Genomic DNA, 71,408 nt, shown 5'->3' on the forward strand with positions numbered 1-71,408 from the left:
GTGCTACGCCTGGTGCAGCGCACTGAAGGCCGGCATAAGCTGTCACCTCCATGGGAAGGTCCCTTCGTTGTGAGCAAAGCTCTCCACAATGATGCCTATTACTTGATCGATGCACAGGAATGGAAAAAAGGAAAGGCGGACAGGTCAGGAGAGGAGAGCAAGCGTCCATGGAACGTAGCTCTGTTGCGTCCTTTCTACTCTTGAAGTTGTGGAGTAAGAAGTTCCTTTTTTGTACCTTATTATATGCTATGAATAAAAGATGTCGGAACCTCGAATGAATCTCGGGGACTACCCCTAAAGTTGCATGCAATATGTTTATTTTTTCAGTTCACCGGTTGCTTAGTGAACATTTTTTCTTTCCGGTTTAGTAGCTTGCTAAACCTACCGGAGTCTTCGACTCTGCTGCTGTCCGCAAACCGGCTTCATGGCAAGCAAGATAAACCGGTAGCAATTAAGCACGCGAACTGCGAAAAGAGAGAGTGGGAACGAACAATCCGGAAAAGCTTAACTAACCCCGGTTAAGCCGGTTTTTTGCAAAAATTTCGAGTTATTTCTAAGTTCAAGAACATGCTTGCTTGGTAAAAGAACTTTGTGCTCATACGCCAAAGAACGCCCAGAGAAGGCATGCAGAGCCAAGGCAAAAGAGCCAAGTGTGCATCGAATTGGATGCGGAAACAATTTCAAAATCTTTGCAGTGCAGGATAAAATCAAAACGATAGGCAAATATGCTAAGGCAAACATAAGATAATTAACTACCGGTATAACATACCGGCATGAACTGTTGTGCCACAACCAAAAGGGAGATTAAAGTTTTACATCACGAACCCCGGTATACCGGGGTAGAATTTAACCGACAGTGTTTTGAGTCAAGCAGGACCAACAAGCATTTCACAAGCAAACAGTTAACAGCAGATAATCAAGCAGCAGGTCCAGAGGCTCATCATCGGCTCCGGCCTCCTCGTCGCCTTCACCTTCCTCCTCGTCGCTCAGATAGTCCTTGACGTCTGGAGGAGGGGCGATGAAGGTGCGCATGTCAGCGTACTCCGCGATGTGATACGCTCGATCCTGCCGCTTAGCGGTGAGGACCGACTCCAGATCGGTTTCAGCTCCTTCGCGCACTCCGAGGAGGGCGTCCAGGTCCAGCTCCGGGTACCAGGAGCAGGAAACGCGAAGCGCGGAGTCTGCTCCGGCACGGGCAGCAGAGCACTGCCACTCCCGGATCCTTCTACCGGCACCCTTCAGGCGGTCGCTGATAAGGGAGAAGGTGTCTGGCACCACTTCTCCAGGCCAGAGAGTGCGGAAGAGCTGCGTGGCCACATCAGGGATGTCGGAAAGGTTCCGATCTATGGCGCGCATATGGGAAACCCGCGCGTTCAGCGCAACCAAGTGGTCATAGGGGTCCCACGGCGCGCCCAGATTCTCACAGCCCTGGGCAACCCGGCGATCTCCAACCCTCTTCACAGCAAACGACTGGGAGTCCGGAAAGAGCCCTGTAAGGTCAAGGAAAGAAGTTAAGCATATGCTACCGGAAAAGACAAGCTTGTAAACAGAAACCGGAAAGAAAAAGGAAGAAACTTACGAAGGGCGAGCGCGTCAGTCTGCGTGACCAGAAGGTCGTACTCCTTCTGCTCCGCCTCCAGCCGCGCGGCCTTCTCCTCGGCTGCCTTCTGCGCCTTGGCGGCCTCCTCCAGCTCAGCCTGCAACACCACATTGGCATTGCCGGCATCCTCCAGCGCCTCGTACAGCTTGGCCTCCGCAGCGGATTCAGCAGCCTTCAGCGCCTTGGCATGGTCAAGACCAAGCTGGATAAGCTGGGCCTTGAGCTCCATGTAGCTGGTCCTCTGGGCGCTCAGCTCCTCTTGATGCTGCCGGATGAGCTGGTCCTTCTCCTCTGAAACCTGGAAAGAAAATGTTAGTAAAGTTGTACTGATACAATGAAGAAGGAGCAGGCCAACCAGAAAACAGGAAGTTGTACCTTGGGCGGTGGCAAGCTGCGTCTTGAGGGCCTCAATAGAAGCTTCCGGGATAGCTGTTGAAACAGAAAATCGTAAGTACTCAGGGAAAGAAAGGTTACCGGTAAGAAGATGCCGGAGGCACAAGAGTTTACCTTGGCACTTGCTGTGTGCCTCAGCGAGGTCCCGGTGCTCCCAAAGAAGCTCCTCAAAGAGGATCTTCCGAGCGTCAGCCGTGGTCTGTTCAAGAAAAAGATGTTAGCTAAGTTTCGCGCTAAGAGCAAAGTTCTTAACCCGAAACTCGGGGACTGGCTATGCCGGTTTCGCGCGTTTCTAGTTAAGTTTCGCGCTAAGAGCAAAGTTCTTAACCCGAAACTCGGGGACTGGCTATGCCGGTTTCGCGCGTTTCTAGCTAAGTTTCGCGCTAAGAGCAAAGTTCTTAACCCGAAACTAGGGGACTGGCTATGCCGGTTTCGCGCGTTTTTACTTAAGTTTCGCGCTAAGAGCTACGCTCTCAACACGAAACTCGGGGACTGGGAGAATAGCCAAGATTCAGGAAAAAAGAGAAACCGGCAAAAGTTTAAAAGATGAAGAAAACATAGACAAGGTCCGGAAGAAGAGAATCCGGCAAGAGTTGAAAAAGAGAGAAGCTGGTGAAACTTACCATCATGTTGTTCGTGGCGTCAAACCACGCGCTGTCCAGCTCCTTGACGGCCCGCCGCAGTCGCATAAAATGCTCCTCTGCGCACCGGTTGCCAGCAGGGTCAGGCGAGGCAGCCGGTCCTTGCCCATGCCACGGGTCGCCGCAGACACGTCCGCGGCGTTCCACTTCTGGGCGTAGGGCAGCAAGTGCCCCAGCTCCCGGCCTTCGTGCTGAAACTCCGTGATCCGGCCAAGCAGGCCGGCGGCCTTCTCGCCGGCAGCGCTAGCGGCGCGGGCGACGTGCAGCACCAAGGGCTGCTGGCCGCCTGAGGGCGTGCTGGAGGCCGTTGCCTTCCCCTTGACTAGCGTCAAGGTCTTGGGCGGCGGCGGCGTTGCAGTGGCGCCAGCTAGCTCGGTGCGAGGAGTTTCCGGCGATGGCGTTGGTACGGTCTTTGGAGAAGGGGGAGCGCCAGGCGCATCACCCAGGTTGGAGGAAGCCGGCGCGGAAGTTTCCGGCGCAGCTCTGGAGGGGGAAGACGTCGTGGTCTTCTTCTTCTTCTTCTTTTCTGGGACGGGAGGAACCAGAGGTTCCGCCCGCCCGGTAGCTTCTTCTCCGGCGCCGATGTTGCTAGCGCCGGTCTCTTGGTTCTCAGGAGGGGAGACAAGGTCCTCCTCCGCGCGGTGATCTGGCGGTGTAGGGGCCGCGCGCCCCAAACTTGTAGTGCCTCCCAAAGGGGAGGCAGAGATGTTGCCGGCACCAGATGGTGCCGGGCTTGAGTGAGGAGGAGGGGTTGAGGTCCTCGCGGTACCCTCAGAGCCCTCAGGCCTTGGGCCAAGCTTGAGCGCAGGGCTGAACGAAAGAAAAAGAAAAAGTTGGAAAAAAGCAATCGGCAAAAGAACTTGGTAAAAGCGAAACAAGCAGGAAAATGGGAGCTTACCCAGAGGAGGTCGGCATTTGTTTGCGCTTGTAGCGCCTCACGCCTGCTTCCTTCTCCGCCAAGGGCTCCGTCCGGAAGCGCTTGGATGCAGGGGCCTGGCTCGAGCCGGCGTCTGAGGCCGGGGCCTTGTTCTTCTGGCCTTGGGCCATGAGCTTCTCCACAAACTCATGGCCATCCTCGGCCTGCAGGGGCGGCACGTGCTCGTGGACCTGTGGGTTGATGTTGGCTGAGGGAACATCTACAGAGAAGCAATAACAGAAGAATATGAGAGATCAAAAAGAAGAGCTACCTCAAGCAAGGTCAGGTCGTCAGACGAACCGGAAGGTTCCGGTGGAGACTTGCCGAGGCGCGAGGCTGGAGTCCGGCCCATCTTCAGGTCCTGCCAATGAATGTAGGGGTCCGGGTCGAACTTGTCTAGACCACGCTTCCGGCAAGGACCTCGGCGGTCTGAATCAATGCGGGGGAAGCGGTCCTTGGCCTGAAAACAAAAGAAAAGAAGATTAGTCACAGTATAAAAGTTACCGGTAAACCGACCCGAGTTGCGTAATTTCTTACTTCTTGGGTCGGAGGGTTAGTGGAGCTAAGAGGCCGGAGGCCCCATTCCCAATCATCCGGCATGGCAGTCTGGCAGATCTGCCTAGCCTTGCGGACGATGTCCTTCTTGCTGAGAGGAAGGCCGGTGATCTTGGTGGGATCACCGGGGCCATACATCTCGCTCATCTTGTGCTGCCGGCGCTTAAGAGGAAGCACCCGGCGCGAGATGAAGGCGCGGATGATATCGTCGGAGCAGATGTTAGTCCCCTTCATCAGCTGCTCCATGAAGCGTACCACCCGGTTGGTTTCGATATGATCTGTCTTCGGGTTGTAGCTCCAGTTGATCTTCCGGGGCGGCGCCGGATTAAAAGGCGGCAGATCGATGAGATCTGCGACGCCGGTGTTCTTCACATAAAAGAAGGTCCCTTGCCATAACCGGCATGACTCGAGACCGGAGAACTTGAAGAAAGGGCTCCCTTGGCGGGAGCCGATGATACAAGACCCGCACTGCACGGGGGGTTTGGGTTTAGGAATTTCCTTGCCCTGAACGGAATTGATCCGAAGAGCAAAGAAACGGGCGAACGTCTCGCGAGTGGGACGAACGCCGATGTAAGCCTCCATGAAGGTGGCGTAGCAAGAAAGGTAAAAGATGGAATTGCCGGGAAGGTGATGAGGTTGAAGTTGGTAAAAATCAAGGAACTCCCGGAAGAAAGGAGAGGCGGGAAGGCCGAAGCCGCGCTCAAAGTGAGCGAGAAAACAACACGTTCACCGGGTTCAAGCACCGGTTGAATCTCATCGCCAGGGAGCCGGTAGGATACTCCCTCCGGAATCCTCCTGGACCGGTAAAGCCAGTCGATTTCGTACTGGCTAACGTTGGAGCCCATCCAGGCCCCTCGCGTGACACCGGAAGGATCTACGCCGGAAGCTTGGCTAGAGCTACCGGCTTCTTGGTCGCTACCGGCATCGACGTCCATCTGGACGAGATCGGCGGTTAAACCGTCGGAGGATTGGCTACGCCGGCTACCAGAGGAAGAGGCTGAAGAAGAGGCAGAAGAAGAAGCAGAGGAAGAGGCAGAGGAAGACTCCTCGCTAGACATGAGATTAGATGCGGAAAAACACGAATCCCAAGATTTGCCCCCGCACGAAGATCTACGAGTAAGAGAAAAAGCAAAAGAAAAGGGGAAATAAATATACTACCGACCCAAGATCTGGAAAGCAAGCAAAGAGGGGTAAAGGTAGATTGAACCTAACCTGAGGCGACGAAGTCGCGGTGGAAGAAGTTCGCCGGCGGAAGGGAGAGCTTGAGGTTGCCGACGAGGTCCGTCGACGGCGAGGTGGAGAAGAGCGCGAGGAAGCACCAATGCTACGGACGCGAGAGAAGCACCACGGAGATTCTCCGCGCGGCGAAGTCCGGCGAACTCCGGCGGAGCGGCAGCAAGGACTCACCGAGCGCACAGGTTCGACCGGCGACCGAAGCGGCGGAGGCGCAGAGAGCAAATGGCACTGTGCGCGAGGAAGTGGAGAATGCGAGAAGAGGAAGAAGAAGGGGCGGTTTCGCCTTATAAAGGAAGAGAGAGAGGTGGGCCAAAAACCGTCGGGCCGCGGCGGTTCGCTCCGCGGGCCGCGACGGTTCGCTTCACGGGCCGCCACGTGGCGCACCGATACACGCGTAAAAACAGGAAGCCACAGGGAGGCGCACACGGATCCGGAACCGTGACTAGGATCCGCTGTGAAGCAATTAATACGCGCGCAGAAACCGAAGGGAAGTGACCCCTGACACTGGCGCGTCAGTCACAGTGCGCATGTCACTGACAGGCGCGGGGCCCGAGAAATTCTCGACTTCGCCGAGGAGAGAGTTAATGGCTAAGATACCGGAGGAAAAGGTACCGGAAGAAACCTTGCAAAGAGAGAAAACGTAAGTCCGGGCAAAGATGCCGGATCCAAGCTGAGCAACGGAGAGATTAAACCGGTACCCTAAAAACAAGAGAACCTGGAATGGTCTGTTGGATAGAATCCACCAGGCTATACCAGCTTCGGGGACTAATGTTGGGGGATGACCCCCGGTATGCCAAAGGCATGCCAAACCGGATGGTTTGAGCCTTCAAGATACCGGTTTAATGTTTTACCGAAGCTCAAAGATAGGAGTTTGGCTAAGTAAAAGCCATGCCGGTATCCCCAGAGGGGTATACCGGAACCGAATAAAGAAGATACCGGGCTACCGGAAAGAAGAGCATGTCGGCAAGACTGGTCAAAGATTCTCTCCAGAACTACAAGACAAGGATGAGCTAAGCAAAGTGGCTTTAATCGAAGCCCTGGCGCCAAAGAGAGGGATGACGATGAAAGAAGCCGGAGGACGTCAGCGTCCCTGATTAAAGAAGACCCCGGCATCATCCATGATTAAAGTTACTTTGTAAAGTAGTTTGTGCAGTCAAAGATGCCATTAGGGTTTCTTGTTCTGTAAGCCACCCCCTCCCCTATATAAGGAGAGGGGGCACTGTCCTTCACGGACACGCCCAGAAGATCAGTCTCTAGGGAAACCTTGTATCCAGAAACCTGTAACCATGTTGAGATCAATGAAGCTAGCGATCTAGAGCAGAGTTCTTCCTCTTGTGTTTCTTCTTGCATACCTGCCTTTGGTTGTGTTCTTGAGGAAAGCATCCGGAAGTTCATACCATCTAGTCGCAAACCCTCCCCCGAATCCTCTTGCGCCCATTCGGCCCCAACTTAAGCCATCCCATGGCATCTGCTCGTTCGCCACGACGACAGGTCTGCATGGTGGACGATGCCCGCATAGATGGCGGCGCACGCTCGCTCGACAAATCGTCGAACAGGTTGCGGGCTCCGGTCATCGCTGCTGCTCCCAGGTGCTTGGGGGCCTTGGAGTGCGCCGCCGGCGCACGGTTGAGGTTAATGGACGAAGGGGACGGCCCCATCATGGACTCGCCCACCTCCGGTGACCCATCCCGTGAAGGGTACAAGTACCACCCTGACGGCGCCACCATTTCCTGCGCGTCGGGCGTGTACCCAAACGGGGCAGTCGGCGGGGCTATTGACCTTGGAGGAAGGGGCTGGGTCACGGACGAGGCGGAGCTTCCCGCCGAGGCCGTACCGGCGCCCGAGACGATCATGTGCTGAGTGAGCACAGCGTGGCCGTAAAAGAGCATGACATGCTCTTGCAAGGCCTTCACCTTCGCCTCCGTTTGGAGTTGGAGGAGCTGCTCGGCCACCCTCTGCCGCTCCTCCGCGGCAACGACCTCCTTCTTCCGTTGTTCGTGCGTCCTACGCCTGTTGGCCCGCTTCTTATTCTCGATCGCCCTCTGCTCCGTGGTGACCTCGGGCTTCGCCTTGTTCGTCGTCGACGCGGGCTAAGGGACCACCAGAGCGTCCAGGAAAGGAGCCTCCTCCACGGCAGGAGCGACAACTGCCGCGAGCTGGGCCTCATCTTCCGATGGTGGCGGTGGTGGCGACAGGAATTTCGTCGGCCATCTCTACGTTTTCGGAGTGGAGTGGGTGTGTTTTACGAGGAGGGCAGCTGCACCCGGCACTACTAATGAGTGACCGGTTAGGTTTTGCCAAGATCCATGTGTACAGACCGGCTTCACCCGACCCCGTCCACAACTTCCCCAATCGGCCGTTACGAGAGATGGGGAGGCGCCGCCGGTTCACGCAGCAGCCCACCAGCGACGATGACGACGACGACGACAGAGCCGCCCCACAGGTGCCTAAAGCCACCAAGCCCGCAGCCCCTGCCTCCTCGGGAACCAAGAAACAGCAGCGTCATATTGCCGACGAGGACGATGACGAGGATGACCTGGAACTCGAGGAGGAGGAGGAGGATGAGAAGGACCTGGAGGAGATGAGGAGGAACGAGGAGGAGGAGAGGAGGGAGGAGACGCAGACGCGCCGCCGCCGGGGCCGCAAGCCCAAGCGCCCAGCCGAGGAGAGCGAAGAAGAGGCGGAATCGGAGGAGGAGGAGGAGGAGGAGGCTCGCGAGGAGGAAAGCACGGAGGCGGTACCCATCGGGGAGCCTGTGAAGGTGACCGGCAAGGGGAAGAAGCAGCGGAAGCACTACTACTCCTTCGAGTACGAGGGCAACACCTTCGAGCTTGTAAGCCGCCGCCCTGCTATCCTTACCCCCTCTTTTTTTGCTTATTCCACATTATAGGTTTTTGGCGGTTGAGAATATTTTTGTTATGGATTTCTGTAGGAGGACCCAGTGCTTCTCACGCCAGAGCAGCAGAACGAGAAGCCCTATGTCGCCATCATCAAGGTCTGTGACGAGTGATACAATATTGTGATTTCTTAGTACATTACCATGCATATATCTTGCTGATTGATATGTTTGACATTACAGTCTGTTGTTGATAATGAACTTCATAGTATACAACTCTACATACATATTACTCACTAGGCCCTTTGTTGTAGGCTTGGTTTTGGCTGCACTGACCCTGTGATGTTATTTCCATCCTAGGCTTAGGTCATGATTTGTGTTAAGCTGTTTCTTGTTAGGCCTAGATTGCACTATATAGTTGTGGCTATTGCCATTCCCAGTAGCTGTGGAATGAGAATGCTTCGTCCCTCATGAGTGCATAAATGTAATGACCCTTTATCGGTTACCTCTTTCTGTTATCCATCAATCTCTGGTATAGTCCGATCTATGCTGATTTATCTTATTTATCATTGATCAGGATATAACAGAAAATGATGGGAGCTTATCGGTAACCGGTCAATGGTTTTATAGGCCAGAAGAAGCTGACAAAAAGGGTGGTGGGAACTGGATAGCAAGTGACACAAGGGAGCTATTTTATAGTTTTCATATTGATGATGTGCCAGCAGAGTCAGTTATGCACAAATGTGTGGTCCATTTCATTCCTCTGAACAAGAAGATTCCAAGTCGAAAGGAACACCCCGGATTCATTGTCCAAAAAGTGTATGACACAGTTGCGAAGAAATTGTGGAACTTAACAGATAAAGATTACGAGGATAACAAGCAACACGAAATTGATCTCCTTGTAAAGAAAACAGTGGACCGTATAGGGGAGCTTCCAGACCGTGAACCTACACCTACAGATATACCTGGTGAGAGTGCTGATCAGTTCTCAAATAAAAGAGGCATACGAAAGAGACCTCTGAACCCTATAGATGTCTCGAGAGATGCATCAGGCAAACCTGAGCAATTCGTAAAAGCAGATACGCCTGGTAGTGATAATCTGAAGCACTACGCAATCCTTGCCAAATATAAAGTAGTTACTGCTGACACCTATCGTGATAGGTGGCTTGATAAATTAGTAGACACTATTCCGTTAACATCAAAGGAAGGTGCTGAGACTTCTCATGTTGATCCTGGTAGTGTGGTCAAAATTTCAAATAACGGTTCATCTACAAGGGATACTGGTTCTGGTGTAAGTTACCCCTTTTTTGCAGTTCGAATGGCTTAAACTCTTGCACGTCAAATTAATAGTAGTAGAAAGTAGTATTGAAATCGCACGGAGTATGACATGAAACTTGTATGTTCTCCAGAAATTTCATATTGTATCAATAGAAAACCATTTCATTGGTTAGGTGTGAAGCCTAGGTAAAGTACCTAATTTACTTCCATAAGTTCTCTAAATAAGTTTACTTGTCGACAAAATGGTGCATGCATGCATCTACAATCATTTGTTAACCTCCTTTTCAAGTTCTAGACTCAGTATGCTTGCTGTTGTAAACTGAGCTGTTCTGAACTAGTTTTATAGTCTGCTGTGGGAAAATAGCCTCAGAGGTAAATATAATTTGTTAGCCAAAGCAAAAAGTAGTCAAAAAATTATTGGAAAAGCTAGATACTTGTACCTCAATTCCGAATGCAATCTTAGAATATGATATATGTGTTGTTAATTTTTCATGTTGGTTTACTGTCTTATCTTATCGCATTTCATAAAATATATATACGAACCTTCTACATGTTTCTTTGATCCCTGTTTTTCGTTCCTTTATCTTTCCTCCTCAGACGATTTGTGATGACTGTTTTCAGGATAATGAAAATTCTTATCCACCAGATGTGGTTGTTTCAATAATGGCCTCCTTAGAAAGGGCTACATATGAGGCTTTTCCTTCTGACTTCCAGAAGTACAATCAGAAAATGAGAAAATTAGAATTCAACATCAAGGTACATATGTTCTATGCAGATCTTTTTTTTGGGGCTTATTTTTCTTGGCAATATCTTTTCAACGCTAACTCATACTACTATGCTACTAAATAACTGTCTTACTAGCTCATTACTCCCTCCATTCCAAATACATGTCATATTTTGTTTTGTTAGGACAATCAGTGACTAAAATTACACTGCTGTAATTTAGGTGATACGAAATCATAACCACAAGTAAGAAAATTCACTATGTGTACCAATCTAATGATATAAATTTCATGTCAAATAAAATACATAACAAGAAATTACTGTTACCAAAAGTCCTGTCATATTGAAACAAAATGTGCTATGTATTTTCAAACTGAGGGGAGTGAGTTATAATGAGGACTGAAACATACTGCATCAACTAAGCTAAGAATTCCGCCACCCTCATTCGCTGTGACCTTGACACGGCTGCGCCCGCCGTCCCGCAACTGGGTTGACTTGTTGTTGAGCTACCCCTAACCTACCTGGACATCGACCTCACTATTAGAGCTTCTCCAATAGTGGCGCTATATCGGGGCACGCTAAAAGATCTCATCGAGGAGTGGTGGAAATCGAATGGCAAACAATAGTTGCATGTTTGTTCATTTGTTGAAAAACAATTTGTTGTAGTGGTGATGAAACACTTCTTGTATTTGTTGTATTACTCATGTACTATTTGCTTGTGTTGTAATAATAACTAGACAATTTATTGTTGAATTATTTGGGTTTGTTTGATCTTGTTGATTCTGTAGTTGCTTGTGAAATCTGTTTGCGCCGGCGCTACCGCGCTGCATTTTAGCGCGCCTGCTGGGGGGGGGGGGGGGGGCGACTTTGGCTAATTTTGGCGCACCGCTTTTTAGCGCTGCCGGTGGAGGAGAAACCGGCGCCGCGCGCTATACTAGGATGGAATGTGCTGCAAAGTGGTTTTAGCCACTCTGTTCTCTTCTATGCACTTGCACAGGAACCCCCATCAAGTCAAAAAAGGAGTACTCCACATCTTTGCCACGATTGTCCTCTATGATCATGTTATGCATGATGACACAAGCGGTCATGATGTACCAAAGGCAATCTTCGTCCCAAAATCTAGCCGGTCCTCTCACGATAGCAAATTGGCCTTACAAAATCCCAAATGCTCTCTCCACATCTTACCTAACCGCCGGTTGTGCATTGTGAAATTGAGTATGTTTCTTACCTTTGCGTTTGACCACTGGCTTCACAAATGTTTGCCACCTTGGGTAGATGCCGTCGGCAAGATAATAGCCATACTTGTACTTGTGGCCATTTGCTTCAAACTCTACTTGTGGCCCTTCACGCAATGCAATCTTGTTCATAACTGGTGACTGTTGAACAACATTGATGTCATTGCACAACCCAAGCATTCCAAAGAATGCATGCCAAATCCAAGTTTCGTAATCTGCCACGGCTTCAAGGATGATAGTGGAATCCTTCTTGTGCCCTTTGAATTGTCCATGCCAAGTTGCTAGACAATTTTTCCAACTCAAGTGCATACAATCAATAGAGCCAAGCATTCCTGGAAACCCGCGAGCCTTGTTCTCCTCCAAAAGCCTTGGTGTGTCTTCAACATTTGGGGATCTCAGGTAGGTGGTGCTGAACAGGCGCACAATTGCAACGGCAAAGTGCTTGACACACACTCGATGGCTTGACTCTCACCCATAGCCAAATGGTCATCAACTAGATCTGCCGGTACACCGTATGCCACCATACGCAAGGCGGCGGTCACCTTTTGGTAGGTGCTATGCCCAAGTTTTCTGTCGGCATTCCTCCTTTGCTCAAAAAGCCGATCAAACTTGGCCACCTCCGCGGCGATGCGCTTGAACAAGTTGATGCTCATCCTAAAACGCCGACGGAAGTAGTGCTCGGGAAATGTCGGATTTCCGTTGAAATACATCCGCATCAACCTATTGTGGCCATTGATTCTTTCGCTCCACAACTTCCGTCTACCAAAAACCGAGCCACCTCGCTCCGGTTGTTTCTTGGCGCGCCAAGACAATAGCATCAAGATGTTATCGTAGGACCTCTACAAACACACAAAATTTGAACTCATTTCATCTACCTTGGGAAAAAATAGCGCGGCGGAGGCGGAAACATACCTTTCGGCGATTTCGCCGAGCACCTTGCGTGCGCCATGTTGCGTCGCGGCATGAGGAGGACATAGTGGCCGTGGAGGCAACGCGGCTGCACCTAACTGGCCGACGCGTGGCGGCGGCAGCTCGCTAGACTCGCCTGGGAAAAAGAGGCGCGACGGCGGTGGCTTGCTCGCGGCGTCCTCAGGGAAGCCTTATCGAGGCGCGCCGCCGGCAGATCTACCGCGGGGGAGCGGAGAGAAGCGCCGACGAATCGGTGCGGCGGCGACAGAATCGCAGTCCTGAAATGGGGAAGGAGAAGCGCGGGTGAAGTTTTCACCTCGGCGGTTGGCTGTTTGTGCGCGAGCCGCAGCGATAGCACGCGCTCGACCGGAAGCGCTATTTTTGGGGCGTTGGAGGGCGTAGAATGCCGCGCGTGGAAAAAGATTTAGAGCGCGCTCAACTTTAGCGTGTCAGCTGGAGGGCGCAAATCAGCTGCGCGTGCGGTATATCAGCTGTTATTTTAAGCACGCGCGATATAGCGCCACTGTTCGAGATGCTCTTAGGAAGCCCACAGGCACCCAAATGCAGCTACTGGTCAACAGGGTTGCCGGAAAACTCCCAAAGACAGGGCTCATGAACAAAGCCAGCCGGCTCACCCTAGTCAAATCTGTCCTCGGGGCGATCCCCATCCATCAACTCCCCGTCTTCGCTCCTGCAAAGACGATCAAGTTGATCTAGAAAATTCAGAGAGGGTTTCTGTGGGCTGGACGCGCTGCTGCCAATGGAGAATTGGTGCTGTGTAGCCAGCCCCATCGCCCTCGGTGGCCTCGGAGTACATGACCTAGAGTGCACTGGCCTTGCCCTCCGCTTGCGCTTGCGCTGGCTCTGGCTCAATCACACTGATGAATGGCGCGCATACTGGGCCTCAACCTGCAATTCTCTGTGGAGGAACACACCTTCTTCGCCTCCACCACCATGCTTGTGGGTAATGGCCTCACTGCCAAGTTCTGGGAAGACCGCTGGATCGACGGGCACTCCACCAGCGAGATTGCTCCGTTCCTCCACGCCTACATCCCCAAATGGTGCCGGAGATCGAGAAGCGTCGCTGACAGCCTGCAGGATCACCAGCTGGGCACAGGACATCCACGGAACCCTGGGCATCCATGAAAAATCGGCATATATCTGCAGGTTTGGCATGCGGTCGAGGGCATGACCCTCTTTGAAGAACCTGACCGCCTTCTCTGGAAGTGGACCGCCAGTAGCACGTAATCTGGCTGCTCTGCATACCTTGTCTCTTTCCACGGCTTGTCATCCTGCTCAGCCTGGAAACACATTTAGAAGCCTTGGACACCATCTCGCGTCAAGTTCTTCCACTGATTGGCCAACCAGGACTGCTGCTGAATGGCCGATCACCTCGCGTTTCGTGGCCTTCAGCTCCACCTGCGATGTCTCTGCAACCGCGACCAGGATCCAGAGACCATGCCCCACCTGCTACTCGAGTGCCCCTTCTCCAAGCAGATCTGCCATGAAACACTATCTTGCCTTGTGAGGACCTTCATAATTCCAAACAATGATACCTCGCCCCTTGACTGGTTGACCGATGCAAAGCTTGCCACCCCAAAGCCGCTGTGCAAGAGATTTTGCACTGTGGCACTTCTCCTGCCATGGATGATTTGGAAACATCGGAATGACTGCATCTTCGAAGAAGCACAACCCTCAGCCAGCCACCTGATGGCCAGAATTAAGGAGGGAACAGCGCTATGGACTCAAGCCGTCGCCATTGGCCCAAGGGCGGCACTGCCGACCACCTGGGATGTTCACTAGGATTCTCACTTTCATGCTGTAACCCACCTCCTTGGAGGCTTGTAAACCTAAACGGTAAAACCCTATATTTTCAATGAATTAAACACAAAGGTCCTTTGTGTTTTATCAAAAAAAAAAGTGAGTTTGCCATTGTTCCCTCAAGATCGATAGTTCATTACTTCAGATATGCATGTGTGCGTTTGATGAGCATCATATATCTGCTCAAGCATGGCTCTTCTACATAAAGACAAAATATTCCAGATTATTCCTATGGCTATAAAAGTAAATTTTACACATATCTTCATGTGCAGTAACGCTAAGATCCAGTAGCTAGGAAAGTTACGTAAGTTAAAGTTATCCAGCTTCTCATATAACAGAGGATGTGTACCCCGTGGCAATCAGGGTCAAAGTAAGTGTGTTATATTTCTTAATAGGGGTGTGTACCTAGTGCCGGAAACTCCGACACATTGTGGGGTCTGGGGAAGGGAATTTCTAGGCAACCTTTCCCTTGGTATTTAGGCAAGGAGGCTGATTTGAACCCAGGACCTCCAGGACCAGCACACAAGTGAAGATACTCTACCACTGCACCAGGCCCGCCCTTCATAGGTCCAAATATAGGAATCGTAGAAAATGAGCTGGTCATTTTGACCAGTAATCAGCCTCGTAAAAACCTTGAAGGAACTGAAGGTTTACCGAACTATGTGGCAGAACTACAGATTTGACTCCTGCCTGGCAGAACTACAGATCTGTATATCCTATGGCTACTGAGCCATGCTTGTTCCAATCGCCACTTGCTTTCAGCATATCCACAATATCTATATATCATATACCACTAAGTTACATATATAAAAGGTGTTCTTTATGTACATTAATGATAAATATTGTTGATTTAACTCCTGTGAAGGAACAAACTGAAAAAATAAGCTGGCTTCTTGATCTTGTGCAAGAACTGTCAGTTCAAGACCATTCACGCTTCCAGTTTGTCCAATAAGACTTTCAATTCTGGATATATATTCATCAAAATTTGTACAATTATCTTCTAATGAATAGTCATAGATTCCTGTTGAAAATGTGCTTGATGACCAACTCTGTTCTATTTGAATGAGACTGCATTTTTTCATAAGAAGTTTTTAACTTTAACCATTCTCCTTCAGACTAATGTTTAACACAAACTTTAGCTAGTAAAATAACATTTCTTAATTTTAGGGTGATTTTTGTTTCTATGGTTGCTGTAATTATGTTTCATAGTGATAATAATGATATGCGCTTCTTTAATTATATATCTTGGGGTCTTTGGCCGTACAGATCTTTAACTCATATACAGTGCCGCTCATATCATTGTTATTTTTGATGTGCAGAATAGCCCTGTATTGCGCAGGCGACTGATGAACAAGGAACTTGACCCTCCAGTTCTTTTAACAATGTCTCCTGATGAACTAAAGGTCTAATCATCATTTAAAGTACTTCACATTTTGGCTTTATGACAACCATTTTCCGTGCTTATAATGTGTTTGCTATAGTACTCTTGTAGGGTTCTAGTACAGTTGATAGGAAAAAGATTAACAACACTGAAATGTTTCTAAATAGGAAACATACTTAGTAAAAACAGTGTTGGTTCAAATGAAAATAAATACTGTAACAAGTTTCTGTAAATAATTCTGAAGTCTAATTTTTTTCGAGATAAATATCAGGAAAAATGAATTAGAAGGAAAAGAAAGGATTTATGTTATTACCTGTGGACATTTCTTTTTCCGTTTGGTTCTCCCACATACTGATTTTTCAACCTAAAATGCGAAGCCTACTAGTGAGTTGCACTTCACAATTTTGTGCACTTGCAACTAGCTAGTGATTTCCACTAGCTATGCCCCTTGTGTGTAAGCACCAGTAGACAGTGTACCATTTCGATAAAATTGGAAGCGGAGAAGGGTGAGAATAGAAGAATAGGTTGGCACTGAAGGTCGCACAGTGTGGAATCAGATAGGGTCCTCACCTATGCGAACAATCAGATTGATGCTGGCAGATGGTGCCGGGAAAGAAAAGTTTGGTGGTAATGCTCCGGCAATGCTAACCTGAATTTGATTGAGGCAGAAACACTGATGGTGCTAGAGGGAGGTATTTCTCAAAGGAATTTAGAAATGGTTTCCCTCTGGCAAGGACTGATGGGGTGGCAAAGAAGGTTTAAGGCCAGACTTGGAGAACATGGAGCAGGGAGGCAGCTTTGCCAACAAAGGGAATAGGGGACACCGAGCAGAATGATGATCGTCGCTTGCTCTTGGCGTGTGGAGCTTGCCATGGTAGTGGGCAAAAGTTCTGCTGTTGAAAGCACGTAGTACAACAGGAGTAGGAGGAACTAACCCTGATGATTTCAATATTTTTATACTATCTGCTGAGCCATCCGCCATTCCATGTTGGACATTGTCAGCGACTCATTTGCCATATTTGCAAAAATTTGGGGGTGGGGGGAGTACAATCGAATGGGTTAAGTAGACACATGCCTAAACTCTGGGGGTCAAACCGATGTTTTCCAGTTCTAATTGTAGCTGTTTAAGAATTTCAGGCTGGATCGACACCAGCAGAGAAAACATCTGAACCCGAAGAATCAAGGCGACTGCAGGTATTGCACGCCATACTGCCTTTAAATTCATTAATTTGTGAAAACTGGCTCAAAAAGAATATTCAGTACAATTACTAATTTTTTTCATGTTGAGTTGTTTACTTTGCGATTCTCATACGTATGCTTATTTTAACTAGATGACTGATGCACGATGCGAAAGATGCACAGAAAAGAAAGTAGGCATTGCTGATATTATTCATGCTGGTCATGGAGATCGATATCAGGTATTTAAATGTTGTTCTTTCCTGTACCAAGATGAGTTTGCTTTAGTTATTTATCTGGATGCCACATTGGACTTTTTGGCTTTCCTTGTACTACATGTATTTCATTATTAAAATAAGATACTTCCGTATGTCGACAAAATGAGGTGCTAATTTTATTATTCCAGTAGCGGGAATGCGATTCAACTACCAAAACTTAAGATCTGCCTCTAAACTCCTGTTCGGTTGGTGCCTTTGTGGGCTTCCAGTTTTCTTTGAAACTGCTGGGTCGTGCTAACCTGTTACTTGTTAGCGCCATTGTTGACTGATCTGCTTGATGCTCTTGTTGCAAACATGATATTCTATATGTTTATTCAAATAATCTGCACTGACTTGACGAAAATAAGAAAATACATAAGTTGATGCCTTTGAGTCAATTCTTGGTAATTTACAGTAGGTCTAGGACTACTTTCTGGGGATTTTTAATGGGTATTTTACATCCGTGCACTGCAAACTGTTGCTTGTTGCCAGGAGCTTGTTTTCAGTTATATAATTTCACACATAGAAGTTGCCTTAGGTTAGTCTAATGTGCCAAAACGTTAGTCAAACCACCTAGGTTGTGTTTGTGCCTGATCCCGAAGTTTAGAATAAAAGGGGGTTTGATGGTATTATAAGAACTTTGTGAACATTTGGCTTAATTTTGAAAAGTTGACATGATCTGGTCATGTGATAAGTGCATATTGCCCCCGATAACGTATGACCGAGTGTAATGTTCAACCCTTCGGGTTAAACTGGTTAGAATAGAAACCATTTAATCTCCCCCCTTAACCAAACCAGGGTGGTTTCGCTCCTGCGTGTCATCGACATTATTGTCAACTTTGATGTGAAGCTGCTGAGTTGGCTTGCCACATGACCGTAATGGAGTAGACACCGAAAATTAAAAAACTCCATGCATCTAGAGATATAGGTAACTCGAGTAGACACCAAAAATTAAAAAATGTGAAAGTAATGGAGTATCAGGATTTTTAAAAGATTAAGGGAATCAATTAAAAATGTAAGAAAACTTCATTTACTGGCCATACACAGCACATCGACCAAATAACGTGCTTGGATTATTTTTTTAGATTAACAGGAATTTTCTCCCCGGTTCCATTTCATCGAAACAAAACCTTACAGAGTTCGAAATGCAGAAAGTAAACTACAGTTAGATTTTTTTTAGAATGATAGGGGTCAACCTGCGACCAAGATAGAGTTTTCACCACCCAAACTTAAGCTCATTACAGAGCCAAGATATATGGGCAGAAAAAAAGGGCACCAACTTCATTTGTTCAGCTCTTGACAGGTTCTCCATCTCCCTCTCTGTGTTCCTCTGGGATTTTGCTTTCTCTAGTGCAGCTGCTTCACCCCTCCACATGGATAGAAGAGGACCCTTCAGGGTGCTCCTTCAGATAAGTCAGAGTGGCTCGGCCACCGTTAGCAGCCCCTTCTGCTGAAGTTTTCCACTAAGTGATCCAACCAAAGTCGACGCACCTTAAGATTCTATTAACGCCAGAGAGGTATTGAGTCTGAGAATCATCCTGTTCAAGAACTGATTGAGTTTTCCACCTTCCAATTCTTTACATATATAAGAACCGGGCACCACACCGGTTTCATATTAATCCAAGTAACTACTCCCTCCGATCCTAAAAAAATGTCGGACGAGCCATTTTATAGAAACAACCTTGTTTATTTTTTTCTTAACCCGCACTCCACCTTCAAGCCGGGTGGATCTCCATCATCGCTCCCCAACCGAATCCTCCCGAAAAGCATGAAGTCTGCAGAGGAACCAGACCTATCTTCTTCCCAGAAAAATGGCGGCGTGCCCTGCCCTGCCCCAGCCTTGCGGCCGCCCGCCGCCCTGCTCGCCCCGAGCCGTGCGGCCGATCTGCCCCTGCTCACCCCCAACCGTGCAGCCGCCGCTGCTCTCACCGGCGGGACCACCACTCCGGCCTCCTCCCATCGACGGGGCCATCTCGAGCGGCTCTCCCCGCTCCGCAGCATTCCCCTGTTCGCACCGCCGACCTGCATCGCAGCCACACCCCGACCCTTCCACCAGATAGACTCGGTGCTGCGAGGGACCTGGTCATCAGTTTTTAATCAGCGTCAATCTCCGGTTTTAGAAGGGCTTAATGGTAAAACGCAATTATACTAAGCGTTCAACACTCTTTTCGGATCGGAGGGAGTATTAAAAACTATGTTATTCCGGTTATTCCACACACCCCAGAGGATGGCAGAAGTGACTGCAAAAAACGATTATTGCAAAGCCACTTAGAAGCAACAGATTCAAAGTTGATGAATAATGCTATGTCAAAAACATTTATTGCAGAGTCACTTAGAAGCAACAGATTCAGCGTTCAAATCCATTACAATACTTCAACTACATCCTGAAGCAACATAGCCGCAATACAGTCAAAGAATAAATGCTTCACAGATTCAGTTTCTTTACAAAGCTTAAACTACAGAGGTTTTGGCATTCCTCTCCCTCAAATTATATCTTAGTCATGATTTTATTTTGAGAAAAAAAACCACAAGATATGAATTCCAGATTGGACTTTGACATCCCAAACAGTTCGAAGATACACTGGTTGTATCCCCCTTTTTCGAGAATGCACTCTGGAAGGTGTATCAAGCAACGCCGGAGGCCGACTGTTTACGCTACCAACATGAGGTTGACAGACCAAGGTGTCGTCGCTCTCCGGAAGGAGCTAGACGTTGGCAAGCAGGTGCCAAGTGTGGAAGAACTCCGCAATGGCCACCTCTTCCATGTATGGTCCACAATCCCCGAGCCACTAGCCACCACATGGGGTGCCACATCCACCACCCGCAGTCCGTTTAGCCACCTGTATGTCCAGAAGCGAGCTATCTCGCCGTTGCCCAGCATGTAGCAAGTAGCTGAATTGAACAAGGCAAGCGACAGGTGGGGGAGTTGGATGTTGAACTCAGCCCAAGCTTTGTCGGGATCCACTTTCTTCAGCCACGCCCACCTGCATCTCAATGCAAGGTTGAGCAAACAGAGGCTGGGGATCCCTAGGCCTACAAAGTCCTTGGGGGAGGCCACCTTGTCCCACGCGACCAAACACTGGCTACAATTGATGTATCTTCTCCCTTTCCAAAGGAAGGCCCCTACAGATTTTGAGGAGGGCTTCCAGGTCTTCGGCGGTATGTCCAGGGACATCATAGCATGCACCGGGATAGCACACAATGTCCCCGTACGTCCACCTCGAGTTAGAGGAGGGCTTCCAGCGTCTTGGGTGGTATCCCCTAAAATTAACTATTGCATACATGGTTTCGGAGGAATAAACTCCTTTGGACTCACATTGCCAGATAGGCTGGTCATCATTATCTGAAAAGATGATTTCCTAGCAATCTCTAGGATTTCATGCCATCGAGACATCATATCATCTGTGAAAGTTCTCTAAGGTACACCTAAGTTGAAAACCATCCCAGAGTTCAGCAATGGTTTTTGTTTGCTGATTGGACAGGAAGTAGATTTCCTAGAATTGTGTAGCCAAGGGAGAATTATTCAAACCAAATGTCCCCCAAAATTTGATTGATTTTCCATTATCTACACGCCATCTACTTCTAAATCATTATTGAATTTCCATTAATTTTGTTTTCAAAACTTCTATTTTTTTCTTAATTTATGTGAATTTTCTGATGTTGATTGTCCTATTTGAAGTTTTGTAATGATTTTGAACGTTCATTTTAAAATGATTTCCTGTTTTCCCCAAATTTTATAAATTTCCTTGTATTCTCTGATTTTCTTGAATTAAAATTCCCTGAAATCTAGATGAAGCAGAGTTGCTGACTCAGCTACTTTTGTTCCGTGTGTAGCAAAAGTGAAAACGTTGACACCTACGCACCATGAGAGCCCAAACCACTCTTATTTGTGTATAGAGACTAAAGTAAATGGTTTTAAGAGTTCAGGGTGGTGTTCCAATCGATTTTAGACCAAAGGTTTGAACTTTAAACTTGGACGTAAGTTAGAGGGTAATGTGCACTTATCTTGTTAGTTGACTTTTTAAAAGATGCGTTGTTGATGTTGCTGCCCGCTGCTGCCATCACGGAGAGAAATTGAGAGATATGGAGGGTAAATGAAGGATGCAGTGGGAGCTTAATCGGCAATTGGGCATCATATTAGTAGCCTACCATCCTGTCACTTTCTTGTCTCTGTCTCTTCTACTTAAATCTGGGAATCAGGCTGGATTGGCCCGTTTTCTCTTTTTCTCTTTTACTCTTTTCCTAGGTTTCCTGTTTTTTCTCTTGAAATGTGGCTGGATCATACTCCATCGATTCCGAAATACATGTGACTGTACCTTACAATGTAAACATGGATAGCCTCCAACATGCAAATTTGACCATTATTCTGATGTGAATATGTTAGCAAAAGAAGTAGAAATCACAGAATTGTGATAGAATCGTGAATTTTTTTTGGTAGTCAAACATGTAATTTCCATTTGACCAATCTCAGTGATTGTTTCATACATTAATAGTCAATGTTAGAGAAGTTGGATGGCATGCCTTCTAAGACATCATCTATTCTGGAACAGAGGTAGTATTAAGCTATAGTTAGAAGCTTGGTAGTTAAATGGTTGTCGATGACCCAAGTCCTGCAATCCCCATTCCTTGATCTGCCTTACCGGGGTTCCTCGTAAATATGGGCCCCCTACCTGTCGGGAAATCTTTCAGCAGATGATAATGAATTTCATTCTTTTACATTCAATGAGTTAGTGTTATGATTATATTTTTCTTAAGTTGCATGCGCATGTTATGTTTCCCCAATAAAATTACAATCGTCCCACATGGTGGCAGTCTGGGTGAATGTCTCCAGAGTAAATAAAATACTACCTATGTCATCCGTATTAGGTGGTGGATCAATTGGTTATATTGCTGAATTTATGCTATTGATGCCACCAACGTGCATGATCAAGTCCTAGAACAAGTGGTAAACAATAGGTATATTTACGATGTTCTTATTAGCGAATGGTTAATAAGTACTTCTAGCAGTCTGATAATAAGTACTCCCTCCTATCCATAATAAGTGTCAGAGGTTCAGTTCAAGAGTAGTTTTTTCATACAAGAGTGTAATAACCCTGAATCTAGGACATGCATGTCTCATATAATTTGCCCCTCTTCTTTTTCAGCTCGAGTGCATTTCCTGTGGCCACACGTGGTTTTCGTCAAGAGATGCAATATCATCGCTGACAGTTGATGCTCCAAGTACTGGTGGGAATGTAGGCACCGCTCCATGGGCAACTGCAAAGTTTGATGTCCTCCAGAAGCAGCTAGCGAGCCCACGCGATCAGCCAGACAAGCAGCTAGGTACTGATGCCCTCCAGAAGAGCACGGTTGCAGCCATGCCTAAACTCGAGAAGCAGAAATCATTCATCAGGCCGAAGCCGGATGAACCCTCTTCCATGTCTACTACACTACAGAAGCAGAAATCGTTCACCAGACCGAAATTGGAGGAACCTGCTGCACATTCAACTAGTCATGAGTGAAAGTCGGATGCGCGTTAGGACAGGGAACTTTGTGTTGGTGTTCAGCCTCTACTGCTGCTCCAGCTTTTTCAGTGTTGTGCACGTAGCCGTTCCTTGGGAATGAGTTGGCATTGCTAGTTTGGCTGGAACATTTCTGACAAAAATATTTCTTCAGTTGTCAATAGGAGAAAGAGATAGAGAAACGTCATGCAGTTTTTTAGCCTTATTGCTAAGATTCTCAATTTTACCAATAAAGTTTTGTTGCCTCACTTGAGAAACAAGTATACAACAAATTCATCATTTTTTAGCGGTTTGCTAACAAAGTAATTTCTCGCATGGACTATTGCAGCAGCTCTTGAAGGAAGTCTAGTTTAGCCCCTTGGCACGGCTAACTTTGTTGTCTCAGAATATTCGTTGGCATGTGTTTGATTTATTGCACACTTTAGTAGCCAACCATACGTTCTCTTTGTTTTTCGGTGTTTGTATTTCTTATTCCAATCATCCTCAAAAAAGAAATCTGGTGTTTGTATTTCTGTTTTTTTGAACATTTTGTATTTCTTATTTCAATTATCCTCAAAAAAGAGATCCGCTGCAGTAACCATATTACAGCGTATGAACGTTCCTTTCATAGACTAGTGTCCAGTGGTACAGGTGCAATGCATGTTTTCTCTAGTAGACATACATCGCATACGCATAGCTTAGGTAAACTTTAAAATTATACTAGCAGAAGTGCCCGTGCGTTGCACCAGAGAGCACCAAAAGTTGATACAATTAATTTTTATTAACAAAACTTGACCTTAAAAAATTAATTACTGGAGTTCCAATTTTCTTGGCAGGACTTGTCTACGGAAAATATATTTTGATAGGTTTTTGTTTTGTTTTGAATTCCAATAGTGGAAAAGACTAAGAAGAAATATATATGGCTAACATTTTCTTCATGGTTTATTTATATTTACATATAGTCAAAAGTAAGAGCATGTCGTGACTACTCAAGGAGCCCAGTACGATTAACCTACAGGTGATCAAGAGTCAATTAATCTCACAATTAGAGAAATGTGAAAAAATTGTCTTCTATTAGTTCATCATATTTAGCCCAATATGAAAGCTCCAAAAATGTTGAAAGAAAAATATAATTAGCCTCTTTGTTTACTCATACAATCTTTGTGGTAGTTGATTAGGTACTTGTAAAAATTTACACCTTTTTTCTCAACATGGAACGATGATGTAGCCCAGCTCGTTTCCTTTATTTCAGCCCAAATAGAAACATATCCCATCTGTTTTAGTAAAAAAATATAGGAGAAGACCTCCCACCCGGTCAGGCCAGCTAGCCCAGCCGGAGGCCACCTAAGCCCCACATGTAACCCTAGTGAGGAAAACCGGTGCCCCTTGTATTTTTCCACTCCACCCCCGCCGTCGGACATTTGCAAAAATCCCCTACTCTCTCATGTTTTTCGTTCCAGTCCTCCCACCACCACTCTCTCTCTGCTCACGTGAGGAGAGGCCCGAGTCCCCGTCGCCCTCCTTCAGTCCTTTCCTCCTCGATCCCGTCCTGACCACACCGTGAGGAGAGCGTCGTTGCCTCCCCGTCTCGTGGCCGCGCGTCCATGTCTCCTCCTCCGCTCCACGGCGCTCGACTCCACGACGCTCCCCGGCCTCAGGCGTCCCTACACCTTCCTGTAACATTCCTTAACCCCCGCTTGTCCCCAGCCTTGCGCGTGGTCCGATGAGGGCGCATTGCGCGGCTGGTCGGCCCTCCCCTCGCCAATCTCGTATGGAGCGCGCGTTGCGAGTTGCGGTCTGGCACGACATGGATGGGCGGAAGCGGTGGGGCGAGGTCGTGCGGACCTTGGCAGGGCCAAGCGTGGGTGGGCGGCGGGCGGCGTTGACCAGCTGCTGGCCGAGGCGAGCGGAGGTGTTGTGTGCGGGGACGGGAGAACCAGGCGCGTGGGCCAGGTGGCGGAGGGGTGTGTAGGTGGTGGCCGGGCAAAAAGAAAAACTAAACAAACCGACACCGTGGCATTTTTATGTATTCTAAGTTTGTCGCATTAATCAATCATAGTTAGGTGTGCCTTTATTAGCTGATCTACCCACCGATTCGATCTCGCTATACCATACATGAGACAGTACAACATCAATATATCGTTGGCATTGATGGTTAAATTAATTCAGTTTAATTGTATTACAAAAGTTATCCCCAAATAAACTCTAATTTACATGGTACCAAGATGTGATATTAAAATATGTAAACAAAACACAATGGCTCACAGTAAGGATGCGACACCCCCTATGCCACTCATTTTCTTCTTATTTTTTCACATAAGGAGGCCGTATAGCACAGGGCGCTCGAAGCTCCCTGAACTCCACTACTCCCATGTCCCATCCGATCCAGCGTCGCTGCGTTCAATCTCATCCAGGCGGTTTGCTTTCCTGAGATTTCCTTCCTCCCTCTTTAGCGTCGCTGGAGGTCGCCGCCAACGCAGCGATTTCTTTTTTTGCAATTTCTTTGCAATTTCTCATTTGATTTGCTTTCCTGAGATTTTTCCTTCCTCCCTCTTGATGTAGCCCTATCCAAGGTCGATACTACATCAAAACCGACAAACCCTCCTCGTGGTCCAATGACACGAGTTCGAGCCCAAGCCCTACACCAAGAGGTGAATTCGCTCCTTTCCACGTATGCTTTTGACACCCCTTTGGATGGCGTGCTACTTCATGCAAGTACCCTATGTTCAATCAGGTACATCGACCAAGACGCGAACCATGGAGACCAAGCCAATGGAGAGAGAGCTGGAAATGATGAAGATGGAGCTACAGCGCCCAGGCCGGAACTTCCACCCCCCAGGACCGGAACTTCCGGCCAGATGCCTTCCAGCGTCCAGAGAAATGGATCAGGCCGGAACTTCCGCCCAAGTTCCGCTCTACTTCCGGAAATGCGCGAAAACAACACTGGATGTTACTGCGAGGAAATCGCCAATTTCCGGAACAAGGGAACTTGGCCGGAACTTCTGCCCCGACCGGAACTTCCGCCCCACAATACCGGAACTTCCGCCTCTGACCGGAACTTCCGCCGAAGATGACCGGAACTTCCGCCCCATCGAACTTCAGCACAACAGCACTTTTCAGCGTGTAACTTATCTCTTCGCCCCCACCTATAAATAGCCTTGTTGGCTCAGATCTGAGATTAGACTTGATGTGAAATTAAACCTGAGCTTAGCTCACCCTTGTGGGAACCCTACCTAGATCTTTGATCTTGTACCCACCCGGGCTCCTTATCGACTCGTGAAGATCTCTTTGGTGACTTCTACCGTTTGTTTGATCGTTTGCTTGCACTTCTACCTATTTGGTCTTTTGCTTGCACTTCTATCAACCTTCCGGTCTTTTCACCCTTCTAGATCTTGCGAGCTTCGATTTGTCGATCTCTTTGCGGAACTTCTACCGGAAGGTCTTTTCTCGCAACCTCTATCGAGTTGGTGGTTCGGGCCAACGAGGGAAACCGATTTGTGTGCGTGTGTGTGTTGTATCCCCACGATTCCCCCTCGCGTTCTTCGTGTTCATCGCGTTCATCCACCTACCCCCACGAATTCCACCCAAATCCGTGAAGATCGGGCACATCCTTGGGCTTAGCCCTTATCATATGGTATCAGCAGCTCTTTGGTTGCCACGGATTTGACCCCCACATCACCCAATTCCACCGATTTCGCCCAAAAAAATTTCCAAATTTTTTTCCCAAAAAATAGCCCCAAATTGGCCTTGGATCGATCTCGCGATTTGTTGAGTTTTTGGTGGTTTTGCTCCAATAGAAACCTGTCTTTGGTGTTGATCTGCAATTCCCCCACCTTCCCACAGCTTTTAGTGCCAAATTTTCCTCGAATTCGAAGGATTTCGGACCGGATTTCCGCCCAAATCGACGAACAGCCCGCAGATCTGATTGCGACCGGAAGTTCCGCCCGGCAGAACCGGAAGTTCCGCCCGGGACCGGAAGTACCGCCCCTCAGGACCGGAAGTTCCGGCTGGCCGAATTTTTCACAGCTACCTTCGTTTTTCGTTTTGGCACTAACCCCTTGTGTTTGGACTTCGGTTTGTGTGCCCTTTCAGCTACCACAAAGCTTCCGCAACATCATCAACGACGACGACACCCCGATGATCCAAGCGGTTCATTTGACACCTCCACCATAGCAAGTTCAAGATCGTCGGCCACCATCATCAAGTGGTATAACTTGCTCCTAACTTGTAGCCCTAGCCTCTTTTGCGTACCTTTCCTATCGAGAGTGGCTTTCTAGTGTTGCGAAGCATTACGCAAGCGTCCCGACCGTGAGGGTGTGCGTGTGTTGAGCAAAGCTACGAAGCAAGCTCGTGTGAAAAGATAAGCAAAAGAAGTGTGGCATACTTGCATAGATAGTAGTATCCTTGCATAGTGAGAAAAAGAAAGAAAAATACAAAAAGAAAAAGAAAAAGTGTGTGAGTGACACCTATACACAAAAGAGTCCAAAGCTTAGAAGCAAAAGAGAGAAAAGAGAAGAGAGGCGTCTTGCGCAAATCTTGTTGCTTCTCAATTTTGCAACCAAGCCACGGTCTCTCTTGCGTTAGCGTGACACCGAGCTAGTAGTCTTCGTTAGGACCATTTTGTTCTTGCTCATTTTCCAAGTCGCGCTAACCCCATTTTGTCCCACGTGTGTGTTCCTCCTTGTGTATGCCTTTTGTGATCACCGCCTTTGACTCGTGACTTTTGGATCTTACCCACTTTTGACAATAGACTTTTCGTTTGGTTCTTCCATTTGGCTTTCCACATCCATACCTAACACCATATAGAGTTTTTGTTTTCGTGTGTGTGCATACATATCGGTTTCCCTCCGCCTTGAAACACCTTTTCGATTTTGGTTTGCAAGTTTTGACACTTTTGGTAGTCTTTCCTAACCACCCACCACACAGTTCTTGTTTTAGTTGTAACCAAGTCTAGTGGAGAAGGGAACCAACTACCGATGACGCGACACCAACATTGGATAGCTACTCAAGCCGTCCATGCCAAGCTCAATCAATTTGAAGCCATGCTCAAGGATACCAACGTCCGCTATGAAGAAAGAGCTCAAGTGCAACGGAATGACCTCAACAATCAAGTTCTAGACCTCAATGAGAAGATTGAAACTCAAGGAAATGAGTTGAAGACAACACTTGCCATACAAGGTCAAGAGACAAGGGAAATGAAGACAGCGTTGGACAATATCCTTCATACACTAAACCGTCAAGAAGAGAGAAGACACCACTCAAGGTCTTCCCGCTCTCATAGTTCAAGGTCAAGAGCTCCTACACCGTCTCACCATGATTCCAATGAAGACCCACGCCACCATAATGTGGATGTTCAAGTGCTTCACCAACAAGCTCAAGAAGCGGAGCAAGCTCGACTTCGCCTTGTCCAAGAACGTCAACGCCTTGAAGAAGAGCGCCTTCAACAAGAGAATCTCAATGCTCAATTTCAACAAGAGAAAGAACGCCTTCGCCATGATCAAGAGCTAGTTCGAGCAAGGGAACAAGAGCGTCTCCGCAATGAACAACAAGCACTTGAAGAACAAGAGCGGCAACGACAAGTACAAGAAGCTCAAACTAGAAGACAATGCCTTCATGAAGAAGAAGCGAGGCAAGCGCGTCAAGAGCGCCAAATCATCAATGTTGTTCATCCTCAACACCCTCAAGGTCAAGATAATCGCCGCCATCATGATGATCGTCCTCATGCTAGAAGACCTCCTCCAAGGGCAAGAAATGAAGACTCAAGTCATCACCAAGCATCAAGTGAAGAAAGTGTGATGCCTCGACAACGCCACAACAATGATGATCAAGATGAAGGTCATGGAAGACCACCTCCTCGTCAACAACATAGCAACAACAATAGAGATGCTCAAGGTCCACAACATCTACCTCAACAATGTCAAGACCTTGGTGAAGAAAGACACCTCCTAGACGCAATGACCGCAATGAAGAGGAAATCTTTGGGAAGCTCAAGTTCGCCATGCCAAAATTCCACGGAGAAGAAGACCCCGATGCATACCTATCTTGGGTTCTCAAGGTTGACAAGATTTTCCGCATACACAACTTCTCCGAAGCAAAGAAAGTGGCCATGGCATCACTAGAGTTTGAAGGATATGCAAATGTTTGGTGGGAAGAAGTGAACAAGAAGCGTGAGAAGGAAGATCTAGAGCCCATTGACACATGGGAAGAGATGCAAGAAGTCATGCACAAGCGCTTTGTGCCCAACCACCATAAACGCGACCTCTTCAACAAACTTACTCAACTCAAGCAAAGCTACAAGTCCGTTGAGGAGTACTACAAGGAGATGCACATGACCATGATGAGTGCCAATGTGGATGAGCGAGAAGAGCAAACAATGGCAAGATTCTTGAATGGATTGAACATTCTCGTCAAGAGGATAGTGGAGTTCTTGCCTTACACCAACATGGTTGAGTTGCTTCATCAAGCTACAAGAGCCGAGCACCAAGTGCGAGAAGACATAGCAAGTGCAAAAACAAAGTCATTCTTCGCCGCGCGCAATGCAACAAACACCTCCTCAAGCATCAAGAACACAAGTGCTATTGCTCCCAAGGATCCTCCCAAGCAAACGAAGAGTGCCTTCAAGACAACAAGCTTCAAGCCGGATCAATCAACTATATCCTCCAAAGCTTCCACGGGATCTAGTAACATCACTTGCTTCAAGTGTGGGGCTCAAGGACATAAGTCATTTGAATGCAAGAACACAAGAGTTATGATAACTCGAGATGATGGAGATGTGGAGTACTTGAGTGAAGGTGAATATGAAGCCTTGGTACAAGCCGCAACCAATCATGAAGAGGATGACTTGGAAGACCAAGAGCAAGTCCTATGTGTGCATGATGCAAGCCCATCTCTTGTGGTGACCAAAGTGTTGACAACCAATGCACTCCCCAATGAAGATCAAAGGTGCAACATCTTCCAAACAAGAGCCGGAATCAATGGCAAGTCAATAAAGGTTATCATCGATGGAGGGAGTTGCCACAATCTTGCAAGCACCGAACTATGCTCCAAGCTCAACCTCACACTCCGGAAACACCCCCACCCTTACCATGTGCAATGGCTAAGTGACAATGGAAACCTCAAGATATAACACACCGTCTCCGTATCCTTCAAGATTGGCGCCTATGAAGACACCGTTGATTGTGATGTAGTGCCCATGACGGTGTGTCACATGCTACTTGGTCGCCCTTGGTAATATGACAAAAGAGCAAGCCATGATGGCTACACAAATGCCTATAGCTTCAAGGTCGGCGACAAGACATTCATCCTACGCCCAATGACTCCTAGCCAAGTAATTGCGGACAATGCAAAGGCTTTAGCGAGGGCTAAGGAAGCTACCATCGCCAGTGAGATGAGTGGTGAGAGAGTGACCCACCAAAAAGAAAGTGAGCGCCACAAGCCATATATGAGTGAAATGAAGAGTGTCCTCATAGCTACCAAGAGTGAGATGAGAGAATTGCACCACAACCCATCCACCATATTGCACTATGTGCTCATTTGCAAGGGGCCATCCTCGGAGACTAACAACTTAACAACACTTCCTTCGTCTTTGTTGTCTCTTTTGAAGGAGTTCCAAGATGTCTTCCCCGACGAGCTTCCTCATGGACTCCCACCGCTTAGAGGAATTGAGCACCGCATCGACCTCATACCCGGCGCCCCTCTACCAAACCGCACCGCCTACCGCACCAACCTCGAAGACACAAAGGAGATCCAACGCCAAATACAAGACCTCCTCGAAAAAGGGTATGTTCGTGAAAGTTTAAGCCCTTGTGCGGTTCCCGTGATTCTTATTCCTAAACCGGATGAGACGCAACGAATGTGTATGGATTGTCGCCCCATCAATGCCACTACCGTTCGATACCGCCATCCCATTCCGCGTTTAGATGACATGCTTGACGAATTGAGTGGTGCCACGATTTTCTCTAAGATTGATTTGCGCAGTGGCTACCACCAAATTCGCATGGCAATAGGTGATGAATGGAAGACGGCATTCAAGACCAAACTTGGTCTCTATGAATGGCTTGTCATGCCATTTGGTCTTTCAAATGCTCCATCTACTTTCATGCGACTCATGAATCACATCTTGCGACCTCTCATTGGCAAGAGTGTGGTTGTCTATTTCGATGATATTCTCATTTATAGCAAAAATCTCGAGGACCATGTGCAACATGTGAGAGAAGTCTTATGCATCTTGCGTCATGAGAAGCTTTATGCAAATCTTCCAAAGTGCACCTTTGCACAAAACAAGTTGGTTTTTCTTGGATTTGTGGTTTCCGCAAATGGTATTGAAGTTGATTCTTCCAAGGTTGAGGCCATCCACAATTGGCCTACTCCTACAAATGTTGGTCAAGTTCGAAGTTTTCATGGACTTGCCGGTTTCTACCGCCGCTTTGTGAAAGATTTTAGCACCATTGATTGCCCTTTGAATGAACTTACCAAAAAGAATGTTCCGTTTGTGTGGGGCAAGCCACAACAAAAAGCTTTTGATGAGTTGAAAAAGAGACTTACCGAGGCACCACTTCTTGTTCTTCCAAACTTTTCCAAAACTTTTGAGATTGAATGTGATGCGAGTGGACTCGGTATTGGTGGAGTTCTTATGCAAGATGGAAAACCCGTGGCATACTATAGCGAGAAGTTGGATGGCGCACGCCTCAACTATCCTATATATGACAAGGAACTTTATGCTTTGGTTCGTGTTCTTGAAGTTTGGCAACACTATCTTTGGCCAAAAGAGTTTGTTATCCATTCCGACCATGAGTCTTTGAAATATTTGAAAAGTCAACACAATTTGAACAAACGTCATGCAAAATGGGTTGAGTTCATTGAGTCCTTTCCTTATGTAATCAAATACAAGAAGGGCAAGGACAATGTTGTTGCGGATGCTCTTTCCCGCAAGCTCACCCTTTTACTCACTCGTTTGGATGTCCATGTTTTGGGTCTTGATGAAATCAAAGACTTATACGCCTCCGATACTTTCTTTGGCCCAATCTTTGCAATGTTCTAGTGAGAAGGGCATCGATGATTTCTATTTGCACCAAGGATTCTTGTTCAAGGGCAACAAACTTTGTATTCCCATGTCTTCGCTTCGCCTTTTGCTCTTACAAGAATCACATGGTGGTGGTCTTATGGGACACTTTGGGCGAGAGAAGACGCTCTCCATGCTATCTACCCATTACTATTGGCCAAGAATGAAGCGAGATGTGGAGCGCCTATGCAACCGTTGCACGACATGCTTACAAGCTAAGTCAACATCCAATTCTTATGGTCTTTACACCCCATTGCCTATTCCTCATGCTCCTTGGTCCGATATAAGTATGGATTTTGTGCTAGGATTGCCTAGAACCAAATATGGTCATGATTCAATTTTTGTAGTGGTTGATCGATTCTCTAAAATGGCTCATTTCATACCATGCTCTCTAACGGATGATGCTTCACACATTGCCTCCTTGTTCTTTAGAAATTGTGAGACTCCACGGTGTACCAAGAAGCATTGTGTCGGATTGAGATGTCAAGTTCATGAGTTACCTTTGGAAGACACTAATGGCCAAGTTCAACGTCAAGCTTTTGTTCTCGTCATCCTCGCACCCACAAACCGATGGGCAAACCGAAGTGGTGAACCGAAGCCTCTCCACTCTGCTACGAGTCCTTGTCAAGAAGAATTTGAATTCATGGGAAGATTGCATCCCGCATGCGGAGTTTGCCTACAACCGCGCAAAGCACTCTACAACAATGAGAAGCCCATTCATGGTTGTCTACGGGTTCGAACCACCTACGGCGATTGACCTCCTTCCTCTTCCGCTACATGAGCAAGTAAACATGAACATCGACGAGCGAGCACAATACATGAAGAAGCTACATGAAGATACAAGGGCAACGATCGAGCAACAAGTTCTTCGTCAAGCAACACGCCTCAACATAAAGAAAAAGGCACGGATCTTCAATGAAGGGGACCTAGTGTGGATACATCTTCGCAAGGACCGTTTCCCTCAAGAAAGAAACTCCAAGCTCAAGCCCCGAGGAGATGGTCCCTTCAAGGTCCTCAAGCGAATCAACGATAACGCCTACGTCATCCACATACCAACATCCAAGTACTTGGTGAGCAACACATTCAATGTGTCCGACCTCTCACCATATCATAAAGATGAAGAGACCATAGAGTCGAGGACGACTCTTTCCCAAGGGGGGAGATGATGTAGCCCTACCCAAGGTCGATACTACATCAAGACCGACAAGCCCTCCTCGTGGTCCAATGACACAAGCTCGAGCCCAAGCCCTACACCAAGAGGTGAATTCGCTCCTTTCCACGTATGCTTTTGACACCCCTTTGGATGGCGTGCTACTTCATGCAAGTACCCTATGTTCAATCAGGTACATCGACCAAGACGCGAACCATGGAGACCAAGCCAATGGAGAGAGAGCTGGAAATGATGAAGATGGAGCTACAGCGCCCAGGCCGGAACTTCCGCCCCCCAGGACCGTAACTTCCGCCAGATGCCTTCCAGATGCCTTCCAGCGCCCAGAGAAATGGATCAAGCCGGAACTTCCGCCCACCAGAGCTTCCGCCCAAGTTCCGCTCTACTTCCGGAAATGCGCGAAAACAACACTGGATGTTACTGCGAGGAAATCGTCAATTTCCGGAACAAGGCCGGAACTTGGCCGGAACTTCCGCCCCTGACCAGAACTTCCGCCCAAGATGACCGGAACTTCCGCCCCATCGAACTTCAGCACAACAGCACTTTTCAGCGTGTAACTTATCCCTTCGCCCCCACCTATAAATAGCCTTGTTGGCTCAGATCTGAGATTAGACTTGATGTGAAATTAAACCTGAGCTTAGCTCACCCTTGTGGGAACCCTACCTAGATCTTTGATCTTGTACCCACCCGGGCTCCTTATCGACTCGTGAAGATCTCTTTGGTGACTTCTACCGTTTGTTTGATCTTTTGCTTGCACTTCTACCTATTTGGTCTTTTGCTTGCACTTCTATCAACCTTCCGGTCTTTTCACCCTTCTAGATCTTGCGAGCTTCGATTTGTCGATCTCTTTGCGGGACTTCTACCGGAAGGTCTTTTCTCGCAACCTCTATCGAGTTGGTGGTTCGGGCCAACAAGGGAAAACCGATTTGTGTGCGTGTGTGTGTTGTATCCCCACGATTCCCCCTCGCGTTCTTCGTGTTCATCGCGTTCATCCACCTACCCCCACGAATTCCACCCAAATCCGTGAAGATCGGGCATATCCTTGGGCTTAGCCATTATCACCTCTTTAATTTGTTTTCGTTTCCTTCCTCATGCCACCAGCCCTTGGAATTCCTCTTTTAAATCCGCTCCCAAATTACATCTTTATGTTGCTGGTAATGGCTTGCTTCAATTCAGAAAACATACGGATACAAAGTGGTGGAATTTCTTATACGGGGGCGAGGTGGGACTATATGTAGGTGTAGAGTCAGATTGATAATTTGTTCCGTGTTGGTAAATCGTTCTGATCGTTTCTTTTGCTCGTTAATTGGGACGTTCGTTCCGCAGCCTAATCCAGGAACGACGCCCACATCGCCCGCCGCCCCGATGCGCACCACCGCCCGCTTCGTTCCCCAAAGATTTTTCCCTGCCCAATCTCTCCCATTCCAATTTCTTGCATGCCGGGGCGGCGGCGTCCCGTTCGTACCGCATGTGGGTGAGTTGTGCGATGCGGGCCTTCTGCTGCCACGCGTGCCTGTCCTTCGCAGGCGCCGACGCTGCCGGCGCTGCTGCTGAGACGAGAGGCCGCCGATTTCCGCCGCCGCACGGAGGGAGCTCCCGCACCACAGATGTGTTGGGTCGAATCAAACTATGTCCGCCGCCTCTTAGTCCTAGGCCAGGGGCTGCGCCAGGCAGGAAGGCGTCCTCGCCGTGGAGGTCCAGGCAGCGTCGGGACCCTCGCTGTCGCCGGCCTTCCCGAGCAGGCTGAGCTCAGTTTGCGGGCGAGGCGCGCCTTGAGCTCCCCTGCCGCCTGGACCGACGGTTCCCTGAAGTTGTGCGCTCCGTCGCCGGCGACTGGGAAGCGGTAGGTGGACCAGTCCAGGCAGGGGACGGAGGCGGCGCGTGTGGCCTGCCCACTTGTCCCGTCCAGCGGGAGGAGAGGCAGCACTTGATGTGCTGGATTGGGCGTGCTTCGTTTGGCAAATACAAAAAGAAAGAAAAAATCAAGACGAAACGGTATGTAATGGCATGGTGCGTATTATGTACTCCGGTGGGAGGGCAAAATGGTCCTAAAAATTGTTGGACGAAATTTTTAGCAGAAACCTTAGCTCCTTTATTATTAGGTATAGATATGCACTCAAGATCGTGCACCCGTGTCGCTCCTAAGCGGGCGACCCGGGGGCGACCCGGGGGCGACCTCGAAACCCTAGCTGCCGGGGCTCCTTCCGGCCATCCTCGCCGCCGTCGCCGCTGGATCCTGCCGCGGTGGTGGCGGCACTCGTCTCCCGAAGGGAGCGGGCACCACACTGGCCCCTGAGCGGAGGAGCTTGCGTTGAGGAGCTTGCGTTCTGCTGGCGCGGGAACGCCGGGGCGGCGGCCCTGAAAACCTGCTCATCGACGGTGTTCTCTCGGGGCGGCGGCAACGGCAGTTGGTCTCGGCGGCGGTGCCTCGGCCGCTCGAGTGGTGAGGCAACGTCGCGGTGCGTTGGGGTGCGGCCCAATGGCGCGTCGTCCGGTGGCCGGTGCTGGCACGCGGGTGGTCAGCGGCTGGCCGCGGTGTGCAACGATGGCCCGTTCTGCGACGAGCGGTGCTGGCCTGCGTCGACGAGGTGCAGCGGCGCTGCTGGTTGCAGCAGGCAGGGTGGTTTGGCGGCGCTCAGGCTCATGTCCAGATCTTGTCCCTGCGATTTGGCTTCAGCAGGTGGATGCCGGGGCGGCGGCCTCGGGATGGGTGGCTGCCGGCGTGGTGCTGCGGTGGCTGGCCATGGTCGTCGGACCTGGCTCCTTCTTGCATCTCTGCCGGCTGGTTGTGGTGGTTGTGGCCGTTGGAGCTTGAGGTGCTTCAACGGACGCGTGCCAGGGTGTTGTTCGTTGGAGATTAATGTTGGGAACCCGTGCTTGTCGCGCCCTTGGTGGTGTATTGGAGTTCCGAGCCAAAGCTGTAGCATTGACTTTGTCGGTGCCGGCTGCGGCGGCACATTCGTCGTGTCGTCTTCCTTGTTGGAGGCGTTGGCCGTGGAGCCCCATTCATACACTTATGGGTTTCGCCTCTCCGGGAGAAATCCTAGCTCCGGTTTCTCGGGCGGACGATGGCGTCGGCTACGTTGCGACCTTCTTGGAGGCATCATCTAGGAGGGCTTGTTCAGTTGATGGCTTGTGGTTTTCTCATCGTCGGATTGGTGGATGTCGGGGCGGCGGCTCCGAGTGGAGGATGTTTGCAAGTCGAGGCGGCGGCCTCGGAATCCACAGCAGGTGGCAACTTCATGGGGCGAAGTTGTTGTCCTTTGTGGCTTGGGCGACGATCTGGTGTCGCTAGTGCGGCGAGATTGTTGGCTCGGTCAATGCTTCTCAGCGGAGGCGGTTCGACTTTATGTCGGGCGGTGGCCCTGGATGTTGGTGTGGCGGCCGTGGTCTACGAGCGGTGTGCTCTGTGCAGCTTGGGCTGCGGGTTGCCGAGTCGTGCGGCATCGTGGCTCCAAGTGCGAGCGGCGGTATGTCGGGATGGCGGTCCTGGAAGGTGGTGTTGGTGGTCTCGGTGCTGGGAGTGGTAGGTTAGTTGGATGTCGGGGCGGCGTCCCGGAGAGCTTGACAGTGTTGAAGGACATCGACCTTGTGTCGTGAGGACGACAAGGTCATTTTGGCGCAGTTCTTTGAGAGGTTCGTCTTCAGCTATGTTGGTTGAGAGGTTCGTCTTCAGCTATGTTGGAGTGTCCGGTGTCTACTCCTCCCATAGTAGGCACGACGTCTTCTCTCCGGCTTTGGTTTGAAGGCAAGATGGTCTTGGCGAGTGTGTCGTCTGCTTGTATCAGTGGTGTGTTTGATTGGGCATAGCCCCGTGGTGTCTTATTGTATGGGTCCGGTTTTCTCCTAAAAACTATGCACTTTCTTCTGCTTAATTAATGGATGAGGTGCTTTTGCCTCTGTTTAAAAAAATGCTAAAAATACTTTTTTTAAATAAGACAGGCACAAAGAGTCTATTAACCTGAAATTCGATCGCATTAGGAAATTATCACTTGGAAATATCTCGAGTCGTGGCTGTGAGCTAGTATATTTACTTACAAGTTGGAGGCTAGCCACACTGACCACGATCCTGTACATCTGTTCTTCAGGAGGACTGTTTGTGTGCTAAACACGGATTCAGAGAACAGTTTCACATGGCGCAGATTCGAACAGAGATCATAGTCAAACAAATACAAACAAAACGGCTAAGCTCAAATTTATTCCAAATGCAAAATATTATCGTATACTGTAGACAGCATTAGTTTCACAACAAAACAGCCGTCTATCACAGCGCAACCCATTATAGGCCAGAAAGAATGGCAAACGGCATTGTGAAAACAAGTTGGCAGAGTGGTCTTGCAGCAATCTTGCATGGGACTAGGGAGATCGGTCCTCATATCCTCTCAGAAATGTAGGCCGCCAGTCTTTCAGCAGGCCTCTGGCCTTCAATTTTCACTTCTCCATGGCACCTGAGCTTTATCCGCACCAAGTAATCCACCGCCACCCATGCAAAGCTAAGCTTTACCGGCATTTCTTCACCATCTGGATCCAGCATTGCCCTCGATTTCTCGATCCATTTTGGGTGATAGGTTACCTGGTACCACGCCGATGCCTTCATCTCGTACACATGTTTCTTCTCATCATCAGAGATTTCACACTCATCTGATGTGATGCTTTCAAAAATAGATCGGTACTCCTTCTTGAATGCATTGTACGCATTCTTGAGCTTCTCCTTTATCTCCCCCTGCTTCCTGCTGTTGGTCTTGGTAAGGGACCACATATGCCCTGTCACAAGCTCTGCTTCGGTGCGGACCCTGTATTGGTTAAGCAATGCGTTCAGCTGTGCTTCATACGAGCACTTGCATTGCCATGCATCTACAAGGAAATCTGATGCACCCGGAACTTCCAGATCAGTGTCATAAGGCACATCATTTGAGGTGCAAGCTTCTTCTGACACAAAATCACCGCCGGAGGTGTCCCGAATAGACCGATAAAGCCTTCCAAGAATCTTCTCCGATTTATACGATTTTGAATCTTCCTTCAACATGAAGTCAGGGTAGATTTTTGGTCGAAGTTCTGATGGCATCACCACAAGTTTCCCCGTCTTGGGGAAGTCCACAGCAGTCGCAGCTAGTTCAGCTAAGCGAATGCACTTCTCATCCTTTGCTCCATACTCACTAAGGTCAGCATGAACAACATGAGCGTTGCAGATCAAACCAAGATTCTCACTTACCATGTTCTTCAAGAAGAAATCAACAATATCCTGTTACAAACACATGATATTATTAACACAATGAATTACAACACGGATTATTTCTTCACAAATCAACAAAGCTGTTTGCAGATACAAGACCCAAGGAGTTTTGGCTCTCACGAATCAGTACAATCATCTTCAAAAAAATTATAAGTGTGTTCTCAAGTTATTAATAAATAAATAAAAAATCCCAACTGTACATGTGGGAATACCAAAATATGCTCCGAACCTGCAGATCATTCATAATTTGTAGGCTGCGCCCAAAATGTGAGGAGCTAAATACAAAATAGTAGTGCCCCAAAGCAACATATAAAAATTTGTCTTTTCCCACACAAAAAATGCAGGTGTACCTAGTGTTGCACCATTGACATTTCCGATTTTTTTGAGACTTCTTTCGCATTGCACAATCTATTCATTTTCACCCAGGAGGATGGAGCTTGGGAGCTATAAAGAATTTTCCTACAACATATACTTCTATTTTCTGTCAGTATATGCACCTCATCAAGGACCCGGCTATGCAAACATTCAAATCCAAATAAAAAATCTAATTGATAAAGGATTGAGTAAGTGTTTATCTAGTATTAAGTAGAGCTTAGCCATACAAAATATCAAGAGTTATGAATTATTTTTCAACAAAGGAAAAAAAATGGCAGGTGGCAACATAACCAAATAAAACAAAAGAACCGACTCTAGCTGAACAGCTAATTTGATTATACTCAATAGCTGCACTTCTATAACCAGGTTCCGATCGTTGAACATGTTAGCCTTGTTGACATCCACAGTAAGAACTGACTTCATGCCAAAAATTATTCAGACCTTGTCAGGTAATAGCTGCACTTCTATAACCAGGTTCCGATCGTTGAACATGTTAGCCTTGTTGACATCCACAGTAAGAACTGACTTCATGCCAAAAATTATTCAGACCTTGTCAGGTAATAGCTGCACTTCTATAACCAGGTTCCGATCGTTGAACATGTTAGCCTTGTTGACATCCACAGTAAGAACTGACTTCATGCCAAAAATTATTCAGACCTTGTCAGGTAGACCGACAGTTCCATCTAAAGATTTGGTTATATGTAGTTCAGTACGCATCAATACATGTAACTGCTCTTTTCTCCTACTAGCTCTGTTGAGTAACTAAATTTGGCATGTGTGGGGATTACAAGAATTCTCAGTTTTCCTGTTCTCCAAGGCGTCGCACAATAGGTGCAGGCCTGGCACACAGCCTTACGCGAAGTATGGTCGTAGCATGACGATCACCAACGGCACTATTTTGTCGGGATCCCCTACGACGACCTCGGCTAAGGTTTAATGTTGTTACTCAGCAACATTCATCAAGGTGATGGGCTGATGGCTGCAGATGGAGAAAGGATGAGACGAGAACAAGGTCCTTGAGAGAGCGCTGTTTCTGTTTTGGAAACAGAGGCTGGGAGTGGATTTTGATGTACTAAAAACCCATGTATCAACAATACCGCCTTTTTTTTTTTGTAAAAATACGGTACTTGTTGGGACCAAACACATCAAAGTGTTCAACGCAGCACTTTATCAGAAACCATGGTATTACCAAAAAACTTTAAAATAAAATGCTTCCAACAGACTCTAACTTTATAGGGTACCAATTGAATGTTGATATCACTTGATATGTTCTTCCCTATGGTCATACCAACCGATCTACTCCCTCTGGTCGTGTTTAATCAACGCGGACATAGTACGTACATAAGCTGTTCTCTATTCACACTTCGCGTCAATTTTATCCAACTGGAGGGAGTACTTGTTAACGAACAGTTGAAATTGAGATGGGAAGGGATTCTCAGTCGCCACTTAATACTTTGCAAAAACGTCCTGGACTACCATGAATTTGCGGGTTGCCAAGCAGCTCCTAAATTCAATAAAGGAACTAGTCTTGCTAACATGTATTGTGCCTTCTTTTGGTCCGTCGCAACACACGTGTTTCTTGCAAGTAGGAGAAAGAGCAGAAAGGAGCATGAGAAAGAGTAGAAAGAGCATGGGAAAGAGGAGAAGGAGAAACAGAAGAAGAAGGAGAAGGAGAAGGATACATGGACAACAACACATCAAATAGCAAATACAAACAGCACTAGAGACATCTAGATATAGACCATATATCTATGTAAAGAAATAATAGCATGCCACAAACTGTACAACTTACTTTTTGAGATACTTGCCGTGGCAGCTGTTTAGCTTCAGGTGGGGAGTAGTCCATGGGGTTCCAGCTCTTCTTTCCTGGAGGTATAAGTTTCTCGTCCCATGTCACGAAGTAGAGATCCCCATCAAGATCACTTCCTGATGCTTCATTGGGATGTGGCCTCTCACCATTTTGTGGGAAAACCAAGCAATCAACCAGGTGATGCAGCTCAGGCACATCAACCGCTTCAAGGATTCGGATATCCCCTGGATGAAGGCATGGGTTTTTTGCTACCACCACTGTACCTACGACTGTGCTTTTGTTTGCTGCAGAGAATCTTGAGCCATGCTTCATAAAACATTGATCAAGAGATGGAGCTGAGGCCTGAATAAAGCACTGCCCTTGTTCAAGGACAGCAAGCTCATCAAGGCAGCCCATCAACCACCTACCCTTTGGCACAAAGATCCTTGTTTTTTCTAAAAGATCCATCAACTGTGATGACCTTATTGCCAAGAGCATTGCTCTCAAGTGTGGCTCAGTTCCAGGACCAAAGCCGGCACTCAGCATCAGCGCTGCGGTGTTTCCATTCTCGGCACAAGAGGTTGTTACAACCTCAAAGGCAACATCACTATCTGACAAAATCTTGTTGAGATTACAAAGCATGGACTCCTGCATCTGTGAAAAGATATCATCTGAGACTTCCAAGGATGACAGCAACAGTATAATCTGACGGTTCAAGAATCCTGGCTGGAACCTTGTCCAGCCAACCACCTCCAAGACAGAATGGTTAGACTCAAACTTCCTCATACTTGGCCTTAGGGAGAGTCGTATCCCATCATCGCCATGTCCTTGCCAGACTGCTATAACACCCTTGAAGCCTGCATACCTGATCTGATAAGCAGATGGGGGAGTATCTGTAAGCTGCAGCCTCTCGGCGACTTCCATTGCAAGGTCGGGTGTAATCTTGCCAATGCCATCAGAAAAAGTATATGAATTACGCTCAACGTCCTCAAGATTCTCATTGACCTCATGCGGCTTCACCATTACTGTGGCATATGTGGATGAGAAGCACTGGCCCATTCGAGCGGCGTGCTTTGCTACGTTCTTGCTCGTAAAGCGTCCCATCCACTTCCTAATGCTGTCCACCGTTGTCTTGCTGTCGTCAGCGAAAAACCAAGCTGACCTATCCCTTAGCTGGTTGGACGAGAATGCAAGAAATGAATACTTCCTGCCACACAAGTGGAAACCTTCTGTTAGAAAGGTCTTGACACGCTTGTACACTGTTGTCTTCTGCTGGAATGAGTTTGACATCAAGTCCCTGACGATAGGCGCCGCATAGAAGTTGAGCACATTGTTGTTCAACGGCTGCATCCCCTCATCCATAAAAGTGACTCTCAGGAATCTATCAGCTACATGGTAGTAGTGCCGTATGACACGGTTTGAGAGCTCAACTTCTGGTGGTAAACAATAAGCCCTTGTCGGCGTGATGACGAGCCGCCGCACCTCCACATTGACTACATCCCCAGCCCTCCCCACTGCACTGCGGAGAAGTTTAGGGTTCCTGACGACCCTATCATGCGCCTTGCTCAGCCTCCGGCACGCATCAAACATTGGGAACCTGTCCCCCCAAAAATCCTTCAACGCGGCGACATTGACCTGATCATCTCTTGCCCTCAGCAAATCGAGAAACTCGGGAGTGAGCTGGTGCTCGCTAATGATCCCCTTGTGCACCAAAGTATTGACGAGGAATAGCACGGGAAAGTTGAGGCCGTGGGCATGCTGTAAACAGAAGAAGAGGTCCTGCATTGGCTCCTCGAACTCTGGCTCATCGCGTACCTTGAGACCCCGCCTGGGCCCTGACCAGTCGGTGCAGTCCATGACGGGCACCCTCCGTCCCTTGAGGTATTCAAGTGCCTTGTCCATCTTTGTGAGCTTCCGTGGCGAGATTTTGATTCTGTACACCGCACAGCGGCCAATGGCACCGCTTGGGGTGATGTCGCCGGTCCGTATCCACGGGTCATCATCATCGAGCAAGTCGAAGGGCACCGAGACGTGGATGTCATCATCAGCCGTGCGATAGTACACCATGGGCGCGGCCGCCAGGCGGAGGAGCAGCGAGCAGTCGTTCCTGTACACCCTGACCTCGGAGATGTCGCGTAGGGAGAAGTCGAGCTTAACGTCGCAGCGCATGACAGCGACCTCGCGGTATCCGGGGAAGGCGAAGGCGATGTGACGGGAGAAGACGAGGCGGCAGCAGGCGTCGAAGGGGTCGACCATAAAGTCGAGGCCTTGGGGCGGTCCGCGCCAGGCGGCGAGGAAGGTGTCGTGCGCGGGGAGCGCGCCAATCTCCAGGCGCGCGTCGGGGAAACGGAACGGATCGGTGGTGTGGCGGCGGAACGCACGGAGGGAGCTGTCGAGCGCGGTGGCGATGCGGAGGGGCTTCCCGGCGAGGATAAGCTCAGATTTGCCCACCGCGTTGGTGGCGCGGCGCGCGGCCTCCGGGCGCGCGAAGTGGACGAAGGCGTGAGGGGGCACGCGGTCGTAGGGCGGCGTCGCGGAAGCGGAAGCGGCAGTGGCGGTGGGGTGGAGGAAGTCGGGGTAGGAGTCCGGCGGGGTCCAGGAACTCTTGACGCGGCATCGCCAGACCAGGCCGGCCTCGCCCTCGAGGAAAGCAGCAAGCTGGGGCGCGGTGACGCTGCCGTCGAAGCCGCCGAGGCTGACCTGGGTCGTCACCAGGTCGCGCGGCGCCGGCGGCGGGACGGACGCACCGTCGCTCAGCGATCCCATGGCGGCGCCTCCGGTGGTGGGGGTTAATGTTTGGTTAAGGATCTGGAGGGGTTTAGAGAGGGGAATTGGTCGATGGATGTGTTTGCGGTTGGGAGATGTTGGTCGAACGGTTCCCAAAGAAGAAGAAGAAGAAGTTGATGCTATGTGTAAATGAACTCGATATTGGTGCCAATGCCGTGATTTTGTTGGTACCGATGCTGGCTGTGATCTTGGAGACTTGATTTTTTGATAAATGCGAGGGGCATGATCAGCAACCAACAAAACTCAGCAGCTACTGGAATCACCACATCCACATGCATGTACTTGTATCAACTATTTGTTGTACAATTTAGGTGGGGAGGCCCATCATATCTATCCTGCCTAACTCAATAGTACGGGAGTTTTAAGGCGATTTACACAAAAATAACCCAAAACTGAAAGAAAAGCACAGACTGACCCTCCGGCGAAACTATTTCACGGATCTAACCCTTTTGTGTGGCGCCCCCCCTGGCCCTGGCGCCACACACCTATCCGACGTGGCCCGTCGACGCTGAGCTGGTGACCCCGATCCGACGTGGCAGCACGAGTGGCGCCGCTCTCGCCGGCGCCACACTTTGAAAGTGTGGCGCCCGTGGCAAGGGCGCCACACATTCACTTAAGTTTGGGCCGCGCGCGCCCCCGCCCGACCCTTCTTCTTTCTCCTCCCTCTGTTCTTCTCCGCCCTCTCCCCCCCGCCCCGTTCTCGCTCGCCTCCCCCTCCCCCCCCCACATCCACCACCAAATCGTCAGATCTGTCCGTGGAGATCGTTCCCCATCCATTTGTCAAGGTAATCTCCTTCAAATCTTCTCCATTCATCCACTAATTTCATAGATCGGGCTATATTTGGACATGAACCCTAGATATGTTTTTTTTCTTTTGTGCACTCTATATTGTATTGTTTGTGTTGGAGATGGTAGCCTCATGTATGCATGTGTTTGAACCATAGATTTGTAGAAATCTACATATGAAATTTCACATGTATGTGTATGAACTCTATGTATGTATGTGTATGTATGTGTATGAATCCACATGTATGCCTAGTATTTGTGATGGAGTAACTCATATTTGTTAGTGGAATGGATCGTAATATGGTTAAAAAATGTAAACATGTAGGATGGCCGGTCCCGGTGGCCGGGGAAGGGGCCGCCGCGGTCTGGCGCCCCGGGCCGGGGAAGGGGCCGCCGCGGTGGAGCAGCAAGGGCCCCACGGTCACCGTCACCGCATCCTCCTCGTCTTCGCATGAGGAACGCCGCCGAGTTCCTCCTCCGCATCGACAACGACCCACTCGGCATCAAGCGGCTACGGACAAGTTCGCCGAGTTCGTCGACGGCCACGAGCCGGCGCACTTGCGCCTACGGGAGGCTAGCCGCAACTTCGCCGCTGGTCCGTGGAGGTCTGTTCGACGGGCGGGGCAAGATGTACCCGCACACGGGGTGGGACAAGTTCGCCCGTGACCTCCACCTCGAGCCCGGCTGCCAGCTCACCTTCCCGTACGAGGGGACGGCGAGATGATCGTCAAGGTGTTCGACGACACCGCCTGCCGTGTGCACTACCCCCACACCGGCGAATCCGGCTCCGACACCGATAGTTAGATCGTCGAGTGTTGTCAACTCTATCTTCGTTGCTTCGTGTTGTTTGAATGCTATCTTAAATTGTATGAAACTATGTGCTACGATGTTAGGTATGATGATGTTATGTCCATGATGTGTGTACAAAATGGCTGTTGATATGATGTGTGTATGACATAGCTTTTCACATGATGGCAGTTTTGTTGGAATATGGTAGGATTATTCATGGTTTTAACACATGTCAATGTGTGGCGCCCTTCCCACTGGCGCCACATTGCCTTGTATTGGCGCCCGTGCCACAGGCGCCACACATGCATGTCTAATTGCCCAAAACATACTGTAAGACAAATCGTCTGGGACTTAGCCGTTTTGGCGAGGCTCTTTGTGTGGCGCCGATGCCACGGGCGCCACACAAGCATGTGTGGCGCCGATGCCACGGGCGCCACACAAAGAGGGTCGCCAAAACGGCTAAGGACTTATCGTCCGGAGCCCCTGGATGTTTTCGACCCAGTAGTTCATATAAGTTGGCACGTGTGGCGCCGATGCCACGGGCCGGCGGGAAGGGCGCCACACATTGACTTGTGTTAAAACCATGAAAAATCCTACCATATTCCAACAGTTTTTTGACAACAAGAAGATTGCACTGAATATGTACCACACATTGACACAGCATAATGGTTCAACAACAAGAACATAGGCAAAGGGACATCACTGCGTCGCAAAGGCTCCCTCCCCCCTTGCCTTCTTCTTCTTAGCTTCTTCAGCCAATTCTTCCTTCTCCCTTAAGTCACGAGCCAACTGAACGACCGAATCGAAGAAGTGGTGGCGCTCCTCCGTCTTTGCAGCTTCCGCTTGAGCTCTCTCCTCCTTGATGCGTTCAGCCTCCCTAGCCACCTCCTCTAGGTGCATCCTATTGGCCCTCTCCCTCGCAATTTGCTCAAGTTGGCAGCTCCTCAGGAATTTTATCCGTGCCTCGCGGTCCCGTTCGGCCTTCAGCTTGGCATTCCTCCTCTTGTGGAACAATATGTATTCCTCATACTGTTTTTGCATACGGGCACGCTCCGCCATCTTGTTGTCTTCCTCCTCCTTCTTCTTCCTCTCTAGTTCTTCCTTCTCCTTCTTCCGCACCGTCCTTACCGCCTCCTCCCAAGCGGACTCCTCCTTCTCATTGCCCTCCCATGCTCCCTTCCCCTTGTTGGGTTGAGTTGCCATACCTGTAAACCAAATTGAAAAACCAAAGTTAGTCATGGAATATGAAAATAGAAAGTACAATGCAATTAGTAACTTGGAGACACATACGGATAAGGCCCCGCTAGGTATCGTAGCATACTAGCACCGCGACGGCCACCTCTACTAAGCCCTACGTGAATCCTTTGTTGCCTTGGAGCTTGTCGCCATTGTGGTTGATGCCTTGAGGCTTGTTGCCTTGGAGGTTGTTGCGTAGGAGCTTGTTGCCGTTGGGCTTGTGTGCTTGGGGTTTGTTGCTGTTGGGCTTGTGTGCTTGGAGCTTGTTGACGCGTTTGGCTTGGAGGAGGTTGGCGCGTTTGGCTTGGAGGAGGTTGACGCGTTTGGCTTGGAGGAGGTTGACGCGTTTGGCTTGGAGCTTGTTGGCTTGGAGCTTGTTGGCTTGGGGTTTGTTGGCTTGGAGGTTGATTTGAAGCTTGTTGGCTACTTGATGCTTGACTTGTGCTAGCATCATTGCCCTTTGATTTTTTGCCGGATGTGCACTTCCTTTTATTGTGGCCCTTACTATTGCATGATCCACAATTAGTTGGCTCGCGAGACTCTTGGAATAACTTGTTTCCCGAATGACCCCATCTATCCATATCTCCGTGATACCTCTTTGTCTTTCTTCTTCCACGTTTCACAACCTTCCATTCCGGATCTGGCCAAACTTGCACTCCATGATACTCCGGCCATTGTGATTGATCCAAGTAAGGAGAAAACCTTGGAGCCCATGTCCTCTTTGTGGCTTCGATTGAGAACTCGGACTCCCTAACGGTGAGCGGGTTATTGTAGTCGACACGTCTAGTGCGTGCCGCTGTGAGCAAGTGGGAGCAAGCCAAATGAAGCAAAGAGGGCCTCCTACATGTGCTTTCACATGTCTTTAGGGACACACGGAAAGCCCGGCCTCCATGTTGGACACCACCTTGTGTGGTGCCTCTCGGCTCATTCACTTGGTAAATCCATTCAACATTGTCATAACATGTAGCTGTTTGGGAGTCCGCCTTCCTCGCCTGAAATTCCATGAACTCTTCAACCTTCGTAGGGAACTCGCAATTCCTAGCAATTTCCTTCTCCGTTTCATCGGTGTAGTTCTGGAAATAGACATTCAACTTCTCGAATGTGTATTGAATGATTGCCGTCACGGGCAATGCACGGACACCCTTCAACACATTGTTGAAGCACTCGGCCATGTTGCTTGTCATTTGGCCATATCTCCTCCCATCCTCATCATAAGCTCTTGCCCACTTTGAGTTAAATATGAGGTGTCTATGAAGAAACTCTTGACCACCCGCGTTGAGGTCTTTGTGCTTCAGCAAGCCGTTGTATAGGTTTGCGAAGCGGCGCTCAGAGTAAGCGAGGCAACAATCTTGAAGGAGGTCAGACAACTCTTTGCTCTTGCATGCCCGGTAGAAGTTTGCACAAAAATGCCTCATGCACCATCGGTGATGCAAGGGAGCATGCCCGGGAATTGCAACCTCCACCGCATTGAGAATTCCTTGATGACGATCGGAGATGACACACACTTCCTTTGAGGGTGGTATGACCCTCGTCCTCAATATATGGAAAAACCATTGCCAGTTATCATTGTTCTCAATCTCTACCAATGCAAAAGCCAATGGTACTAAACGGTTGCTCGCATCACTTGCTATTGCCACCAATAGTGTGCCCTTGTACTGACCGGTCAAGAAGGTACCATCCACGGCTATGACGGGCCTACAATGTTCGAATGCCCTCGTGCATTGCTCGAATGACCAAAATGCACGGTGAAATACCCTCACTCTTTTACCATCATGCAATGTCATTTTGGTTGCGGAAGGCTCCACCACATGCACCATGCCCGGGTTAGTTGCGGCCATCGCTAACAACAACCTAGGGATACGGTTGTATGCTTCCTCCCAATCACCGTACAACATCTTGAATGCGGCTTGTTTGGCCTTCCATGCCTTCCCGTACTTGACGTCGTAGGCAAACCGGGATTTGACCGTATCTTGCACGGACCTAATGCTCATGATAGGAAGTGATGAGATCTCCGCCGAGAGCTTGTATGCAATGAACTCGGATGTGAGTTGACGGTGGTCCGGCTGTGCATCCTTGCCATCAAGCTTCGGCCCCCGGCACATGTGAGTGGCTACACAACTTGTTATGTGCCAAGAGGGCCCTTTTTTGAAAGGTCGTGCACGGACAACCCATGGGCACCTTTTATCCACACATTTTAGCGTGTACCGCTTCTTCAAGTCCGAGTGAACAACGATGTAAGGGCGATGATGCTTAATGGAGAACTCCTTCAACCATATCTTCAATTCCAAGAATGTATCAAACGTTAGCCCTTTAGAGATCATAGCCGTCCTACCATCCACATCTCTCTTGGATAGTGGCCTAGCTCCAAGAAGTAAACTTTTGCCACCATCAACCACGGCTCCATCCGCAAGACTAACATCACGGAACAATGGTACCCGGATATCCCGTCCGGTTACCTTCTTGAAGATCTCGGCTCTTTCGGCTTCCTTAGCCGTGAAGCCATCCTCGTCAACCTCCTCTTCGGGTCCATCATCATCCGAGTCCGACGCATAGCATCGGGAATAAGGAATGGAGTGGTCCATCTCCTCTTGCGTCCAATATTTATCCAAATCACCGATATTGTTGCAATTCATCTCGAAACCATCATCACCATCGTCATGCTCATCATACTCATTATCCAACGGAGGTCGTTGGGCAATGGGAGATTGGACAATGGGAGATTGGGTGGCCTCTTCTTGGCTCATGGGTGGAGGAGTCCTCTCTCGAACGGGGGAGGAGGGCCGGTTAAGGTCAAGCTCGATACGAGCCTCAACCGTCTTGGTTGCAAACAACTCCAAAGCCTTATCTTGTGACCCGGCCACCGTCTCCTTGTAAATGGACCAACGTTGCTCGGAGTTGATACGCATTATCTTCCAACGGGTGTGCATTCCAAACCCCACATTATGCCTTCCCTCTAGCTCAACACCATCATTTGGCTCATTCCAATTCAACTCAACCCTAACTTGTGCTACCACCTCCGCAAAGCTAGGGCTAACGTCAAACACCAAGTCAACCTCTTCCGGGTCCGGCTCTATGTTTCCCTTCAAGAAAGCATCCTTCTCCACATGATGAACATGAACAATTCTTTCCATCCCCCTAGCATAATGGGAACACATACACACATGTGTTCATTAGTTACCATAATCAACATAATCTACCCATACAAACTAGCACACTACCATTTCTTCTACTTCAACAACCCTAACATCCAACCAAATCCATCTCCACCCTCAAATCAACCAAATCCACATCTAGGGTTTCACATATAGATTGGAGCAAATACACAAAATCAATGGATGAAAAGAGGGGAAATGGAGGAGATTACCTCAAGCAACGAGTTGGGAACGATCTCCACGGACAGATCTGACGATTTGGTGGTTGATTTGGTGGGGGGGAGAGAGGGGGAGAGAGAAAACCGGGCGCCTTTGAGGAGAGAAGAAGAACAGAGGGAGGAGAAAGAAGAAGGGTCGGGCTGGGGGCGCGCGCGCGGCCCAAACTTAAGTGAATGTGTGGCGCCCTTGCCACGGGCGCCACACTTTCAAAGTGTGGCGCCGGCGAGAGCGGCGCCACTCGTGCTGCCACGTCGGATCGGGGTCACCAGCTCAGCATCGACGGGCCACGTCGGATGGGTGTGTGGCGCCAGGGCCAGGGGCGCCACATGGACATGTGTGGCGCCCGTGAGTGGGGCGCCACACAAAAGGGTTAGATCCGTGAAATAGTTTCGCCGGGGGGTCAGTCTGTGCTTTTCTTTCAGTTTTGAGTTATTTTTGTGTAAATCGCCGAGTTTTAACTAGTGTAGCACAGGTATAGAAGCGCTGTTGGGGCGGTAACTCACACGCTGTTGGGGCAGTAACTCACACGTAGTTTCCTGGAGGACTACTCCATTACTAAGGCTGGTCATAGTGGGGAGTAACTTAGACTAGTAACATATGCCATGTTACTAGTCTAGGTTACTATCTTCATAGTGGGTAGTAACTTATATGTGGTGTCATGCATTGTGTTATTTATTATGTTGTAGACTCATTTTCCCTTGGAGTGTGATGTTATGGTAACATAGCTAGTTACCACCTCACTATCTTTCTTCATTTATTGGCATGCCATGTCACCAAAATGCCTTGAGATGTATGATGTTACTAGCTATGTTACTCCCACTATGAGCAGTCTAAAGAAACAAAGTTATGCAACTGATAAATACTACGACATATCACCACCTAGAGAGAAAGCATATGCCCTGCCTCGCCCAATTTACAGGAACGTGCAACGTGTAACTCTACATAAACAAATAGTAACAACTAAATGTACACGTTGCTTACAGACAGACGTGTATCAATCCATCAAGGTAATATCAAGTGAGTATCAATTTTACACTGCTCAATTTTGTGTTCTAAATAAATAAACTGTGTGTCCATTATTCTCAGATTTTAAAAATACAAAGAACAACATGTCCCCTGAGCGGGAATATTTCCTGTTAACAGACAAAAAGGAATTCCTGATAGCAAACAAAAAGGAAGACCGAAAGATATGAACGCATTGCGATGGCCCATATCACAGCCTGGCTGCTGGGAGAAGGCTTTCATAACTCGTGACCTTGCGTAGAGACGTAAACGGGTACAGGTAAGAAGGGGAATGGAGCTACAGAAGCATAGGCAACTGGAGGGCGTGACTGAACACGAGAATGTTTCTTCTGGTCTTCCCGTTTCTGTCTAGCTCTTTCTTCATCCCGCAGCTCGGAATCATAGAGAACCCCAGCAGCCATCTCACTAGTCTGGTGGATGTTTTGCTCCTTTTGTTCGTTAGGCAACCGATGCAATATAAGTCCAGCCATTAAAGCAGGGAGATACAAAAGGCTCCCATGGAACATCCTTCTTGCACTTTTTCTAGTAGGATCCAGGACAAATGATAATGCTCCAATTGTAAGGCCCATTGTTAGAAGTGATGCTTCAAAACTGAACCACTCAGATGTTAGACCACCTACAAAACATTAGTTCCATGAGAAGATCTTCAGTTAGCCAAAGTTTATACAAGTAAAAGAAAATGAAAACTAGAAAATATATATGATTAGTACTCACAGTTATATGCAAATAACCCCAACGGCAGCATGTACAGACAATTTCTGAGTGATACCCATGCAGTTCTTTTACCAGTAGGATCAGCAAAAGAGAGCATTCGGTACCTGAATCAAGCAGCCAATCACATGTAAAGGATACAAGTCAGGTTGGTTTCACACCTGTAACTTCTACAGTAGATCTGCTAATGACCAGTTGGATAAGTGAGTTACCCTCCAGCAAGGTAGTCTTCACGGCATAGGTACGCAAGGGCCATGAAATGTGGTAACTGCCAGAAGTACAATGCAGCAGGCAGTATCATAGAATTGAGTGACACTTCAGATGCTGCTGCTGCCCACCTGTATGAAGATAAATAAGGACCACATGTCTAGTAAACATATTGAACAGCTCCCTTGATATCAATACACAAAATAGTAGATGCCTATATAGGATATGCTCGTCAGGTTATTAAGCATCATACACAACACCATGTGCAGGTATTCTATTAGACCAATGCTACATATACTGAAGGGTTTACGGAATAAAAATGTAGGGACGGAGGATAGGTGTAAAGGCTTCTTCACAAGTATATTAGCCTGGATAGATTGAAAAGCCATATGTCCAGTTACTTCAATATGTGTGTTCAGGTGGTACATCTAGATGGTTCTATGCTGCATATGTTGCTTTATTCTGACAACTATGAGTGGTTGTCTGTAGTGTCTGTAGGTGCACAACTGCACAAGGCAGCAGGGAAAATAGGCATATCTGTGAAGGCATTAGATAGGTTTTGTTGGAGATAGTTAAGTTAAGAAAAGGAATAGCTCAAGTAGTAAGTATCCTTGTTCGATATGGTTGGATCTATTAGAAAGCGTCCGGTTAAATTAGGAAGAGTTCAACTAAACTAGGAAGGTAGAGTTATGGTTTGGTCCCGAGTTTGAACTGAAGCCGGTCCGAGGATCAAGTTAGTCCTCCTATCAATCTCTCATCGACCTAGTTCATCCTCCCAACCATATGCTTATTACCCAATTCGCCATGCCATCCAGTGATCTTCATGGCGGTAGTTACTCAGGTTATTCAGTGGACAAGCCATTAAATTATTAAAGCAGGGAGCACAATAAGAACTTAAACTAGGAGGTGAAGAACATAAACTCCATATTTCAACATATAAAATGCCCCCTTCAGCATGCCAGAAATGTGTGTTCAGCAGTGGCATACCCTAGAAGTGGCGGAATGGCACCAACAACTGCTCCCACCCATGTATTGATAGGGTGTATTTGCTTCAACGGAGTGTATACAAATGCATACAGAACGAGATTGGATGCTGCAAGCCCAGCAGCTAAGCCATTAGCCTGCACAGACCTTGCCAAAAATTTGCAATGTTTAGTTCCAATAACAGAATTATAGCAACTAGAGAGGCAGTGCACACTTAAAACAAAAGTGTAATACAAGTACAGGTAAACAAAGAAGAGCCGAACCTTGCAAGCCAACAATGCTGTTCCTGCAGCTCCAACACTTGTAGCCCACATGGCAGCATGCACAGGACTAATGCGCCCTGATGGTAGGGGCCGTCGCATTGTCCTTTTCATTTTAGCATCATTCTTTATCTCGAACACCTGAAAAGGATGTAGATGCATCAAGTTCATTATTTCTAAGCGTAATAACTAGGTGTAAAATGATATTTACAAATCCTGATATAATGTAACTATGCAGGAAGGTAGGAATAAAATTTAAAAGGTTGAGATTGTGCTACAATAAACGTTAAAGGATTTAAAAAATGTGAACACAATGAATATTAGTTTAGTTAATCATCATGCTAATGGCAAAATCTGCTCCAAAAGAAGGGCATACCTGGTTGAGAGTATTGGCAGATGCTGCGACCATCATGGTACCAGTGCATGTGTAACAAAGCCCAGCAATATCTACAATGCTTCCACTCCCGAGCACATATCCAGCCCCCGATGTTGCCACAACAAGTGCGCTAAAACATAAAAATGGAGCAGATGATCAAATAACGAATTGCAAAAAAAGACAAACAATTTGTCAGTTATAAGGGGTTCCAAGATGCAAGACACAGACCATGGCAAATTCAAAAACAGAAGATTGTCCAAATATATTCCAAGGGACAGATATTAATCCATACAACCATCTCCAGAGCCCACTCCCACAAAACATTTCCATCAAAAAGGCATAAAACTAGCAGTTCTGATGCTACAAAATGAGAAAGTGGGGCATCATTTTGCTTAGGCAGAAATGGAGAATGGATGATTATGCCTACTGTCCAAGCAATTCTCACCTTGTTTTCAGATACTGTATCAAACTCATTATACAATAAAAAAAAACATAACTATTGTTAGCTAGTGCAGCCAACTTTCAATTGCATCAGAGTTGTGTTCAATGTTCTAAATAGGGGTCATTTATAAATGATGTACGTGCACTATTAATTCTATAAAAAACAAACAACTAAAATTGGATTAAATACATATGGGATATAGTTTCATATGTGAGGACAGATAACTAGAAGTTGAGTGTCATTTTAGAGGATCTGATGGCTGGAAAGAACAATGGAGACAGAACACCTTCGGACCAAGACAAAAATGAAACAATGAAATTATAGCTCATTTTTTCTGCTATAAAGTTTAGTTTAGCTTTTCCAAGGAAGACAAAACCCCTACTTGACCACTATGCATATATTGTCAAGGTGGATCAACCAAGACAGCAATGATTTGTCAGAGGCCGCTATCTCGATTGGAACATTGATACATATTTCAAAAGATGGATCTTCACCGCGTGGAGAAGTTCTGGCCAACCCATAAAACTTCAGGACATGGGTCCAAAAGAACTGAATGGTGAAGCAAAAAGAAGAGAAAAAAAGAGGTCATGTGCCTACCGAACCTCCAGCGGCCTGTTTGATTCAAAGAAAAAGTGAAGGGAATATATAGAAATAGGAATTTTTCCTATGGTGACACTATTCATCCATTTGATTCAAAGGAATGGAGAATAGGAAAAAATTTCCTTTGGTATAGATTTCAAAGAAAAAACAAAGGAGTTCTGCAATCCACTCAACTATTCAAGCCTCTTGTTTAAATTCCTATGCACAAAGAACAAGGTAAAGGCTATAAGTTGCATAATAATGACACAATCTTACCTTTGCATTTGTTTTGACCATGATTTGGTTATGCATTTTAGGTTTCCTGTGTTTTTCTTATTCCCGTGAATCAAACATTCACTTTCGCAGAATTCCTGTGTTTTCCCAATCCTACCCAATTCCTAAATTTCTCCTATTCCTACGTTTTGGAGATCCTGCGGATCAAAGAGGCCAAGTATAAAGGTGTCTACTGCATAACACCTCTGTTAAGTGTGTTTAGGTAACTTGAATAGCCTTTTGTTTATCAAGAAATCTGGGACTTCCATCCTTGCAGTTATAACAAATAGAGGTGTGGCTTTTCAGTCTGCAATACACTTACAATTCTATTTCTAGATCATACACAAAAGGCATCATATGTTTGCAGAAGAGCATCACAAGGTTAATTTCGCACAGCCAGTATCATAATTCATAAAGCCAATTTAGCACTATACACGGCACGAACCCTAAAGGGCAGTAATGAGTTCGTGCTCAACCGTAATAGATCCTAAATCAAAAAGTTGGTGGTAAATATTCATTTCCTTGGAGTTTAACGTGAGAATCGAAGAGCTAATTTTATCCTAAAAGAAAATAAATTCTTAGAACAGAAATGGTCTTCTAAAAGGAAGCGAGAGCAAATCGCGCACCTGAGGCGGGCTTTGGAGAGCTCCCAGTAGCACCCCCCGTAGTGTCGCAGTACGTCTGAGGCAGATCCAGCTACCGAAGAGACAGTGGCTGCGGCGGCCGCCGCTTCAGCGACGGTGGGCGCAGGGGCAGCGGCAGAGGGTGCGGAGCAGGCGGCGCGCGCCGAAGCGATGGGAGCGATAGCACCAGATGGGTGGCGGATGGGGTCTGCGAGCAGGCGCGAGCGGAGAGCCCTCGCGGCGGAGGCGGCCGTGGCGCCGCCTCTCCACATGGCGGCGGAGGGTACGACGACGAGGCCGGAAAGATTGGGGAATATTGATCTTTTGCAGAACTAGGGACTGATTTGTCGAAAACTTCGAAGTGTGCCCGAGCTTGGTTGCTCCTTTTATCCCACCCTTGTCAAGCCGTTCATTTCTTACAGTGACGTCAGATCTCGTTTAGTATATGGTTCTGTAAATAGGGACATGAATACACAGCCGTGAGGCCCCCAACCACCTTACTCGTATGCATCCTACCACAAGGAGATCCAAAAGCTGCCAGCCTTGATATCTACCGGACAACCACCTAGGGTGTGAAATAAATGCAAGACGTTGTCAAGAGGTTCGTTTCTAAATCCTAATACCCCTTCCGTTTTTATATGTAAGACCACTTTGTATTTTCAGCCAAAATTTTGACCAATAACTTAATCAATAAAATGCTACTCCCTCCGTTTTTATTTAGTTTGCATTTTAGGTTTAGTCAAAGTAAAACTTTATCAAATTTAATCATGAATATAGAAAAATAGCAACAACCATCATATCAAATGTATATAATATGAAAGTAGAATTGTTGACGATTCTAATAATATAGATTTTATTTTATAGGTGTTAATATTTCTTCCTAAATATTTAGTCAAACTTTATTAAATTTGACTTTGACTAAACTCATAACGTGGTCTAATTGTGAATGGAGGGAGCAAGCTATATGATACCAAAAGCATATTGTCGGAAACATCTTTTGAATAGAAATTAAATGGTGTAATTTTGATGACATATAACTCATATTTTGTTGATCAATTTGTTAGTTAAAGTTATACCTTAAAAATATGTAGTGCCTATATTTTAGGACCGGTGGAGTACATATCACTACTCCTCTTCCTCCAAAGAATATCTTCAGGCAAACAAAATTAGACAATTAGTACAAAATAGTCCCTCTCCGATCCATAATAAGTGACGGAGATTTAGTACTAAGTTATTATAATTTTTGTACTAAGTTCCCGACACTTATTATGGATCAGAGGGTAGATATTTACCTTTTCAACCAACAATCCTCATAATTAAGGAAAAAAATTAGAGTTATGTTCACACGTTATCGTATTATTCTAGAAACTACAGGTCAGTAGCAAACTAAACAGTAAAGTGTATGTTTGCTGCATACATTCCAATCAGACGTGTCTGCAATTCAAATGGGTATCGATAAAAAAATGTTCATATGACATGCCTAAATTATAAAAATCAAGACAGTTAAGTTCGCAAAAGTATCAGTCTAATTAATATTATCCATGTACATACTATCTTTACATTCTTTCAAAACAATTTTTGTAAATCTACAAGTTAAATTTTGCACGATACTAGTTGTTGAAATCAATAACAAGCGAACCGGTATGTGTTATGCGATTAACCATGCCAATTATAGCAATATTAAACATGCATTGAATCAACAACACAAAACTTTTAACAAAACCGCATAATATTAGAACAGATTTTCGCTAATAAATTATTTGTAACTCCTCGAAATAGGATTTCTCTCCCGCTTTATAAATAAAGCCGCAATGGCCGAATTGATACAAGGTGGGGAGAAGATCAAAGCCCCCAAGAGGTAACAATGCACTTTGCCGCCGCCGTCGAGACCGTGAGGTCTGGGTTTTCACCCGGAGAGGTACCACGGGGAGGATACCCACCACAGCACCCCCAAGATGGTTACGACACCCATAGACAACACCAGCATTGGCATCGAGGCGTTGTGCTTTCGCTCGGAAGCATCCTCACACCACGCCCGAGAACTCAGCTGCCCGCTGCCCCCGAGATAGGTTTTCGAATCGCGATCTGGGAGCTGGCAAAGTCGAAATGATGCCAACACCAAGATCCCCCATCGCCCGCTCCACGCCATCCCCATGATGGAAGAGTGGGACCACCCGCCGTCGCCACGAGCACGCCCAGGGGCGCGCCGTCTCTATGCCGATGTCGGAGCTCCGCGCCGCCACGCCCGACACCCAGCGCGGCGCCCTCACCGGCAGCGGACGGCCCGCGCCGCCAGCACCGCGCAAGGGAGAGGGAGGCCCGGCGACGCCCTCTAACGGTGGCGAGGGGAGGGGAGGTGAGAGGAAGGGTGTTGAGGGGCGCCGCCAAGGGGCTCTCGGTCGCAGGCGAGCGCGACGCGAGAGCTAGGGTTTCTTACTAGCAGGAGCATGTGTCCTACAACTATATTCAATTTATCTCAAACTTCATATATTCTGTTCTGGTTGATTAATAAAGCACATACGTTCTCTTAAAAAAATACCAAATGACCGGGTTGTGCCCTTAATCACCGGTCCAGGATGTGTCAAACGAGATTCAAGCTCGTGGTACACGTCTGGCCAGCTGCACAGACCAGACCAAATTTAATTCCTGTACCACCTGTCCAGCAGTTACATTAAATTTTCTACGCTTCACCTCCTCCATATACGCATGTATTGCAATGTATATTGATACTCAAACAATTGTTAAAGACTAGCATTAATTGCCCAAGAAGTCACCACAGCCACACACTTTATCGTGAGCAAACGAGCCCGAGCGCCATTCGTCCGCCCACCTGATTTGTTGCCAACAATCCATTTTCTCCTATTTACTGGGCTAAAAAGCTGGCGTGGGCAAAAGTGGGTCATTTTAAATCTACAAAAACGATGAGTCGGTTTAAAATATGCTGAATACGAAAAAGATGCACGAATCAATTCCCACGAATGATTTTTTAGTTTCGTGGAGTATTTGAATGGTAATTTCGTGTCCTATTTGAAGTTTTTTTTTGGCTGATTTTAGTCAAATTTGTCTTACCGTTCACGTGTTTCAAAATTCTTTCGACGAGTAGCTTCATCTCACTATCGCCCACCATTTTTATGTTCATTGTTCTCCATTTTGACATTCGTATACCAGTACATCTACGTCTTCCTAGTATATTGTATGTACTTGTCTACTTATTTAGGAATGTCGAAACCAAAAAGTTTGAACACGAAAGTAGTGCGAAATGGTAAGGTGAAGCTACTCCCTGAAGAAATTTTGAAATGATCTACCGTGTGCGGAAATCTTTTATCTCTAAATAGGAGCACCCCACTACCTAATTTTGCTATCTTCTCGTGAGGCCACGTCACCCTCTATTTCCGGCAGGCTGCGCGAATCGTGTTTGATAGCTACTTCCCTGTCAGTGTTCCTGCATTTTGGTGGTCAGTACGTCCTTATGTGGGCTGGACACCGAGACGCCCCTAGGTGGGCTGGAAGAGGCATGCCCCATTGAGCCATTTACTCCTTCCAGGTTCGTCCGAGAAAAACACTACCCTCAGGCAAAAAAAAAGAAAGGTGCGTCCCAAAGAAAAGTACTCCGCCGTCACGACCTACGGCCTCCCGAGCAAAATGCGCCGCCGCGACCTACTGCAAGGATTCATCGACCATTATTGCCTATAATTGCGCAAGAAACTGCTCGGATCTAGGGAGTCGCCGCGTCCATATTTAAACCTACACGTGTAACCATTGTGCTGGTAACCATGGTGACCCAGCGCCTCTGCCTGTTCGCCTCATCATCTTGGACACAGACAGGTAGTTCTCTGCCCCCGGGTGATTTGATTGGATTTTCTTTGGATTCTCAGTAATGCGCACTGAAGCCAGTCGCGCCTTTATTGGATCTCGATTGGATTCGGCGTCCTGGTCGCTCAAGCAGGGAGGAACCGGATCTCGATCGGATTCGTCGTCCTGGGAGCAACTTCCTTCGAATGTGGAAACATTAGCTGCTTCCGTTGGTACACAAACTCTCAGATCTTAACTCTTAGTTTCAGTTTAAAAATTTTAAGCACATGCATCCTCTGTTTTCGTACTCTATTTCGTCGCATGTATTGTTCCCGTGGAATCGCCTCTGAAATTTATTTGTTACATTGGAATTCTCTCCCACTGAATCCTTCATCAAATGAATTTTGTAAAACAGGTTGGCTAGAGATCAAAACAACCCACCATGCTTTATTTGTGGGTGTGTGCTTTGCAAACTACCTAATTTTGCTGTCTTCTCGTGAGGCCACGTCACCCTCTATTTCCGGCAGGCTGCGCGAATCGTGTTTGATAGCTACTTCCCTGTCAGTGTTCCTGCATTTTGGTGGTCAGTACGTCCTTATGTGGGCTGGACACCGAGACGCCCCTAGGTGGGCTGGAAGAGGCATGCCCCATTGAGCCATTTACTCCTTCCAGGTTCGTCCGAGAAAAACACTACCCTCAGGCAAAAAAAAAAGAAAGGTGCGTCCCAAAGAAAAGTACTCCGCCGTCACGACCTACGGCCTCCCGAGCAAAATGCGCCGCTGCGACCTACTCAAGGATTCATCGACCATTATTGCCTATAATTGCGCAAGAAACTGCTCGGATCTAGGGAGTCGCCGCGTCCATATTTAAACCTACACGTGTAACCATTGTGCTGGTAACCATGGTGATCCAGCGCCTCTGCCTGTTCGCCTCATCATCTTGGACACAGACAGGTAGTTCTCTGCCCCCGGGTGATTTGATTGGATTTTCTTTGGATTCTCAGTAATGCGCACTGAAGCCAGTCGCGCCTTTATTGGATCTCGATTGGATTCGGCGTCCTGGTCGCTCAAGCAGGGAGGAACCGGATCTCGACTGGATTCGTCGTCCTGGGAGCAACTTCCTTCGAATGTGGAAACATTAGCTGCTTCCGTTGGTACACAAACTCTCAGATCTTAACTCTTAGTTTCAGTTTAAAATTTTTAAGCACATGCATCCTCTGTTTTCGTACTCTATTTCGTCGCATGTATTGTTCCCGTGGAATCGCCTCTGAAATTTATTTGTTACATTGGAATTCTCTCCCACTGAATCCTTCATCAAATGAATTTTGTAAAACAGGTTGGCTAGAGATCAAAACAACCCACCATGCTTTATTTGTGGGTGTGTGCTTTGCAAACTACCTAATTTTGCTGTCTTCTCGTGAGGCCACGTCACCCTCTATTTCCGGCAGGCTGCGCGAATCGTGTTTGATAGCTACTTCCCTGTCAGTGTTCCTGCATTTTGGTGGTCAGTACGTCCTTATGTGGGCTGGACACCGAGACGCCCCTAGGTGGGCTGGAAGAGGCATGCCCCATTTAGCCATTTACTCCTTCCAGGTTCGTCCGAGAAAAACACTACCCTCAGGCAAAAAAAAAGAAAGGTGCGTCCCAAAGAAAAGTACTCCGCCGTCACGACCTACGGCCTCCCGAGCAAAATGCGCCGCTGCGACCTACTGCAAGGATTCATCGACCATTATTGCCTATAATTGCGCAAGAAACTGCTCGGATCTAGGGAGTCGCCGCGTCCATATTTAAACCTACACGTGTAACCATTGTGCTGGTAACCATGGTGATCCAGCGCCTCTGCCTGTTCGCCTCATCATCTTGGACACAGACAGGTAGTTCTCTGCCCCCGGGGGATTTGATTGGATTTTCTTTGGATTCTCAGTAATGCGCACTGAAGCCAGTCGCGCCTTTATTGGATCTCGATTGGATTCGGTGTCCTGGTCGCTCAAGCAGGGAGGAACCCGATGTCGACTGGATTCGTCGTCCTGGGAGCAACTTCCTTCGAATGTGGAAACATTAGCTGCTTCCGTTGGTACACAAACTCTCAGATCTTAACTCTTAGTTTCAGTTTAAAAATTTTAAGCACATGCATCCTCTGTTTTCGTACTCTATTTCGTCGCATGTATTGTTCCCGTGGAATCGCCTCTGAAATTTATTTGTTACATTGGAATTCTCTCCCACTGAATCCTTCATCAAATGAATTTTGTAAAACAGGTTGGCTAGAGATCAAAACAACCCACCATGCTTTATTTGTGGGTGTGTGCTTTGCAAACTACCTAATTTTGCTGTCTTCTCGTGAGGCCACGTCACCCTCTATTTCCGGCAGGCTGCGCGAATCGTGTTTGATAGCTACTTCCCTGTCAGTGTTCCTGCATTTTGGTGGTCAGTACGTCCTTATGTGGGCTGGACACCGAGACGCCCCTAGGTGGGCTGGAAGAGGCATGCCCCATTGAGCCATTTACTCCTTCCAGGTTCGTCCGAGAAAAACACTACCCTCAGGTAAAAAAAAAAGAAAGGTGCGTCCCAAAGAAAAGTACTCCGCCGTCACGACCTACGGCCTCCCGAGCAAAATGCGCCGCTGCGACCTACTCAAGGATTCATCGACCATTATTGCCTATAATTGCGCAAGAAACTGCTCGGATCTAGGGAGTCGCCGCAAACATATTTAAACCTACACGTGTAACCATTGTGCTGGTAACCATGGTGATCCAGCGCCTCTGCCTGTTCGCCTCATCATCTTGGACACAGACAGGTAGTTCTCTGCCCCCGGTTGATTTGATTGGATTTTCTTTGGATTCTCAGTAATGCGCACTGAAGCCAGTCGCGCCTTTATTGGATCTCGATTGGATTCGGCGTCCTGGTCGCTCAAGCAGGGAGGAACCGGATCTCGACTGGATTCGTCGTCCTGGGAGCAACTTCCTTCGAATGTGGAAACATTAGCTGCTTCCGTTGGTACACAAACTCTCAGATCTTAACTCTTAGTTTCAGTTTAAAAATTTTAAGCACATGCATCCTCTGTTTTCGTACTCTATTTCGTCGCATGTATTGTTCCCGTGGAATCGCCTCTGAAATTTATTTGTTACATTGGAATTCTCTCCCACTGAATCCTTCATCAAATGAATTTTGTAAAACAGGTTGGCTAGAGATCAAAACAACCCACCATGCTTTATTTGTGGGTGTGTGCTTTGCAAACTACCTAATTTTGCTGTCTTCTCGTGAGGCCACGTCACCCTCTATTTCCGGCAGGCTGCGCGAATCGTGTTTGATAGCTACTTCCCTGTCAGTGTTCCTGCATTTTGGTGGTCAGTACGTCCTTATGTGGGCTGGACACCGAGACGCCCCTAGGTGGGCTGGAAGAGGCATGCCCCATTGAGCCATTTACTCCTTCCAGGTTCGTCCGAGAAAAACACTACCCTCAGGCAAAAAAAAAGAAAGGTGCGTCCCAAAGAAAAGTACTCCGCCGTCACGACCTACGGCCTCCCGAGCAAAATGCGCCGCTGCGACCTACTGCAAGGATTCATCGACCATTATTGCCTATAATTGCGCAAGAAACTGCTCGGATCTAGGGAGTCGCCGCGTCCATATTTAAACCTACACGTGTAACCATTGTGCTGGTAACCATGGTGATCCAGCGCCTCTGCCTGTTCGCCTCATCATCTTGGACACAGACAAGTAGTTCTCTGCCCCTGGGTGATTTGATTGGATTTTCTTTGGATTCTCAGTAATGCGCACTGAAGCCAGTCGTGCCTTTATTGGATCTCGATTGGATTCGGCGTCCTGGTCGCTCAAGCAGGGAGGAACCGGATCTCGACTGGATTCGTCGTCCTGGGAGCAACTTCCTTCGAATGTGGAAACATTAGCTGCTTCCGTTGGTACACAAACTCTCAGATCTTAACTCTTAGTTTCAGTTTAAAAAATTTAAGCACATGCATCCTCTGTTTTCGTACTCTATTTTGTCGCATGTATTGTTCCCGTGGAATCGCCTCTGAAATTTATTTGTTACATTGGAATTCTCTCCCACTGAATCCTTCATCAAATGAATTTTGTAAAACTGGTTGGCTAGAGATCAAAACAACCCACCATGCTTTATTTGTGGGTGTGTGCTTTGCAAAGATTGGCAAGCCTTGAAAATTCTGTGAGGAATCCTGGTACTCATTCAATCCGACGCCGTCGCTGAACGGCTACCGGAACAGGCGATTTTTTGTGCCCGCGTCTTTGTCTACATGATGTTCTGCAGGTCATCCCTCAATACCCGTTTGCTGATGAAGACGTGATGTATGGATTATCACGCTTTTAGGCAAATACAGTTAGACAATACTGACAGTGTTTCTTATGGCATTCCAGTCATGTTCAATCTTGAAAAAAAAAATACTTATTCCAGGCTGAAAGTGTTGATTAATTTTCTTTGGCTCGGGTCTAATTAGGCATGAACAAAAAGTACAGACATGAAGAAGAGTATTGTATTTCCAAGCAGATTTGTTTGGTCAGATTTGTTAAAATGGTTTTGTAAATATTGGTAATTCGTGATTCATGTATGCATATGTTTAATGATACCACTATAAAGATATGGATACTTCATCGTTCATGGATTATTTGGTAGTTCACCGTCCTTTGTTTTTTCATATATTGAAGTTTAGTCTTAGAAAATACTGTGAATGGTCTAGATATATTTATTGTTCGTTTTCTCAACCCATAGTGCTCAACAGATTAGAATGACAGGAGCCTCCTCAATGTGAAGGTTGTATGAGGTTACTCTCACTCTCTCACACACACATACACACAAATTGTAGGAAAAAACACAATCAGTAAAAACAATTAGTAATAAATTAATCAGTGTGAATTCAATAGTCACAAAATGACGTAGTTTTTTCATATAAACATCCATTTTGAATGTATTGTAACAATCCCTTGAAACAATCATGGATCATCTATATAACAGTAAAAGTCCAATTTTATTCATTCATATGAAAGAAATACAACTTTCATGCTACAAGCTTCTCTCACCTGTGATACATGAAGGCATGAAGCTACAACCAGGGAAAACATTGCTATTTCTATTTCACATTGCTACCTTAATGTACAGTTAACTATCGAGGGCCACCACATATGTATTTGCACATTCAACTCACGGATGCACAAAAGTTAGCAAGATGAAAACCGAGGCAATACAACAAAAAAGTGAAACCGAATGACCACTTCATCAAAACTTCAATAGAGGGGAGCCAATACATACATTCACGTGCATACATTGCAAGCAATTTGGATGTGGTCATCCGTTCTTCACAGTTGAATACATCAAAAATGGAAAACAACATGTCACGAGCACCCTTTAAAATTATGATTGCACTCATCAAGCACCTACATCATGTAATAAACCTTTAATTACCTACACTGTTTCGCGTGAAAAGAATGACAACGCTATGAGAGTCATCACTAAAATGAATCCCGCTGCAACGCGCGGGGTATTATCTAGTTTGATAAAACTTGACCACAAATGGCTCAAAAAGGAACACAAAACCGAGTTTGAAACACTCGGGAAACGACGAACCAGTGATGGGAATGAAATTACAACATCGAGGCGAATCTTTTCCATTTCAATGTAGACCTTATCTCAAATCGATGAATGGTTAGAAAAATTAGAGGTGATTATGATTGAACTAGTTTAGTTAACTAGATCCCTCCTCTACATGCACACTACCAATCGAACCGCCTCTCCTTTCTCTACTCGAGTCCAAGTAAAATTGTTAGCATCCAAACATAGTGATAAAGTTGGTCCAAGCCTTGTTTCTACTCATACAGTAGCTATTGTGCCAACTTGCACGAGAGGGGAAGAAATGGAGGAATCTTTGTTTGCAACCAAACAGGCCCTAGTAGTTTGAGGATTCTCCCCGAGTTAGTTTGGACCTTGATGATTTATTTTCCTTGTGATAGGTTGGGCCCGTGTGCAAAGACGATTTAGATAGTGCCGAAAATAAGTAGTATAACCAATTTACAGAATGCCGAAATAAATTAAAAAGATTAGAAAATAACCCTAGCTAACTAGAGCTTCTCTCATTGCCGGTCCTTTTTAATTGACTCAAATTTAGTACAAAGTTATACTTAATCAGAGTCAATTGAAAGAGACCGGAGGAAGTACTTGTCATCTTCGTTGTCGATGAGGTCGATGAAGACCCGAGGCACCCGAGGCCACGACAGGTGCTAAAGGTGTTGAGGCATCGACGATAGTGTTGGTGTAGGAGGAGGGGCTGCTGCTCGTTGGGCGCCTAGGAAGGAAGTGGATGTGTCCTTGGTGGCGGTACATGGTAGGAAGGACGCGGCACGGGCCACGGTGACCAAGTTGGCGGTATCATGTTCGAGACATGCATGGACAAGCTCATGCCCTCCTCCTTTGAGAGGCCGGGAGGCATGACCGCCGAGGCACAACGCGGTGGCGCGTGTGGCGGTGGCGGTGGAGGCTGCTTCTGCGAGGCCTTCATGGTCAGCCTCATCGTCTCCTCCTCATCCATGTCTTACGGCATGAGGGGGAGCTTGTCCACCTTATCTTCCTCCTTGGCCTTCTCCGCGAGGTACGCCAAGTAGTCGAGGTAGTCCTCGGTGTCATCCTTCACCAGCTCGAGCAGCATGGGAACCCTCCACCTCTCCCCCTCCTCCTCCTTCACCGGCTCGAGCGGAGCGGTGTAGTTGTACAGGTCATCGCCGGGGAACCCCTCCCAGCGCCTCGGATCCCATTCGAGGTGGCCGAACAAGTCCCACATTGGGGAGTCAACATCGTATGTCGGGTCGGCGAGGAGGTTTGGCTACAAGAGGCCCCTGCGCAGGCAATCTCCTGTCGCCGCTCTCGTCCCTATCGTGGCACCAGCGACATGGGAACCCTCTGGTGGCTAAGGCGCCAGCCACCGGGAAGGTGGACGTCGGTCCACCCAGGGGCGCATGGCTTACGCTTGCAGCATAGGGTGTGGGCCACGTCGACGGTGATGGAGACGCGGATGCGTGGCTTCTTGTTCTTCTTCACCGTCGGCGACTCAACCTCGGGGTCATGCTTTGCCTACTGCCATGGCCATCCCTTGCCCATGTCCGATGAAACGGAAAGTGAGCAACTAGAGGGGGTGAATATGCACTACACAATTTTTATCCTTTTCAATTTTATGGCGGTGCAAGAAGTAAAGGTGGAAACTTGAAAGTAGATGTGAACCTATATGATGTGATGCGAACAAGATAAGGAAACAAAAAAGTAAAAAAGAGTGAGGTAAAAATAAGCAAGACAACCGGGGAGCGGGTGGAGACGAGACGCGTGAGATGTTTCTCGTAGTTCCTTCCCAAGGGAAGTACGTCTATGTTGAAGAGGTGTGGCACCACGAAGGTTGCGAACCGCCACAAAGGCATCACCTTATTCTTCGTTGAGGACACCACAAAGGCCTACCCACTTCTCCACTAAGCAAGGCCGGTTGAGGCGGCTAACCTTCACACGAGGTTGGGGCAAGACTCCACATACAACTTGGAGGCTCCCAACAACATCAAGAGCTAGTACAAACCAAATCTAGCCTCTAGATGAAGTCTCAACAAGAATCTTGACCAAGGAAATCTAGGGTTTCCAAATCCACAAAGGAAAGGTTGGGGGTTGATACGTCTCAAATGTATCTATAATTTCTTATGTTCCATGCTAGTTTTATAACAATACTCACATGTTTTATTCATACTTTATATTATTTTGATGCATTTTCCGGTACTAACCTATTAACAAGATGCCGAAGGGCCAGTTCCTATTTTCTGTTGTTTTTGGTTTCAGAAATCTTACACAGGAAATATTCTCGGAATTGGACGAAACAAAAGGCCACGTTCTTATTTTCCAGGGGCTTCACGGAGTCCGAAGGAGAGACGAAGGGGGCCACGAGGAGCCCACACCATAGGGGGGTGCGGGCCACCCCTTGGTCGCGCCACCAGGTGGGGACCCCACCTCGGGACTCCACCGACATCGCCCCTTCGCCTATATATGCTCCCAGATGTGAAAACCCTAAAACAACTGACGATATTCCACGAAGAGTTCCGTAGCCGCCGCCATCGCGAAGACAAGTTTCGGGGGACAGAAGTCTCTGTTTCGGCACGCCGCCGGGACGGGGAATTTCCCCCGGAGTCATCTCCATCGACACCACCGCCATCTTCATCACCATTGCTGTCTCCCATGATGAGGAGGGAGTAGTTCTCCCCCGAGGCTGAGGGCTCTACCGGTAGCTATGTGGTTCATCTCTCTCTCCCATGTGATCTTTATGTGATCATGAGCTTTGTATCGCTATTAATCTATGTGCTACTCTAGTGATGTTATTAAAGTAGTCTATTCCTCCTCCATGATGTAAAGTTGACACTGTGTGCATCATGTAGTACTTGGCGTAGGTTATGATTGTAATCTCTTGTAGTTTATGAAGTTAACTATTGCTATGATAGTATTGATGTGATCTATTCCCCCTTTCATAGCTATTGGTGACAGTGTGTATGCTATGTTAGTACTCGGTCTAAATTGTAACGGTCTATTATGCACTCTAGAGGTTACTTTAATATGAACTCTGGACGTTGTGGAGCTTGTTTACTCCGGCTTGAGGTGTGCTTTGTAGCCCTACACAATGAATGGTGTTTGTTATCCAACACGAGAGTGTTTAAGAGTAGCATTTATTTATTCAGTTATGTGATCATTGTTGAGAGTGTCCACTAGTGAAAGTATGATCCCTAGGCCTCATTTCTAAGCATTGAAACACCATTTCCAACAAGTTCTGCTACATGTTCGCTTGCTGCCATCTTTATTTCAGATTGCAATTACTACTTATACGCATCCATATTACTTGTATTTCACTATCTCTTCGCTGAACTAGTGCACCTATACATCTGACAAGTGTATTAGGTGTGTTGGGGACACAAGAGACTTCTTGTATCTTAATTGCAGGGTCGCTTGAGAGGGATATCTTTGACCTATACCTCCCCGAGTTTGATAAACCTTGGGTGATTCACTTAAGGGAAACTTGCTGCTGTTCTACAAACCTCTGCTCTTGGAGGCCCAACACTGTCTACAGGAATAGAAGTGTGCGTAGACATCAAGCTATTTTCTGGCGTCGTTGCCGGGGAGGTAAGGTAAAAGGTATTCACATCCTCCGACTACTAAGCTTTGTCCTAGCACTGTTGCCGGTGTGTGAGTGCTCAAAGCTATTTCCTTTAGATCCCGCAATTATATCTTTTTGTTTCTTGTTTTTATTTTCACTAGTTAGGCTTAATGGAAAACAACAACAAAATTAGAGATCTTTATGAAATTTATATTGAATTAGGACATAATATGTTTGAAGAGAGAATTAAAAAACCCATGGAACTTTGTTTGCAAAATAGTTGTAGCAATGTTATTAGCATGAACTATTTGAACACTATTATTGCTAATGCTATGGAAGAATTTAAGCTTGGGGAAGCTGGTTGTGATATTTTTAGTCCCCTAAGTTTTGAGGAGAAAATTTTCTTTGATGATACTTTGCCTCCCATTTATGATGATTATAATGATAGTGGTATTTTGGTGCCACCTACTATAGAGGATAAAGTTTATTATGATTATACCATCCCTGCAATTTATGATGATTACAATGACGGTTGTGATAGTTTTACTCCCACTATTACTAATAAAATCTATTATGCTTATGTGGAGAGTAATGATACTTTAATGCATGTGAATAAGAATGCTTTATGTGATAGTTATATTGTTGAGTTTGTTCATGATGCCATTGGAAATTATTATGAGAGAGGAAAATATGGTTGTAGAAATTTTCATGGTACTAAAACATCTCTCTACATGCTGAAAATTTTGAAGCTACTCGTGTTTTATCTTCCAATGCTTGTCACTTTGATCTTCATGAATTTATTTGTGTACAAGATTCCTATGCATAGGAAGTGGGTTAGACTTAAAAGTGTATCTTATTTACTTTTGATGCTCTCTTTTGCTTCAACTCTTATTTCTTGCGAGTGCATCATTAAATTTACTGAGCCCATCTTAATGGCTATAAAGAAAGCACTTCTTGGGAGATAACCCATGTTTTTATTTTGCTACTGTTTTGTTGTTTCTTGGAAGTTGTTACTACTGTAGCAACCTCTCCTTATCTTTATTTTATTGCATTGTTGTGCCAAGTAAAGTCTTTGATAGTAAGGTTGATACTAGATTTGGATTTCTGCGCAGAAATAGATTTCTAGCTGTCACAAATTTGAGTACATCTCTCTGTAGGAAACTCAGAAAAATCTGCGAAAATTCATGAGTGATCCTCAGATATGTACGAAACTTTCATTCAAGTTGAGCTTCTTCATCTGAGCATGTTAAGTGCCTCTAAAAAATTCGTCTTTACGGACTGTTCTGTTTTGACATATTCTGCCTTTTATTTCACATTGCCTCTTTTACTGTGTTTGAGTGGATTTCTTTGCTCCATTAAATTTCAGTAGCCTTGGGTAATGTCCAGAAGTGTTGGGAATGATTGTGTCCTTTCTGAACATGTGAATTTTTGATTATGCACTAACCCTCTAATGAGATTACTTCGAGTTTGGTGTGGCAGAAGTTTTCAAGGGTCAAGAGAGGAGGATGATATAATGTGATCAAGAAGAGTGAAAAGTCTAAGCTTGGGGATGCCCCCGTGGTTCATACCTGCATATTTCAAGAAGAATCAAGCATCTAACCTTGGGGATGCCCAATGCATCTCCTTCTTCATCAACAACTTATCAGGTCACCTCTAGTGAAACTATATTTTTATTCCGTCACATCTTATGTGCTTTACTTGGAGCGTCTGTGTGTTTTATTTTCATTTTGTTATTTTCATTCTCTGAATAAATTCGGATCCTAGCAATCCATGTGTGGGAGAGAGACACGCTCCGCTTTTTCATTTGAACACTTGTGTTCTTAGTTTTACTTTTAATGTTCATGGCAAAAGTAAAAGCTGCTGCATTTATTGCTATTTGGTTGGAAACAGAAAATGCTTCATGTTAATTGGTATATGGTCTTGAATAATTTGATACTTGGAAATTGTTTTGAGCTCTCAAATAGATCATGTTTAAGCTCTTGGATTATGTAGTTTGAACCTATTAGTGGATAATTACTGTAGAGCTTGTTGAAATTTGGTTTGCATGATTGGTCTCTCTAAAGTCCAGATATTTTCTGGTAAAAGTGTTTGAACAATAAGGAAGACATTGTAGAGTCTTATAATGCTTGCAATGTGTTCTTATGTAAGTTTTGTTGTACCGGTTCATACTTGTGTTTGCTTCAAACAACCTTGCTAGCCAAAGCCTTGTACTGAGAGGGAATGCTTCTCGTGCATCCAAAACCTTGAGCCAAAACTTATGCCATTTGTGTCCACCATAACTACCTACTATGTGGTATTTCTCTGCCATTCCAAGTAAATTGCTTGCGTGCTACCTTTAAAAATTTCATTCCTTGTCTTTGCAATATATAGCTCATGGGAAAGTAGCTTAAAAACTATTGTGGTAAAGAATATGTCGCTTATGTATCTTATTTTTATAAGTTGCTTGTTGAGCGGTAACCATGTTTCTGGGGATGCCATCAACTGTTACACTTTTGTTGAATATCATGTGAGTTGCTATGCATGTTCATCTTGTCTGAAGTAAGGGTGATTTGCCATGAGTTGAATGGTTTGAGTATGCATATTGTTAGAGAAGAACATTGGGCCGCCAACCAAAGCCATGTATCATGGTGGAAGTTTCAGCTTGGACATTAATCCTCAATCTCTTATGAGAATATTATCGGTTGTTGAATGCTTAAGCATTAAAAGAGGAGTCCATTATCTGTTTTCTATGTTGTCCCGGTATGGATGTCCTCAAGTTGAGATTTATCAAAAATGAGAAATCAAATGCGATCTATCTCCTTGGACCTTTGTACAGGTGGCATAGAGGTACCCTTTTGTGACACTTGGTTGAAACATACGTAATGCAATGATAATCCATGGAAATCCGAGCTAATTAGGACAAGGTGCGAGCACTATTGGTATTCGATGCATGAGGCTTGCAACTTATAGGATGTTTTATGCATAACACATATGAATTATTACTACCGTTGACAAAATTGTTTCCATGTTTTCAAAATAAAAAGCTCTAGCACATGAGTAATCCCTGCTTCCCTCTGCGAAGGGCCTTTCTTTTATTTTATGTTGAGTCAGTTTACCTACTTCTTTCTATCTTAGAAGCAAACACTTGTGTCAACTGTGTGCATTGATTCTTACATACTTGCTTATTTGCATTAATCATATTACTTTGTGTTGACAATTATCCATGAGATATACATGTTGAAAGTTGAAAGCAACTGCTGAAACTTATATCTTCCTTTGTGTTGCTTCAAAACCTTCTATTAAGAATATATTGCTTTATGAGTTAACTCTTATGCGAGACTTGTTGATGCTTGTCTTGAAAGTACTATTCATGAAAAGTCTTTGCTATATGATTCAGTTGTTTAGTCATTATCTTTACCATTGCTTTGAATCATTTCATTCATCTCATATGCTTACAATAGTATTGATCAAGATTATGATAGTAGCATGTCACTTCAGAAATTATCCTTGTTATCGTTTACCTACTCGAGGGCGAGTAGGAACTAAGCCTGGGGATGCTTGATACGTCTCAAACGTATCTATAATTTCTTATGTTCCATGCTAGTTTTATGACAATACTCACATGTTTTATTCATACTTTATATCATTTTGATGCATTTTCCGGTACTAACCTATTAACAAGATGCCGAAGCGCCAGTTCCTGTTTTCTGCTGTTTTTGGTTTCAGAAATCTTACACAGGAAATATTCTCGGAATTGGACGAAACAAAATGCCACGTTCTTATTTTTACAGGGGCTTCACGGAGTCCGAAGGAGAGACGAAGGGGGGCCACGAGGAGCCCACACCATAGGGGAGCGCGGGCCACCCCTTGGCCGCGCCACCAGGTGGGGACCCCACCTCGGGACTCCACCGACATCGCCCCTTCGCCTATATATGCTCCCAGATGTGAAAACCCTAAAACAACCGACGATATTCCACGAAGAGTTCCGTAGCCGCCGCCA

The 71,408-nt window shown here is 46.9% G+C and overlaps 3 protein-coding genes across 3 annotated transcripts; 1 reads left to right on the forward strand and 2 right to left on the reverse strand.

Moving 5' to 3' along the window:
* Positions 1-7,636: 7,636 nt before the first annotated feature.
* On the forward strand, positions 7,637-22,706 carry LOC127327039 (protein REPRESSOR OF VERNALIZATION 1). The gene is made up of 8 exons (XM_051353822.2): positions 7,637-8,174; positions 8,274-8,336; positions 8,755-9,468; positions 10,077-10,211; positions 15,463-15,546; positions 16,662-16,718; positions 16,856-16,942; positions 22,102-22,706. Exons 1-8 carry the CDS (start codon positions 7,710-7,712, stop codon positions 22,456-22,458), a joined length of 1,962 nt encoding a protein of 653 aa, XP_051209782.1. The 5' UTR covers positions 7,637-7,709; the 3' UTR covers positions 22,459-22,706.
* Positions 22,707-36,836: 14,130 nt separating this feature from the next.
* Positions 36,837-43,103, reverse strand: LOC127327030 (probable RNA-dependent RNA polymerase SHL2). Its single transcript, XM_051353805.2, has 2 exons — positions 40,067-43,103; positions 36,837-37,908 (listed from the first exon to the last, which is right to left on the reverse strand). Exons 1-2 carry the CDS (start codon positions 42,827-42,829, stop codon positions 37,039-37,041), a joined length of 3,633 nt encoding a protein of 1,210 aa, XP_051209765.1. The 5' UTR covers positions 42,830-43,103; the 3' UTR covers positions 36,837-37,038.
* Positions 43,104-49,986: 6,883 nt separating this feature from the next.
* Positions 49,987-54,849, reverse strand: LOC127327092 (protoheme IX farnesyltransferase, mitochondrial). The gene is made up of 7 exons (XM_051353875.2): positions 54,514-54,849; positions 52,594-52,723; positions 52,221-52,358; positions 51,961-52,094; positions 50,979-51,104; positions 50,770-50,873; positions 49,987-50,671 (listed from the first exon to the last, which is right to left on the reverse strand). Exons 1-7 carry the CDS (start codon positions 54,780-54,782, stop codon positions 50,274-50,276), a joined length of 1,299 nt encoding a protein of 432 aa, XP_051209835.1. The 5' UTR covers positions 54,783-54,849; the 3' UTR covers positions 49,987-50,273.
* Positions 54,850-71,408: the final 16,559 nt, after the last annotated feature.

Source organism: Lolium perenne, chromosome 3 (assembly GCF_019359855.2).
Source record: "Lolium perenne isolate Kyuss_39 chromosome 3, Kyuss_2.0, whole genome shotgun sequence".
Taxonomy (NCBI): Eukaryota; Viridiplantae; Streptophyta; class Magnoliopsida; order Poales; family Poaceae; genus Lolium; species Lolium perenne.

Bases quoted from the DNA above. Each gene is read 5' to 3' on its own strand.
- LOC127327039 (XM_051353822.2), top strand. From the start codon at position 7,710: ATGGGGAGGCGCCGCCGGTTCACGCAGCAGCCCACCAGCGACGATGAC. The intron at 8,175-8,273 runs GTAAGCCGCCGC...GGATTTCTGTAG, and splicing joins AGGGCAACACCTTCGAGCTT to GAGGACCCAGTGCTTCTCAC. The intron at 10,212-15,462 runs GTACATATGTTC...TTTGATGTGCAG, and splicing joins AATTAGAATTCAACATCAAG to AATAGCCCTGTATTGCGCAG.
- LOC127327030 (XM_051353805.2), bottom strand. From the start codon at position 42,829: ATGGGATCGCTGAGCGACGGTGCGTCCGTCCCGCCGCCGGCGCCGCGC. The intron at 37,909-40,066 runs GTAAGTTGTACA...TGTTTGTAACAG, and splicing joins CACGGCAAGTATCTCAAAAA to GATATTGTTGATTTCTTCTT.
- LOC127327092 (XM_051353875.2), bottom strand. From the start codon at position 54,782: ATGTGGAGAGGCGGCGCCACGGCCGCCTCCGCCGCGAGGGCTCTCCGC. The intron at 52,095-52,220 runs GTTCGGCTCTTC...AGGTCTGTGCAG, and splicing joins CAGCATTGTTGGCTTGCAAG to GCTAATGGCTTAGCTGCTGG. The intron at 50,874-50,978 runs GTAACTCACTTA...TGCTTGATTCAG, and splicing joins GAAGACTACCTTGCTGGAGG to GTACCGAATGCTCTCTTTTG.